Here is a 72,089-nt window from a genome sequence, read left to right on the forward strand (position 1 = left end):
CGTCTTCTTAAAAGAGATGTTATGTATTCAACCACCTTCACAAAAATTAAGTCGTGTAAGTAAGAAAATGGACGATTTGGCTTCGCAAAAGAAGATTCTGCAAAGAGAAATGTGCAAGAAAGATGACGATTTTACTCCGCGAAAGAAGATTCCGCGAAGAAAAATGTAACAGAAAAAGGACGACTTTACTTCGCGAAACCAGATTACGCGAAGTCTGCAAAGGTAAAAATCATGAACATTTCTCTTCGCAGACTTCTCGTAATCTGTTTTCACGAAGTAAAATTATCCGTTTCAGCCTCTTTTTCCTCGCAGACATTCGCAAAAATCATGTTGCGAAAGAATTTTCTGGAAAAAAACGAAGAGAAAACAGTAGATACTTACATTTTTTCTGCCTTTTACCATTAAAATCGTCAATAACCATATGATAAACATAGAAAAACAATCAAAATAACGTCGAATAACGATGGTTTCGATCCGCACAAGAAGAAAGAAACCAAGAGACGAGAAGAAACAGGAAGATGAAGAACCATGACTTAATTTTCTAGAAATACCAAGATTAGGAATCAAGAGAAAAAGAGAGGAAGAAGAGAAAGACATGGTGATGAAGAAATTAGTGCAGATTTCGCAATATAAAGGAAGAGAGGAAGATCAAAGGTCTCGGAATGGGAAGGGGAAGAGAAACCGTAAGGAAGAGGAAGGGGAAGAGGAAGATGAAAGGTTGGGGTATTTTTGGAAAGTCACACAAAAATAGTCTAGATATATAGTACGTTGGGTAAATGAGCTAAATATATAAATGAGTCTCTCATTTGATCCAATTTTGTAATTTTTCCATATTATTTGAATTGGTGTTCAGATAATATCTGTATTTTCAAGTTGTAACCGCTTCCATCTTTGTATCTATTTATTACGTTAATGATAATGAGAATATCATTGAGACTCAAACACTTTTAAACATTTCATCATAATTTTACCAAACACTGATAATTAATGAGCTAATAACAAACAACTAACAGCAACAACAAACAATTAACAATTAACTACAACAACCAACAACTAGCACCAAAAACAATAGTTATTAATTAACCGATAAGCCAACCAGGCACTAAGTTAGGATAGACTAACTAAACGATATCATGTTGAGGGGCATGTAATGTGTTTATAATAATATAGGAAGTTCGAATCTTGTTTGCAAGTAATAATTGTAAATGTTATTACATTTAGTAATAAATATGACATTTAAAAACATGACAGGATATAGCAATAATTTTAAATATTCGTGTAATTTCGTATCATTTTCGGTGAGCATGTCAACCATAACCCAACCAAAAAATTAACATGTCACTCTAAAAATAACATTTACTTATGTAGCTAAACTCAAATACTAAAATTTAATGTCGATTTCGTATCATGTAATTGCATCGTCTGTACTCTTATATAATTAAGAACTTGATATTTATAGAAATATAGGTTATTAATACTTATATGTTCTACACAATGCAACCGAAGGGCATTTCATGCAAGGTGTGTCGACTCTAGTGCAACCAATCCACAATTCAATCAATCGAATCTAACAAATTAAGTCCGATGCAACCTTTTGAAAGATGTTAACGAGCCTTCACATAATGTCTCGCACCATGGTCAAAATTAAAATAATACTTAGAGATGCAAGGACTCAAATCTAACACAAAAATTAGGGATATCAATTGGAAAATCTTAAAAACATAGAAACAACAAGGTTATATTACAACATTATGTCAGGATTATTAGGAGGACAGAATACTTTTTTCATGGAAACTGCTACATAGTGAAAAAATCCTATTTCTTTCTCCAAACAATCAGTAACCGTTAAAGAGAATCTATAAAATAAATTATCGATAATGACATCTCCAAAATGAGCTGTAAGGATAGGTTCTATTGCAGCTCTCATATAATTGGAAACATATTTGGCTCTTTCCTGTAAATCAAATGTCAATTCAATGTTACCATCATCAATGTTTGCATCCCAGCTGAGTTTGAATTCTTCTATTCTTTCAATGTTAAGTGAGCCTTCCTTTTCAATCAGATTCCTCACTTGTTCTTTAGAAGGAGCATTAAATGAAATATTGAAGTTATCCAATGTTGATTCTTTGATCATTCCCTGTTCATATTTATCAGCAAATCTTATACTAACATGAAATAAAATCGTTAAATATCAAGAATTTAATTTCAATGGCTTGAAGATCATTATTACCTCATTGACCATATCCTTGAGAGAATTGCCAATTAAGTGCAAAATTTCGCCACCATATTTGCAGTAAGGTATTTGATCACTTCTAGCTATGGAAGTGATCACCATATTACCACCAGGAACCATCTCCTCGGAGCGTGAACTCAAAAATTTGGTAAAATCATTCTCGAATTGATTCTGATATGCTTTCTATACACTTTCTGGGCTTGATTTGTCTATGCAAATGTTACCTTTGTTTAGTGAAATTCCAGATTCATTTACAAGCCCTTCAGGAACCTGCGTCATATATATACACCAAAATATGTAAAGAAAACATTATATTAATTTGGTATAATGGGATAATTTCTCAATTTTGGATCAACGTTGAGATATTTTTTGGTGAAAAAAGTTATTTTATATTTGAACGGACTTTTCCCTTGCTGATCATTTCTCCAAAAAATCATATATATTTAATTTTGTATTAGAACCTGAGATAACCAATGGAGGCTGGAAGAAGAGTGAACAAAGTGCAGAGAATTTGATGGAAACAGCCTTCCATAGAAACTTCCAGGCGTTGCAGCTATCAAGCAATGTTCAAACTTCTTTCCTTTCTCTTTCTCTAATTTCTGATGAAAATTGGGTACTAATGATCTGAAAATGGTGTTAAAATCATTCTCTGGAAGATCATTTAGGAAATACTGCAGATTTGGTGGTTTCTTGTTCAATTTAGTACAAGTAGAATCAATTGTTTCAATGATTTCCCAAAGTGGTAGGAGTGCGGTCGGTCCTGAAGAACACCCAAAATCTGCCATTGTTAGACATTCAGGGAAGCTGTTTTGACATATTTCTTCAATGCTTTCTTGGAGTATAGGTTTGGCTGTTAAAATCACTTTCTTCTGTATTAGATTAAGAAAATGGATTAAGTTTATTAATGGATCAAGCAAACTAATTTCCAATACTTCTGTAGTTTCTAATTTGATATATGTTTGGTAGGATGAAATTACCTGATACAAAGAGTTACTGTAGTAGCTATTTTCTCCTTCTCCCCAATTCATGTGATGAACTTGCACTGGAACTTGCATCTTTCTTTACTGTTGTAAGTTGCACTGGAACTTATTCAGGAATCTCTGGTATTATGTTTCCTTCTTTATATACTAAGTAAGCATACAAGTCAAGAATAAAAATATAATTATTATGGCAAAACTAAATTTCTACAAGTCACGTCAGTTGAAGTGTTTATGTTTAAATAAAGTTTAGGTAAGGGTAGGTCTACCCACTCCCAAGGTCAGAGCAAACCACAGACCTCGATGAAGGTTTACAGTGGAATTTACAGATCACCTACCAATGAAACTTAATAGGTTGGCATGAAAGCAATGGTGAAGATAAACGGTCTTATGAATAATTGGGTTGGTTAGCATAAAAGAAAAAGTAATGAATGGAGTATAATAGATTAATACGAAGTGGTTTTTATATGATCCACATTTGTGGTAGAGGATGGTTTGTAGAAGATGATGAGATAATTAATGTCTATTAATTTATTTATTAGTTGTTAATTGTTTTTAATATTTGGCTTAATTTTATTTGCTATGGCAAATAGTATAATTTCTCCTAGAAATATGGCTATTTTTACTCAACTTGAGTGAATGACACTGTCTAGTAATGTGGCCTTTGCCTTTACAATTGTGACAACTCAAAGTGGAGCATACATAGATGAGCTCGACCAATCGAAATAAAAACTAGCAAGTCTAAGGCCTTGGCCTCCGTGTTTGCTGATTCAAGAATTTAGCACGTGGTAATATCTAGATTGCACGAAAGAAATCAATTGCAATATAAAATTAATGATTGAAAGAGCAACAAATGATTTCAATATTGAGGAATACTAGAGGAATGAAAAGATATCATCAAAATGATTGTTTATTCTTCCATGGTTGCACAAAGCTGTTATTATAGGTTATAAAGTCCAAAAGCAAAACAGGAAAGGAAATAACAACCTTTACAACCTCGTGTCTCAATAATTGAGGACTTTAATTGAATTAAATATATTTTATTGATATATATTTAAAACTTTTCACACACTAAATACCCGTTCAAATTTGTTCCTCACCAACAAATAGTTTTTTATAGAAAGATGGGGACACAAACACTACACTCTCTCCTCTTTCACGGGAACACAAGCACACACATTTATTGAGTTTTTGTTTTTCTTCTCTTACTTACATACATCACACCCATGACCCATATTTATACTATCAATATATTAATAATAACCACACACACTATGTTGGTTAACATATCTTAATTTCAACCACACAATTATAAAAATCTAAGATTTTTTTTACTTGATTTATTTGTCAAAGGATCTAGAAAAGTCTCTATTAGTCGGTGATGAATTTTTTACTTTATTTTATTTATTATTATTATTTTAATACTCCCCTCAGCACCGACTAGTACCTCGTACTTGCTTGTCATCCCAAGTTGCTTTCTGAAGTCTTCAAACTTTGTACCGCTAAGTCCTTTCGTAAAGATGTCAGCAACTTGATCATCGGTCTTCACATACTTCATCTTAATATCCCCACGTAAGACCTTCTCTCTTACGAAGTGATAATGTACCTCAACATGTTTGGTTCTGGCATGGAACATTGGATTTTCAGTCAAGTGGATAGCTGACTGATTATCACAATATAACTGTATCGAGTAATCGACTGGCTGATGAAGATCTTTCATAAGCTGTATTAGCCAGGTACATTCTTGAGCTGCTGTTGCTGCTGCTCTGTACTCTGCTTCGGTACTTGATAATGAAACTGTAGGTTGTCTCTTGCTGCACCAAGATATAGGTCCTGATCCGAGACTAAACACATAACCTGTAGTTGAACGTCTTGTGTCATGATCTCCAGCATAATCAGCATCACAATATCCGCGTACCTCATTCTTTCCTCCGTTTTTGTATAAGATACCATAATCCATGGTACCTCGGACATATCGTAGAATTCTTCGAATAGATTCTAAATGAGGCTTCTTCGGATTCTGCGTGAATCGACTTACCATACTTACTGCATATGATATGTCTGGCCTCGTCAGAGTGAGATAGATCAGGCTTCCAACTAGTTGTCTGTACATGGTAGCATCCTCCAAGTCCTTTCCTTCAGCGGAACATAACTTCACGTGTACTTCTACTAGAGTTGTAATAGGCTTGCATTCGAGCATCCCAAACTTCTCCAAAAGATCTTTAGCATACTTATGTTGACACAAGAAAAGTCCTTCCTTCGTGCGTTCAACTTCAAGACTGAGAAAATGATTTAACTCTCCCAAGGATTTCATTTGGAAACGTACCGATAAGTTGGCTCTAACTTGATTTATCTCAGCAGCAGCATCACCTGTGATGATAAGATGATCTACATAAACTAATACTATAGCCAACTTCTCACCTTGGACCTTCATGAACAAACTGGAATCAGCTGGTGTCATCATTAGCCACTTTGAATCAGGAACTCTGCTATTTTCCCATACCATGCTCTTGGTGCTTGCTTCAATCCATACAGTTCCTTCTTCAGCTTGCATACATAGTTTGGTTGAGCCTTGCTCTCGAACCCCTGAGGTTGATCCATGTAAATTTCTCGATCCAATTCTCCATGTAAGAAAGCATTCTTCACATCCATCTGCCAAAGCTTCCAATCTTTACTAGCTGCAAGTGCTAGTAGAACTCGTACTACCACTGAACTTTATACTTTTTAATACTGGTGACCCTTATGACCGTTGACCAGTATTTTTTTTACCGTTGACCTCTGTTTTCATCTGTTTTCTCTCTCCTTACCTCCTTTTAAATCCTAAAATACCCATTTTATCATTTTCCTCCATCTCCATTTTACCTTTGTCTCTCTAAAACCAGTCTTTCTCTTCCTCCGACTCTTTTTTTCTCTATTTAAAACCTAAAATACCCATTGAGAATTAAAACAGCACTCTCTGGTTTCCACTCAGATTCTCTCGTTCTTTCTCTCCTTCTTTGTCATCATTATTCTCTGGTTCTTGCTTTTCTCAGTGTTCATTTACTGGCCTTACAAGACGCTCTCTCTTCCACCGTAATGGGAGGCTGTTCCCTGTTGCTTCCGCCGCTTCCTCATCTTCCACCGATTATGTTTATTTTGAAAATCGGTTACATAATGAATGTATGAGTGCTATTTTACCAATTTCACTTGAAGTAAAGAACATGTTTTTTTTATTAAATTTTTTGGATTCACTATGATTCCAGCGTATATACATTTAAGAAGAAAGAAATGTAAATGGGTAGTGATTTGATTCTTTGGCGATAGATGTTGCTGGTATGCCAAATGAGATTGCTGTGAAGTTTGGGTTTGAGAAGATATCAGAGGAGTTCATCGAGGAAGACAATGGGTATTTTGGATTTTATACAGAGAAAGTGTTGAAATAATAAACTTATAATTAATAGTCTTTAATTTGGTTCAGTGTATTGTCCAATAGTCATTTCTATATCTGTATCTGTATTTATAGAGAGTTAATGTTGTTTACTAAGAGTGATACAGATCGGGTAACGGGCGATAGTTTTCAATCGTAAACTACCAAAGATATTCTCAAGCTAAACTTGAAGGAGCCGTGAAACCCCAGATTTTTAAGCTAAACTTGAAGGAATTAGAAATCCCCATAGTTAAGAGGGATGAACCCTAAAAATACTCTCAAAGAGAAGATATAATTTGATTGATAAAAAGTTGCATATCCTTACAAAGATGGGGTTTAAATACTCCCCTAAAGAAAAATAAAGACATAATTACCCCTACTAGGGTTACAACTAAAGAAAGAAAATAAAGGGTAAAATAGGTAAGTGTATATTCTTCCTTGTGAAGGAAAGAAAACTTAAATAGGCAGAATGTATATCCTTCCTTGTTTAAGGAAGGAAAGCTTGCAACTATCCTTCCTTAAACAAGGAAGGAAAGTTCACTCCTTGTAAAGGAAGTAATCTCTAGGACCCGCCTCAGTTATTCATCCGGTATACTCCATTAGGTGCACATGTTGTTCGTATTGCCCACATCTGAATATGATCTGCCAGGATTCAATGTAGAGTGAGATCCGCCAATCTGGGTCGAAGTAGATACAATAGGTAGATCCGTCGAAGTAGATATACATCGACAGAAATACAATGAATAGATATGCCAAGGTAGATCCACTCAGGTAGATACTGGAAGTAGATACGTCGATGAGTAGATACGCCAATGTAGATATGTCGAAGTAGGTCCGCTCAACTAGATACCTGAAGGAGATACATCAACGTAGACACATCGAAGTAGATCCGCCCAAGTAGATACCTGAAGGAGATACATCAACGTAGACACATCGAGGTAGATCCGTCTAAGTAGATACCTGAAGGAGATACATCAACGTAGGCACATCGAAGTAGATCCACCCAAGTAGATACCTGAAGGAGATTCATCAACGTAGACACTTCGAAGTAGATCCGTCCAAGTAGATACCAGAAGGAGATACATCAACGTAGATACTTCGAAGTAGATCAGCCCAGGTAGATGCTTAAAGGAGATACGTCGAAGTAGATATGTTGAGTAGATCCATCGAAGAGATCCGTCGAGTTGATCCGTCGAAGAGATCCATCGAAGAGATCCTTCAAAGGAGATCCGCCGACGAGATCCATTAAAGGAGATCCGTCAAAGGAGATCCATCGGAGAGATCCATCAAAGGAGATCCGTCGAAGAGATCCGTCGAAGAGATCCATCGAAGAGATCCTTCAAAGGAGATCCGCCGAAGAGATCCATCGAAGAGATCCGTCGAAGGAGATTCGTCGAAGAGATCCGTGGATGAGATCCGTCGAGGGAGATCCGTCAAAGGAGATTCATCGAAGAGTTCCATCAAAGGGATCCGTCGAAGGAGATCCATCAGAGAGATCCGTCAACATAGATCCATCGGAGAGATCCATCGAAGAGATCCTTCAAAGGAGATCCGCCGAAGAGATCCATCAAAGGAGATCCGTTAAAGGAGATCCGTCTAAGAGATCCGCCCAGGTAGATACACTTAAAAGAAAAAGATATATTAGAACTTTAAGTGTGTCTTCCTCTTCTTCTGAATCACTTTCCCCACATACCTGACGAAATTCGTTACCTTGCTACTTCCCTAACCTGGACTTGGAATTTGTTGAAAAGATGTCAGCATCAAAGAGTCATATTTGTAATCTATAAATACATATCAATACAAATAGTAATGTAAGAGAATTTCTTCCAGCAATTATACTCTTCCTCTGTTACATTTGAAAGTTTATTTATTTGATCCAACAGAAAGGAAGAGTTATACAGAGAGAGAATGGTTTTAGAGAGAACGGTAAAATAGACATGGAGGAAAAGGATAAAATGAGTATTTTAGGATTTAGAAGGAGGTAAGGAGAGAGAATAGGTGAAAAAAGAGAATAGGTGAAAAGAGATCAACAGTAAAAAAATGTTGGTCAACGGTCACAGTTGCTACCGGTATTAAAAAGTGTAAAGTTAAGTGGCAATACTATGAAGAATTGAAGTTCATTGACCATAATATAAAAATTGGTATAGTTGAGGGTGTAATTTACCCTATAAATAAGTTGTCCAATGATATGTAGTTAAACAATTTGAATTTTTATTTTAAATTACAAACACTAAATCAACGAACAATTATAACAAAAATTAAATATAAATATGGGATAATGGCTAAATTTCACCCTAACATTTTAAGGGAGGTGCAAATTTTTAATGTACGAAATTGTATAAATTTAATCCTAATGTTTTCAAGTAGGATCAATTTTAGCTTGGTGTTACTAAAAATTTGAAAAAACTTATTTGACTATTATTTAACTGTCAAATCAAACATTCCGAGCAAATTCGTCAATGAAGTAGTTGTGTATATCGTTTTAGTTATTTACAGTTATATTAATAAAAGAGTAGATATTTTAAACAGTTTGGTAAAAACATTTGTGATAAACTTATATGTAACAGACTCAGTTATTAGCATTTTAACATACTTTTATAAATGTTTTAATACCACATTAAATGTCTTAGACATAATTAATGTTTGGAATGTTCGAGATACTAATTTCATAATAATTTTTTTTTTGAATGGAAGCTGGGACGCGATCAAGAGCAAGAGCAAGACATCCCAGCTAAGCTGGCACCCCTTACCCTTGTTCCGACCAACCCTCTTTATTATCAAAAATGAAGAATCTATACCGAGAAAGAATTAAAAAGAATGTAAATTCGCTACATTACAAAGATCATCAAAAATAAATCCTTGACAGAAAGCAGGGGCAGTTGGCCACCATCTAAGATCAGCAGCAGCACCACCAAATCGGGCTAAGGCGTCGGCTGCCTGGTTGCCCTCCCTATAGATATGCATGATTATGACGTGCATTTGTGAGCAGAGCCGCAAACAGTTCAGCCAAGCTTTGCGGACTGTCATGGCACCGCGGTCAAACATTGACATAACATATAGACAACCATAGATGAGTCTGATTCAACCCATAAGTTATGCCATCCTTTCTCCTATGCCATTTCAATAGCAAAAATTATGGCCTGAAATTCAGCAATATGCGCATAGTTGGTGCCAATTGGGAAAGCGAAGCAACCTCGAGCGAAGCCTCTGTAATTGCGGAAAACACCTCCGCAACCAGGCGAACCAGCAGTTGCACCATCCGTGTTGACTTTGATCCAACCAGCCAGGGGCCTTAGCTAGCGAACCAGAATGACATCGCCAGGTGCCGGAGGAGGTTTGTCTCGAGCAATCTATCTGCAAAGCGAAACTCGAGTACCCGTAGGAGCAATTTCACGAGTAAATGTCCAAAATTTGGATAGAATGTTTTGGATTGAAATGAGATCTTCATCAAATATTGCACCGTTTCTGGTCTGCCAAATAAGCCATGGGATGGTAATGATCGCAGCCTTCCATAACTTAGACGAATGTTGCGGGAGGCGACAATGTTGCAAACTGGAGAAAAAAGCTTCGAACAACGCAATTGGATTAATCATTGATCCGAAGCGGATCCCGATTTCCTCCCATAATTTAGCTTCCACTACACAAAAATGAAAAGATGATCAATAGATTTAGCATTACACTTACAGAGCACACATCGAGAGGCTAATGAGATTCCTTTAACTTGGAGGATGTCATGAGTTGCAATTCTAATGTTAAGAATCTTCCAACATGTAATGGTATGGCTGGGAGGAATGACATTGCTCCAGATAAACTTTCCCCAGGCCACAACCGTTGTATTACGCGTTGGGGATTCATAGAATAACTTAACAGTTAGCTGCCCCTTATCAGGTGGTGTCCATACACAGATGTCAGTGTTATCCAGTCCTCGCTTCAACTGCAGAATGTTGGCCTGAACCTCAGCAGGCAAGAGATTAAAATTATACCATGAGTCTCCTGTCAAAAAATTCTCCACATAGTAATAAAGCCTGGTCTTCTGGTGGGGTGATAAACCAATTTTATCTACCACGGTAGGAGAGATCCAGGAATCAGTCCAAAAATTGAGATTCGAAGTTCGCCCAATCCCCCATGTGCATTGTTGCCTGATCCTGGAATATGTCGATTTGCACGAAACCCAAATAGAAGAGTTCACAATGTGCAATCTGGGCAGGCCCCAGGCAGCCATAAACCGATGTCGTAATAGGTTGAGGACGAAAGAATTTCCTTGCAGTAATTCTCAACACAATTTTCCTAGTAGGGAGATATTGAAAGATTTGTAATTTTTCAAACCAAGTCCTCCACTTTCGATGTTCCTGCAACAGACTGACCAGCCCACAGTTACCAATTTCCGACTCTCTCTATTACCCGTCTAGAGAAAATTCATGATTGCTTTATTTAGCTTGTTTAGAAGATCTACATGCCATTTGTAGATCAGAAAAGAGTGAATTAAAGCCCCTAGTTAAGGATGACTTGATTAGCGTTAGTGTTAAGCCCAAAATATACCTAAAATATCATCAATAATTACATCAATATTGCTACGAATTTATGATATTTATAACCATTTAGAAAGCTTTTACTCTCGAATATGTTTCTTTCATGCAAGGTACATAAATATTTGGTAAAATCCAAATAGGAGTAAAAAGAGCTCAAAAATAGAAGAAAAGCCCTACAAAAGGAGTCGAAGACGACGAAAATTAATAACGTCAAGTCGAGGACACGAACGAGAGCGAAGAAGTGAAAAAGGCTGCGTGCCGCGACCGCGGCCCCCACTATTCACGGTCGCAACACGCGTCCTTCAGCCTCTCCTTCCCTTCGTCTGAAGTACAATTGATGCTCCCCCATTCTCGGTAGAGAATTTAATATTCTCGGTACGAGCAGGAGATTTTAGAGGCCTAGTTACACACTTTCATTTTCGACGAAACGCGATCGTTCGGGTGGATAAAGACGTCCTTTCGCAGCGGACACGATCCTTCACAACGGACACGACACTTCAATCAAGACTCTTCAACATCTATAAATAAAGAGTTGATGGAGAGTTGAAATATAGTGTGTTATACGTGTAGAAGAAAGAGATTAGTGTAGAATTTATGCAGAAATTCCGAATCAAGTGATTCAGAAGTTAGATTTCGATTCTGTTCAAAAGCAATATGATGTACACACATTGTTTACAAAATAATAACAAATTCAGTAGCGTTTAGACATTGTTCCAGTTTAGTTTACATTTTGGTAGTGGACCGACCCAGTCTCTATTACGAAGATTCAACGAGAAGATTGAGTAGAGGATTCGCCCCTGAGCCTGACAAACTCTAACGAAACCCAAGGAAAGGATTGACAACCCGTTCACTTGTACGCCGTCGAAGAATTCAATGCTCCATGTTCTCTGTAAACTTGTATCAATTTATATTTCATCTAATAAAGTCTGTTCTATTCAATAGATTTTTATGCAGCACTTATGGTAACCAATCCACTAAAGTGACTGCTGGTGTTTTCATTAAAACGTAGTTTAATTCAAAATCTTTACAAAGAAACTTTGTTGAACACTTAGGCAAATTATTGTCTCGGTAGAGTTTTAATTTGGTTAAGGGCAATTATCCCGGATAAGGGTTTTGTCGCGTTCAAAGCCTATTAATTAGAGGTTCCGTAATTTATTTCATCTTTATAATTCGTACAAAGTTTAAAGTTGTTTTCTTTGCTTAATGCAAACAAAGAGTAAATTATACCAATAGTACCTGGACTATACCTCAGCTCACACTTTGGTACCTAGATTACATTTCGTCCCAAAAATATATCTGAAGTAACGATGACCGGACAATTTAATACGCTTAGCCAGTCACTAACCAGTCAACTCGAATTTTGACCAATTTTAATTAAAATTTTAACTTTTTTTTAATTTTTTTTTATCTATCTCTTCCATTCTCTCTCTTGGTTCTTATTTCCATTAAAGAATATGAGCAATAATTCTTCTTTTCCTTTGTTTCTCTCTCCCCCTTTCCTTTCTCTCTCTAAAAATGGATGTCAATTAGTTTCTTCCATGGTTAAATTTTCCATCCTCCATTCTTAAAGAATTGAAATGCAAACTCTGTGAATACTCATTTTCTCTCATAAACCCTTTCAACGGACTAGCCCATTTTCTATCTTGATTTTGTGAATGAAATTTTGGTTTGCGAATCAAATTTTGGGTTGGGAATGAAATTTTCCAGAACACACATCTCTACATTATACACCATTCTCTCTTGCTTTTTACATTCTATCTTCTATCCTCTTAACCAAAAAAAAAACAAAACCCAACAACCAGTATTTCCCTTTCCATTTCCTCATCATCTGTTAATTCAGCCTCAGGGTCAGGGTATGTGAAATTTCTCTGCAAAATTGGACGTTTCTTGTTTCCAATTTTCAATTTTTAACATATAGCTAAATTATTGTACAAGGGGATTGCTTTGCTTTTTGGCTATGGAGGCCATCAAGAAGCAATCTACTAGGCTTAGAGAGCAAGACGCGGAGAAAGAGGTAGAGAGTAGAGAGGTTACGTGAGGATAAAACGGCAACCGTCGAATGACAGGTGAAAGGGGATGGAGCAAACTTGCTGGAGCATCGCCAATGAAGTGCCAATCATCTTCTTCTCACTCTATTAGAGAGAGAAACAAAAAGAGATGCCATTATCGAAGAGAGAGAGAGATAGGAAGAGAGATATAAAAAGATAGAGAAACAGAAAGAGAAGCCATTATCGAAGAGAGCGAAACAGAAATAGAGAGATAGGAAGAGAGAGAGTCAAATGGGTCTCATTTTTAAATGTTACATTGGTCAAACCTGTGTTGACTGGTCATTTCCGGTCGCAATTATTTAAATGTCCGGTCAATCATATTTCAGGTATATTTTTGGGACGAAATGTAATCTAGGTACCAAAGTGTGAGTTGAGTTATAATTCAGGTACCATTGCTGTAATTTACTCTGCAAACAAATATACTTGTTTACTTTTCTAAAGTACTAAAACGTTCCTGTTTTTCAAATTCATTCTTAAATCAGATATTTTCTAACATCTTCATACTCTAATCTAATTCTTATTCTAGCAATTTCAAAACCTAAACCGATTAAACGATTTTTCCATATTATAAACCTAAAAGTAAATTTAACCGATTCAGAATAAGTTTTGTTAAAAAACGTTCCCTGTGGGATCGATATCTTTTATTACTACAAGCGTATACCGTGCACTTGCGGAAATCGCTCAACAAGTTTTTGGCGCCGTTGCCGGGGAATGCCAAAAAAATTTGACAAAATTTTAAATTTTTCGTGTTTTATTACGAATCTAGGTTTATTCATACTTATTCAAACTTTTACATTTTATTTATTTTTAATTATTAACATATTTATTTTTCAAATTCTGTTTTGTAGGTAGTTTCGGTTCGTGCGAAATTTCAAGTTCATGCGCAGTTCTCGAAGTTCGGGCACGTCACCAGATCCTATTGACCCAGAAATTGAAAGAACCCTTAAAAAGAATAAGAAAGAAAAGAAAAAGAAAAACAAAACCCCAATAAAAACTAAAATTACCGAGCCAGAAGTTATGGCCACACTTATGGATTACGCTAGGCCAGGAGTGGCCGGTGTAACAAACAGTATAGTTAGACCCCAAATTAATGCAAACCAATTTGAAATTAAGCCTGCGTTGCTTAATATATTGCAAAATAATGTAACGTTTTACGGGTTACCTAACGAAAATCCTAATACCCATTTGACAAATTTCTTAGAAATTTGTGACACTTTTAAAATTACTGATGTAACTGCAGAAGCAATCAAACTTCGCCTTTTTCCTTTTACTTTGAAGGATCGAGCCAAAGAATGGTTAACTTCTATGCCAGCCGCATCAATTGAGACTTGGGAGCAATTAGCCCAAGCATTTTTATCAAAAAAATTTCCTTTAGCAAAAACCGCAAGAGTCATTAAAGAGTTAACATCTTTTTCTCAAAATAATAGTGAAACTCTTTATGAGACTTGGGAACGTTTTAAAGAACTTCAACGTTTATGCCCACACCACCAATTGCCCGCTGAACTTTTAATGCAAACATTTTATAATGGACTAAATCCTACAACTAGAGGTTCATTGGACGCTATTTCTGGAGGGTTATTCATGAAGAAAACATCTGCCCAAGCAAGAGAACTTTTGGAGGAAATGGCAATCAACAGCTGTATGTGGCCCGCAGAACGTGGACACGTACCATCAGCAAAACCATCATCCTCAACTACTTCATCAGTTAAAGGTATAGTGAATCTTGATCCAGTAGCGATGTTGCAAGCCCAAATTTCTGCCTTATCGCACAAAATTGATAGGTTTATGGCACCGTGTGATTCTAATGGTAAGCCAATCCAAACAGATGTGGATTACGAAGGTATGAGTGAAATTGAACAGGTAAATTTTGTCCAAGGGCAAAACCAAAATAATAACCCTTATTCCAATACATATAATCCTGGATGGAGAAATCATCCTAACTTTAACTGGAGGGATAATAATAATGCTAATGCTAATCAAAATCGTACTACCAATTATCAAAATCAATCCAGAGACACGATTAGCACTTTATCTTTTAAAATCGACAAATTCATTGATGCTATGAGCGGAAAAATAAGTAATCACGACGATGGTTTTAAACGGATCGAGAATAAATTCGACCAGCTTATTAAAAACCAATCATCTAGCATCCATAATTTGGAGATTCAAATTGGACAACTCGCTAAATCAATTCCATCCCACAAAGAGGGAAGTCTTCCAAGCCATACGGAAGAAAATCCGAAAGAGCATGTTAAGGCTATCACTCTTCGTTTAGGGAAAAACTACTTAGGCCCGAAAATGCCCGGAAATTCGACTTTACCTGGAACTGATTTATCGAAACCCAAAGAGGATACATTAAAACAAAAAGATGCACCAATTGACTCTAGTACAAAAACTTTTGTACCCAAACCACCTATTCCACACAAAGTCCGCAACAAGGACTATGATAAACAACTTTTAACATTTTTAGACAAACTTAAAAATTTGCATATTAATTTGACGTTTATGGATGCAATTACGCAAATTTCCAATTATGGTAAATTCCTCAAAGATTTAATTTCAAAGAAAATCAGTTGGGAAGGAATTTCATCCATTTCGCTAACTGAAGATTGCAGTTCGATTGTGTCAAGCAATTTGCCCACAAAACTCAAAGATCCCGGATGTTTTACCATTCCATGTAAATTGGGCGATATAGAATTCCCAAGTTGTCTTTGTGATTTAGGAGCAAGCATTAACTTGATGCCATTATCTATTTTTAATAAGTTAGGCTTAGAAGAAGACATCAAACGTACCAATATGGTTTTACAATTAGCGGATCAAACCACTAAAAGACCATACGGTATAATTGAGGATGTTTTAGTTAAAGTTGACAAATTTATTTTTCCTACCGATTTCGTTATTTTAGATTTTGCTTATGATGTAAATTGTCCGCTAATCTTTGGTAGACCGTTCATGAACACGGGACGTGCTCTAGTTGATGTGTCGGAAGGGAAAGTAGTTTTACGAATAGGAGATGATAAGATTGAGTTTGATATGAACCAAGCGATGAAATATCCTATGGAAGATTTCGCTTGTATGAAACTTGATTTAATTGAAGAATGTGTAAATGACATTGTTCAAAAAGAAGAAATAATAGAACCTATAATGAGTGAGGAACTAGAAGATAAGGACCCAGAACCTTTGATTCGAGAAGATGGACCAGTTCCGCCTTCAATTGTAGTTCCACCTAAATTAGAACTTAAAGAATTACCAAGTCATTTGAGGTACGCTTTCTTAGGCGAAGGCGATTCTCTACCTATTATTATCTCTAACAAATTAACACAAGTCCAAGAAGAGAAATTGAAAGAAGTTGTTAGAAATAGGATATGAAGTATGGGTTGGCAAATTTCAGACTTAAAAGGTATTAATCCAAGTATTGTAATGCATAGAATTCATTTAGAAGAAGATAAGCCACCTAAAGCGGATAGGCAAAGACGCCTAAATCCGAACATGAAAGTAGTAAAAAATGAAATTACTAAACTTCTGGACAATGGAATCATCTACCCTATCTCGGATAGTGAATGGGTTAGTCCAATCCATTGTGTACCTAAAAAGGGAGGCATAACAGTTGTAAGGAATGAAGAAGGTGAATTAATACCTACGCGAACCACCACTGGTTGGAGGATTTGTATATAGATTATAGAAATTTAAATAAAGCAACTAGGAAAGATCATTTTCCTCTTCCTTTCATTGATCAAATGATCGAAAGGATAGCTGGTCATGCTTTCTACTGTTTTCTTGATGGTTATTCCAGATTCTTTCAAATATACATTTACCCGGATGACCAAGATAAAACAACCTTCACATGTCCTTACGGAACATTTGCATATAGAAGAATGTCCTTTGGTCTATGTAACGCACCTGCAACATTTCAACGTTGTATGACTGCAATTTTTAATGATTTCATTGAAGATATCATGGAAGTTTTTATGGACGATTTTTCAGTTTATGGAGATTCTTTTGATTCGTGCCTAGAAAATTTAGATAAAGTTTTGTCTAGGTGTGAAGAAACAAATTTGGTATTAAACTGGAAAAAATGTCATTTCATGGTTGACGAAGGAATTGTTTTAGGTCACAAAATATCTGAAAAAGGATTAGAAGTAGATAGAGCAAAAACCTCAGTAATAGAGAAATTACCCCCTCCAACTACTGTTAAGGGAGTAAGATCATTCTTAGGACATGCTGGTTTTTACAGAAGATTTATTAAAAAAATTTCTGTAATTTCCAAACCACTTACTAATTTACTCATGAAAGATTCAACCTTTGATTTTAATGAAGAATGCGTTAAAGCGTTCGAAACATTGAAAACAGCTTTAGTCAGTGCACCTGTTATTGCTAAACCCGATTGGGATCTACCATTTGAAATTATGTGTGATGCAAGTGATTTAGCTGTCAGATGTGTTTTAGGTCAAAGGAAAGATAAGAAACTTCATGTCATTTATTATGCAAGTCACACACTGTCTGGTGCACAATTAAACTACACCACAACTGAGAAAGAAATGTTAGCCGTAGTTTTTGCATGTGACAAGTTTAGGTCATATTTATTAGGTTCAAAAGTTATTATTTATACTGATCATGCAGCATTAAGATATTTATTTGCTAAGAAGGATGCAAAACCACGTCTAATTAGATGGGTTTTATTATTGCAAGAATTTGATATAGAAATAAAAGACAAAAAGGGAGTTGAAAACCTTGTCGCCGATCATCTATCGAGACTTGAAGATGAAAACGGTCCTATAGGTGAAACTACCGGTATACGAGATGATTTCCCTGATGAACACCTCTATCAAATAAAAAGTGTCATGTCACCCATGGTATGCAGATATTGCTAATTATCTTGCAGCCAATATTGTTCAGGAAGGATTAGATTTCCAACAAAAGAAGAAATTTTTCTTCGATATTAAACAATATTTTTGGGAAGATCCCTTTTTGTTCAAGACTTGTGGTGACGGGATAATTAGGAGATGCGTTGGTGAAAATGAATACGAATCCATATTGTCGGAATGCCATTCCAGTTCTTATGGAGGACATAATGGAGTTAACAAGACAGCTGCTAGAATATTTGAAAGCGGTTTCTTTTGGCCTACGATGTTTTAGGACGTCCGTTCATTTATTACTCGTTGTGATAAGTGCCAAAGAACAGGAAATCTAGGAAGGAAAGATGAGATGCCCCTCACAACCATATTAGAAGTTGAAGTCTTCGATATGTGGGGAATAGATTTCATGGGACCTTTTCCCCCTTCCAATGGTAAAACTTACATATTAGTTGCCGTCGATTATGTTTCGAAGTGGGTTGAAGCAATTGCAACCCCGATGAACGATTCTAAAGTTGTCGTTAATTTTCTTGACGATATATTCTGTAGATTTGGTTGTCCAAAAGTTATCGTTAGTGATGGCGGTACTCATTTTATAAACAAGAGTTTTGAAACGCTTATGAAAAAATATGGAGTACGCCACCGCGTATCAACGCCGTACCATCCTCAGTCAAATGGTCAGGCGGAGATATCAAATAGAGAACTCAAATGGATTCTCGAAAAAATAGTTTCATCTTCTAGAAAAGATTGGTCTTCTAAACTCAATAATGCGCTATGGGCATACCGTACTGCATTTAAAACACCAATAGGAATGACTCCATACCGCTTAGTGTATGGGAAGGCATGTCATTTGCCAGTCGAATTAGAACACAAAGCCTATTGAGCTATTAGAGAACTAAACTTTGATTTACGACAAGCAGGTAAGAAACGTTTGCTCAATTTGAATGAGTTAGATGAGTTACGTCATCTATCTTACGAAAATGCAAAGATTTATAAAGAAAAAGTGAAAAAATGGCACGATGCCAAAATTAAAGTTAAACACTTTAATGTTGGGGATAAAGTGCTGTTATTTAATTCACGACTTCGTTTATTTCCAGGAAAACTTAAATCCAGATGGATAGGACCATATTTAGTCGTCAAAACATTCGATTATGGTTCTTTAGAACTGGAAGGTCCTACCGGAGTTCGATTCAAAGTTAATGGTAATCGATGTAAAATCTATTACGAAAATATTTCCCAACTAGGAATTGAGTTCGTAACAAGATTGTCTGACGTATAAATTACTCAGTTTTTCTTACACAGTTTATTTTGTTTTATTTTTTTTATATTTTTTTTGTTCATTTATTTTATTTTATTTTGTTATATTTTATTTTATTTTATTTTTTCCAAAATGCCATTTTTATGATTAGATGACTTTATATTATGATTTAAATGAATAAAATATTTCTATTTCATGATTTTAGATTTAATTTTTAGGAAATTACGATGAATTTGATGTTTCAGGCAATTCTCTGCCGCGAATTTAGAATTCCCTGCCGAGAATCCTCTTTTTTTAGAACAGTCCAAATAGGTTAGGATTTCTCTGTTCATACCGAGAATTTTAAATTCTCTACCGTGAATCGGGAGGTAGCTTAGACGCCTGATTTCCGCAAGGAAATCAGCGTGTCGCGACCACGGCTTTGCCATTCGCGGTCGCGACACGCGTGTTTCCTGCACTATCAGGTCTGCAACACTCTAACCCTTTCGACGAACCTCTTAGCAAACGAAACATTAAGTTTCTTCATTTCCGAAAGGTGCAATTTATACCTTTTCATAATAAAACAATACCTCTTTTCATTTAAACTCTTATAAATTAATCCTAGAGGATTCAAGTTTTGTTACAATTCTTTTTCATCTTTGTCAGAACTCTGATTTTCTTCGCAAACACCGTTCTTTACTAAAGTAACACAAACTTTGCACCATACCTACCAAGAACAAACCATCTAGGCACAATACTGCCTCAATCAACAAACGCCCAGACTTATCCAAGCGATATGGGGCGCCTTTTCCTATCTTCAGTCACGATGAAGGTAGGCGTTATTGGAATCACCGTTACAAATTCTTCACCGGAATGTTGTATATGGATGAATTTCTTAATAGCCAATTAGGCATTTCTGATGACATGAGCCGCTATATGGAGCGCCTAGGGTGGAAAAAATTCGCCCAAATGCGATTTCCAATAATAGGTGACTGGATACTCGAATTCTTCTGTACCGTGCGTTTTACTAATAAACGACGAATACATCTCAGTTTTCATCGAGAAGGCGAAATCTTCACTTTCGGCTATCCTGAGTTGCATGCTTGGTTTGGTTTTCCCCCGAGGGATACAATCAAACGTCATCCTGGACGAGACATGACATCCTCGGACATTTGGAGAATGCTCACTGGATTCTGGCGATTCAATTCAAAACTCGCCTATAATCACTCTTTTCGCTCCAACTCCATGCTGTATTTACACAAATTTCTGTGTCACAGTTTATTCGGGCGCACATTCAGTAGTGTGGTCCGTGACACAGATTTGTATATTCTTGGAGATATATTCCAGGGAAATGTAGTGGATTCTTCTAAAATTCTGATGGAAGGTCTTGTCTCCGCTTCTCGATCCAAAGATAAGAAGATTGGGTTCGGCAATATAATCTGTGGAATAATTCTCGGTTCAAAGGGTACTATTGATATCCCCTGGAGTGATGATGAATTCTTCCCGACAATTGACTATGAATTTCTCGAGCACGAAGGACTTGTGAAACGTGTCTTTCGAGCAGGGCCTCAATTTTTGTCTGCACCGGAACGTGAAACTTTCGTGCAGTTTCAAATTGATCGTATTAAGGCTAGAAATATCCCGTTAGATAGGGATGAATATGTAGAATAGTTTATGTTTTTCATTTTATTTTTTGTATATATTTTGTTTTGTATTAATTATTAGTTTGTTTTCATTACATGTACATATGTTAAAATAATAAAGATCTTATTTCATTCAATTCTTAATTTTTATCCATCTGATCCATTATCTATACTTAGCATATTTCATATGAGTAATTTCTAATTATTCTTACTCAAATTAAGATAAAAAGGATTCACTTGAACTAATATGGTTTTCTATTTTTCCACACGTATATCTACATTTTATTTATAACTCAATTTTTTTTTCAATGCATTAGGTTTTCATTTAATCAATCCAATTCATGTATTAAATAAGTTTTACCATACACTTATTATGCATTTAATATGGTTCTCTTAACTTATGTGCATAAATGAACATTTAAGTTTCATTAATTCTTCATAATCAATTTATTATACTTTAATTCAATTTATTAAGTTTCAACCTTTGGTTTTCCTTGGAATTAATGACATTTATTTAAGTTTTAAGTGCAGGAACACTAAATATTAAGTTCAGGAACCGTTTCCTCAACAAAATTGCACAAACCATGTCCAAAGGCACCAAAATAGGCCATTTTTACCAATTCTCTACCGAGAATTTATTAATTCTCGGTATGAGCAGCAACTTTGGCAGAATTTCAGGGCGAAAATTGCCTGAACATCGCGTGCCGCGGCCGCGGCTTTGCCATTCGCGGTCGCGACACGCGTATAAATTGCCCTTTTCAATCCGATTTTGCCACCAAATTTTGCCTATTCCTATTCCTATTCTACCTATTTCACCTACCTATACAACCCTATATAAACCTACCTCTTACACAAACCTCACATCACCTCTATTTTTACCCAATCCCTTACTCTAAACTCTTCCCCAAAAATCTACTTTTACTCTTCCCAATTTATTCACTCCAATTTCTATCCTCTTTTCTCTTTCCATCACTTCCAATTCAAAACCCCAACCTCATCTTCAAGCTTTACTTTTTCTCTCAAATTCTTCTTCTTCTTCTTCTTCTTCTTCTTCTCACACCCTAAAAACACAATACACCATCACCATGGTTAGAACTAAGCGTGTTGGTAACAAGCCCGCTGTTACGGAAGCTAATCGCCTTCGGGTTCAATGCGGAGCTTATTTTGACATCTATTCGGAGGAAGAAGCCGCTCGTTTCAAACATTTTTCTCAAGCCGACCGCCAATTTGTGGATATGCACTTCTTAGACTTCCATTCGGTAAGAGCATTAAATTTCTCTACTCGAATTGATGCCTTTATTGAAGCTTTGGGTTGGCAAGAATTCGTTAATATGCGTTTTCCGCGTATTAATGAATATGTAGTGGAATTTTTGGTCACTTTGACCATGAACAATAAGAAAACTTCAATTTCTTTTAGGAATAATGGTATGCCTTACACCATTGACTATGAAGCAATGGGCAATATGTTTGGTTTCCCTACTTCTGATTTTTATGATAAGCCTAAGGATTTTGATAATGATGCGGTTTGGCAAACTCTTTCGGACCAAGACTATTTTAATTCGAAAAACACTTCAAGCAAGTTGATTAAGGACAATTGTGTGTTCTTCTTTCATAAGTATTTGAGTTTCTCCTTGTTTGGTCGTGTTGAGAGTTCTAAGGTTCAGGTTCGGGATTTGTATGTTTTGGATAGTTTGCTTAAAGGCTTGCAGATTGATAGCATTGGTATTTTATTTGATAATTTGTTTCGTGCTTCGAGGGCTACTACCATTCAAATCCCTCTTTGTAATTTTATCACCGCTATTGTGTTGGGAGCACGGGGTGAGTTGGCCGATTATGACATGTCCACCTACCGTGGGTATGTTCCGCTTTTGGACATCTCGGCTCTTGAGCGAGCTCATTTATTGCTTCCACAAGGACCTCCCGTCTTTATTTCATATGCTACCCGAATTTCCCATCTTCGTGGCACTATGGGTGGTGGCGCTTCAAGTTCTCAATTTGTAGGTACCGAAGGCGGCGGAGAGGCGGCAGGCGAGGAGGATGAACCACCGGCTCAAGCACAACCCCAAGCACCTCAAGTGGCGGATGATCGGGTAGATTTGCGGAGGATTTTGAACCAAATCAATTCCAACAATCGTCAAATGAATTTAAGAATTGATGATTTGGTTGAAAACAATATGGTGATGAATGACAACCTCAACCTTTTGAGGCGTGAACATCGATCGACTCGGCATCGGATGCTTTCCTTTTTCCGACGCCGTAATGTGGAGACGTCACCTACACCTCCCGATTCCCCACCTCAAGCTTAGGTTGTTTTCTTTAATTTTATTATCTTGTTATAATTTGGTACAATTTTCATTTTCATATGTTTGGTACAATTTTCAATTTTTAATTTTATGTTGACTGTTTCATTTGCACCATTCCTATCTTTATTTCGTATGCTTAAATTTTTGTGCTTTTATTCTTGATATCTCGCTTTTGCACCTATGAGGACATGGTCCAATTTAAGTGTGGGAGGCGATGTACATCATTTTCATTTTTCTATCACAAATAACAAATGCAACGAATCATTTATAACAAATGCAACGTATTTTGCAACATAAACTTGTTTAAAACGCTATTTTTATTAACTTCACATTTTCATATATTTTTAAAAATTAATCATAAGTTAATATGATTATTTTTAGGTTATCATTATCGTTAGAAATTATATTTCTATACGGGTAATATTTTTCAAAATTTTTCACGAATCTCCGATACGATTTTAAGTAAAAATTGTCTCGAGTGAATGTATTTTAAATAAAAAATTCTTTATTCAATCTCTATTTTTATATCATGAAATCATGATACAATAAATCTTATTTTAATTTTCAATTAGGTTTATAGGCATTAAATTGAACTAACAATTTTAGCTCGGTTTGATTTCGTCTTACATTAACACCAATTGAAGTTTTTAAGGAAACTTTAGCCATAATACATGTTGAATTTTAAGTCAATATAGGATGAATGTGCTATTTTTCTTTTTCCCAAGTTACAATTTTATAATTCATATTAATCAATCAATTAGTTGAATTCTTAACTTTTGGCCACGATTGAGACCAACCTTATCACAATCGAGGTATGAAAGGGAAGGAAATTAAGTACCGTTTACTTTTGGCCACGGTTGCGATCACCCTTATCACAATCGAGGTATGGAAGGAACGTTAAAAGCAAAAACAAATTATAAGCGTGTATAAGTTTAAAGTAACGATTGCGTCCACCCATGGCATGGTCGGTACCTCTTAAGCAAACACAAAGCAATAAAATACGTATAAAGTTACGATCAAGACCACCCTTATCTCGGGCGTAACTAAGCAATAACTAACCCAAGTACTTATTTAAAATAATATATCCCATATATTAGTTTAGGTTTGGGAAAGGAAATTTTGTGCTTTGAAATGCCTTGAGACGAAAGACTCAATAACATGCGTGCTTACATTGTCCCGAATGCTTCAATTCCAAATTGGAAATACAAGACGAGTGATATATCGTATATTGTACTAAGTTAGTTTGATATTTTGCGTATAAATTTGCCATGCGAAGTTAGTCTTTTCGGCTTAACTAATTTAAAGGTAATACATAGATATATGTTTTATTTTCATAAAGAGATTAGTTAGAGAATAAATTCAGTGAAATTTTGCTCGGGACTAGCAAAAGATTAAGTGTGGAGATTTGTTAAGCCCAAAATATACCTAAAATATCATCAATAATTACATCAATATTGCTACGAATTTATGATATTTATAACCATTTAGAAAGCTTTTACTCGCGAATATGTTTCTTTCATGCAAGGTACATAAATATTTGGTAAAATCCAAATAGGAGTAAAAAGAGCTCAAAAATAGAAGAAAAGCCCTACAAAAGGAGTCGAAGACGACGAAAATTAATAACGCCAAGTCGAGGACACGAACGAGAGTGAAGAAGTGAAAAATGCTCCGTGCCGCGACCGCGGCCCCCACTATTCACGGTCGCGACACGCGTCCCTCAGCCTCTCCTTCCCTTCGTCTGAAGTACAATTGATGCTCCCCCATTCTCGGTAGAGAATTTAATATTCTCGGTACGAGTAGGAGATTTTAGAGGCCTAGTTACACACTTTCGTTTTCGACGAAACGCGATCGTTCGGGTGGATAAAGACGTCCTTTCGCAGCGGACACGATCCTTCACAACGGACACGACACTTCAATCAATACTCTTCAACATCTATAAATAAAGAGTTGATGGAGAGTTGAAATATAGTGTGTTATACGTGTAGAAGAAAGAGATTAGTGTAGAATTTATGCAGAAATTCCGAATCAAGTGATTCAGAAGTTAGATTTCGATTCTGTTAAAAAGCAATATGATGTACACACATTGTTTACAAAATAATAACAAATTCAGTAGCGTTTAGACATTGTTCCAGTTTAGTTTACATTTTGGTAGTGGACCGACCTAGTCTCTATTACGAAGATTCAACGAGAAGATTGAGTAGAGGATTCGCCCCTGAGCCTGACAAACTCTAATGAAACCCAAGGAAAGGATTGACAACCCGTTCACTTGCACGCCGTCGAAGAATTCAATGCTCCATGTTCTCTGTAAACTTGTATCAATTTATATTTCATCTAATAAAGTCCGTTCTATTCGATAGATTTTTATGCAGCACTTATGGTAACCAATCCACTAAAGTGACTGCTGGTGTTTTCATTAAAACGTAGTTTAATTCAAAATCTTTACAAGGAAACTTTGTTGAACACTTAGGCAAATTATTATCTCGGTAGAGTTTTAATTTGGTTAAGGGCAATTATCCCGGATAAGGGTTTTGTCGCGTTCAAAGCCTATTAATTAGAGGTTCCGTCATTTATTTCATCTTTATAATTCGTACAAAGTTTAAAGTTGTTTTCTTTGCTTAATGCAAACAAATATACTTGTTTACTTTTCTAAAGTACTAAAACGTTCCTGTTTTTCAAATTCATTCTTAAATCAGATATTTTCTAACATCTTCATACTCTAATCTAATTCTTATTCTAGCAATTTCAAAACCTAAACCGATTAAACGATTTTTCCATATTATAAACCTAAAAGTAAATTTAACCGATTCAGAATAAGTTTTGTTAAAAAATGTTCCCTGTGGGATCGATATCTTTTATTACTACAAGCGTATACCGTGCACTTGCGGAAATCGCTCAACAGTTAGTCTCCTGGCTAAGGATAAGGACTGCCCTTTCGAATTAATCTATCTGCCAAAGGTTGTAAAAAACGGCTACAGGCGGCTCCCTGAAATAGCGGAACCCTGAGGTACATGAATGGTAATAATGCTTGCTGAATACCAACCATTGTAGCGAGCTACGTGTACCTGCGATTCAAGACAGAATTCCCAAAATAAATTGAAGATTTCTCCCAACTAACCATTTGGCCTGATATCTGGCCGTAGAAAAGGAAGAGATCTCGAATAGCCCACATATTGCTCTAAGAAGCCTTACCGAAGAGAAACATGTCATAAACATATAATAAATGGGAGGGAAAGTTGATAGGACCCGTGTATGTCATGGGCTTGAATTTACCATCATGTTCCAATTTTGCAAGCCTTATGCTGAAAAATCCTCAACGATTCCAAAAAGAATCGGGGAAAGTGAGTCTCCCTGCCGGACACCTCGAGAGCAACCAAAAAAGCCTTTAGGAGAGCCGTCGATCATAATTGAGATCCTGAAAGAGGCCATGATGGTTAGAATCCAATCTTTAAACTGAAGGGAGAAGCCGAAAGCTTCCATAACCGATAGAAGGAAATTCCAATCTAGTGTGTCAAAGGCTTTCTAGATATCAATTTTAAGAGCCACATTACCCCCATAGCAGCGCTTAGCAAGAAGATTCACACCCTCAGAGGCAGCTGCAATGCATTGGTGAATGTTTATTCCTTTAATATAGCCAAATTGATTTGGTGAGACGATTTGCGCACCTACAGTCGCTAGGCGATCCACCAAAATCTTAGAAATAATCTTGTAGGAGAAATTACTCATTACAATTGGCATGAGCTGAGTAATTTTATTTGCATCTTCTACCTTTGGGAGTAGTACTATAAGACTATAATTCAAACCAGGGAGATTGAAGAAGCTACCAACCATTTAACAGACATTCTGGCCAACTATATCTCGGTACTGCTGATAAAAGCAACCTCCAAAACCATCAGGCCCTAGAGTGCTATCCTTGTTTAGATTGAAAACAACATTCTTAATCTCCTCAATCCCAAGCTTAGCCAGAAGCATGTCACTATCCAAATCAGACACAAGTGTCGGTATAACAGAGTTAATTGAATTTGTATCAATTCGAGAAGCAAAACCAGAGAACAGTGAAGTGTAAAAGCTTACTGTATGCTGTGAGATTTGCGAGGCGCCTGTTGTGAGAGCCCCATCTATCACAAGAGATGAGAGACTAGAATGGGACATTTGGATTTTAGCTGCTCTATGGAAAAAATTTGAGTTTCTGTCCCCAGCCAAGAGCCATTTATGTCGGCTTTTGTCTCGTAAGAGTAACTATTGTCTATATAGCTGCAGATCCAGTTCTTTCTGCAATTCTAATTCTTTTAACTGTTTGTCGGTGGATTTTCCAGCAATCGAAATTTCTAACTGAATCTCCTCTATGTGCGACTTGGCTACCAGGATGTTGTTTTCCACTCTACCGAAGAGGAGCTTATTCCAGTTTCGTAGAACGGGTCGTAGAGTTCGTAGTTTGTGAATGAGGAGTTGTTCCAGTGGTAGAGATAAATTAGAGTCTCTCCAATGGTTGGCCACAACCTCACACATGGAGGGGTGGGTAATCCACATCGAAAGGAACCTAAACCGAGAGAACCGCGAGGCTCTAGAAGCACATCGAAGGACAATAGGACAATGGTCAGACTTGTGCTTGGGAAGGGTGAGGTAGGAAACCCAATCCCATGAATGCAAAAAGGCTTCCGTTACCAGAGTTCTATCCAGTTTGCATTCAACGTGTGGGGTTCCATGTCTACCATTGGACCAAGTGAATTGGTATCCCATGGATTCCACTTCAATCAGGCTACATGAATCAATAAAACCTCAAAATTCATTGCAGCTTTTAGTAGCCGGGATGTTCCCAGCTTTTTCACGAGCTCCTGTAACAGCATTAAGATCGCCCATAACTAGCCATTTTGCATCTGGCCCCAAATTCTATGCCAAGAGGTCAATCCAAAGGTCTCGTCTCCTTGCTGTTGTAGTATTTCCATAAACAAATGAAATGAAACCAAAGTCTGTAATACTAGTCGTAATATGTTGATTGTGACAGACCAAAATCGAGAGGTGAGTAGCAATGCTGTTGTGGCAAAATACCCAAATATAGTTATTATCATTACTAGCAGTAAATTGGAGTGCAATAGATAACCATAAGGAACTAGGGATGTGGTCAATAGCAACCATTGGCTCTGCAATGCATAGAATGTCTGGAAGATTGATAGAACAGAGAAGCTTGAGCGCCCTCTGCATTTGGGGGTCGTTAGTGCCCCTGCAGTTCCAAAATAAAAGGATCATAAGTAACGCTTCGGAGGCCTGCCTCTTAGAGCGTGTTGCCGTCACCTGTACTTCGTGTGTTTTCTTTTTCTTTTGAACTGTAGTCCATTCTACTTCAGAGTCTAAGGTCAAACACATCGGGTCAGAGGTTGGTTCAGTGGTTTAAAAAGTAGTTTGCGGTGGTCGTAGTGCAGACTCAGGAATGGTCCATCCCTCCTTCATAGGTATTAAAGAAACCAGCCATTCAATAACTTCTGGAATACTTTTACTCATATCCTCAGATTCTGCTTGAGACCTTTCGTCATCTTCATAATCACCCCAATGCATCTCATTACGGTTAGCTGAGCTATGAAGAACCATTTGTACTGAAGAATTAACTATGGGCTATGGATGCGAAGAACTGGCTGTGTCTGTAGCCAAATTGTGCTTGTTTAGTGGTTGTTATGTAGCTGAACGAGACCGTTGAGGCTGTTTACCCTCTTGGTGTGGCATTCTAGAAGTTCTTGATATCTCGGTTGCTTGCGGCACTAGAATGCAGAGTGGCCGATTACGGAATAAGAGGAGCACATCAAAGGTAGATGCTCGTATTCTAATGATACATATGAAGGAAAATAGGCAAACGTTTGGCAGCGGAAATATAAAAATTTAAACCTATTTCCTTTAAACGAAGATCTGTTAATCGTTATTTCATATAAAGAGGGATAGAAGGAAATACATTTTGACGAACTATCTACCGTTGCTAGCGATGTGCCCTCAACTCTTAATCCGAGTTCACGAGCACAAAACAAAAACACAAATCAAACGATATTAGAACTCAACCGAATAATAGCAATCAAGATAGATTGCCTCCAATTAATCAACACAAGATCAAAGAATAAAAGAAAGAGATGAAAATGAATTGATTCTGAAGCAAGCAGTGAGACACGAGCCACAACAGTTGGGGTCGAAATCTGCACTCTCCGGGATAGATGGCATGGGCCGAAATTCTCAGTATAAGGGGGTATATATATCCTCTTATATCTAAACCCTAGTTAGATAGAATTAGGTTACTGAATAAGAGTTGTATTCAGAATAATACTCGTATTATTATTATCTATAATTATATCTAAATATAAAGATAATAATAACTTATTAATAGGATAATAATTAAGAGCAATTTAATCTCAATAAACCTCCTAACTTATTTATCCTATAATTAATTTAATTCATAATCATAATCTAATTATAATTGTCCGAAATTAAATTAATTCCTCATGTGTCCCTACACATGAAAATCGCCCCCCTCTATAATTGGGCCTTAGTGGACTCAGTTGGGCTTCCGTCAATTAATTAACATCTGTTTCTCTTTTGGGTTCCAAGTCTTATGTGTGACCCATTAGGTTCTTATTGCTTCTAGCCATATACAACCATTAAATTAATTTCTCAAAATTACATTCAATCTTTGTATAATGGAATGAGTACGCGAACTGTGATTGACAGATCCGAAACATTCCCCCAGAGCTATAAGAAGACAAGTTGATTCCGTCGTTGACCTTTCCGTATTAGTTACAGTATAATTCGATCCTTTGTCAACTACATCCTTGAACAGAATCTTATGACTATGGATTATATCAAGTCACATATAGTGAGACGTTCGTTTTACTTGTACAGGCCGAGTTAACTCCAATTAGATAGGTTAAGTGAAATCTCCATTTGAAGTCTTAAGCTATCACCTTGCAAGGATTTAGAGTCAAAGTCTTCCACAAGCGATCCTTGGACGTATCTCCTATTTATCAGGAGTGACAAATGCTCAATCCAATGTTAACTATCCTGCAATTACTTCCTGTGATACCCAGTGTCTGCCGTACACACCCTAGAGTCATCCATGTTATGGATCGTGTTACAACAGGATCAAAGCATCACATTCCATAATCCAGAATCACTAATTAACATTCATTTGAGTCTTAGGATTACTTATACCTATTAATACCAATGAGATGAACATGTGACAAGGATAAATCTACCCATCCTGTTATCTCAAGTCGGGCCCCCAATCCTAATGAACCCTTTCATTGGATCCATGTAACTGTCCAGATATCTACATATCTGAAGCTTGTGAGATCAGCTCTCTGTCTCGACAGAAAACATTGTTACATGCAAGTCTCAACAGTGTTATGTCAATCCCTATTCAAAACATATCACTTGACTTGGGGTGGTTTTAAGTTTATTAGTTTATTATAATGTTTTGTCTCACTTAATGCTTGTATGAACACTTTATAATCACTTTAAATAAACTTAGAGATTTCCTTTTATTTAGACTTATTTAGTTCTTTAAAAGTGGCTGCCTTTATACAGTTATGAAACCATATCTTATTAAAACAAATGACATAAAGAACAATTCAATTACAGTAGGTTTATATCCTGGAACAATTTTCTATAGGACACTAAACCCCAACACCTAATGCATCAGAGTGTTCGTGTATACCCTTAACTTGGTTTGAAGTTCATTTGATAGATCCACATCTACTAGGACTCGAGCATAGTGTCCAAACTCACCATTCACAGTATTCTGATCAAATTTAATCGGGATACCAATCACCCGTGCAATGCTTGCCAAAATTCCAGTATCCCAGAATTCCCAAGGTAGGTTGTATAGACTCACCCAAATTTGACCAATAGTAGATTTATGAGAATCCGGATTGAAACTAGGCGACCATGGAGTGAACCTCATAATGCTAGGTTTGAGATGAATAACACCCAAACTCCAAATAGCCTGTAAGGCCACTCTTGAGGGCATTATAATATGGAAAAGCCTTTACCCAAAGAGATTAATTTCCAATCAATAGACAGATTCCATATAGAGGGCGAGCCTTGGCGCAACGGTAAAACGTTGTTGTCGTGTGACCAGAGGTCACGGGTTCGAGTCTTAGGAGCGGCCTCTTGCCAATTAAATTGGCAAGGGAAGGCTTGCCCCCAATACACCCTTGCGGTGGGACCCCTCCCCGGACCCTCGCTCAGCGGGGACGCGTAATGCGACCGGGCCGCCCTTTTTTTTTTTAGACAGATTCCATATCTGTTGCAATTTGAGCTTGAGCTCGGAGTGCTTCTAAGGGCGATCGCCCTTTGCTAGATTGAGACGCCCAATGACCGAATGTTTGCACGAAGCAACTCTCTCCTTATAACTAGATTGTTGTATGTGGATTGATTTGAAGCCTCCTTCCTCAGAGATTCTGGGCAAGAAAAACAAGTAATAATGAGAATAAAATAATGATACAAAGAAAATTCTCATTGATAGATAAGTACAGTGAAAGGAAATAATATCATTAATTATTAATGACCAAATATTTTATTTTTTAGATTTTATTTTAAAAATATTCTCATTACATGAGTAAAAACTTAATTAGAATATAAAATAGTCTGATTAAAAGTATATTAATAGTTTACCATGAGAATTTTGTTAATCAATAATACATATAATTAGAAGAAAAAGAATTGAAGCGGGAAGATTTTTCATTCTCCCCGCTTTTTCATTTTGCTCTTTCTAAGCGCCCGCCTATTTGCTAACACCGATATCCTTGTCCTCTTTCACTGTCAATCTGTGTCCTCACTTAGCCATCTCTCTTTTTCTCTCGATCTTACCAGCCCCTCACCCCTCTCTCTCCAGTTCCAGCATTTTGAATTGCTCAAAGTCATATCAGACAGACGGATTGTATTTTGGAAGGTAACTGCTGCGTTCGGACCTCTCACAACCATCAAACGGCAGATTTGGCTTCATTAGGTGGGTTAACTTCTTGATTTTTAATGGGTTTTCTTTGGGTTTGCTTTAATTTTGAATAAATCTAGTGATTTTTCCTGCTAACTTATGATTTAGGGTTTAAAGTGGGAAAGGGGAAAGAAGATGCCTTCTAATTCTGTTTTTTTAGATCTAATTGACTCTTGGTTATTGTTAGGATTTTGTTTACAACATGTTTGGAGCTTTCTAGTTTCAATTATTTCAATGGATTTTGATTTAAAATGTTTGGTCTAGACTCTTTCTACTTCCTCTCATCTCATGTGTATATAAAAAAAAAAAAAGGGCGGCCCGGTCGCATTACGCGTCCCCGCTGAGCGAGGGTCCGGGGAGGGGTCCCACCACAAGGGTGTATTGGGGGCAAGCCTTCCCTTGCCAATTAAATTGGCAAGAGGCCGCTCCTAAGACTCGAACCCGTGACCTCAGGTCACACGGCAACAACGTTTTACCGTTGCGCCAAGGCTCGCCCTCTATCTCATGTGTATATATGCTCTTAAATTCTTTGGGTTTCAATGTTGAGCTTCCATAGTTTGCTTAAGAAAACCTAATTTGACTTTACAATTGGATTTGGCGTCTCTACTCTCACCTGAACTTAAGTTTGAATATGCAGCTGCTGATATTGAAGTCTTCTACTTAAGAAAACCTAATTATTGTATTACCATTTGCACCAAGTTGGATGCATATGAAAAATGTTAAAACATGAATAATAACATGTCTTCTTCCGTCTTTCAGGCAACACTCTTTCCTTGCTGAAACAGAGGAGTTAAGATTGGCACTGGGTGAAAGGTAGATTTGCTTTCATTTGAGATGTATTCTCAACAAATAGGTCTATGTAAGTTATAGAAAAGTACATTGAGATATCATATAAAATTGCAGGTGAGCACAAGTGGATGGTGAGAAGGGGAATGTAAGGGAAAAGCATGGTGGTTCCCTTCTACATACGTGGAGAAGCGGCAAAGGATTTCGACAGTTATTGCTTATATCTCATCATGATATGTCTTTGCCATGCTAAGTACTTTGCTGTTGGAGAAGCGGCAGAGGATTTCGACATTGCGATAGTTATTGCCTATATCTCATTATGTTTTATATCAGAAATAAGCAATAACTGTCGGAATAAGTACGATGGTATAATTTCCTCACAGTGAGTCCTGATTAACAATGTGAATAATAACGAGACTTCTTTTTTTCAAGATGCTAGAGAAGCACACTCAAGATTCACCCATCTCGTACTTTCAAGTACCAATCTTGGTAAGTTCATCATCTCCTCGTATTCTTTTACTATATGGTTGCTCACTCAATTATGCAATTTCTGATTGGCACTTGAACTAAAGCTGTATAGGACAATAAAGCACCTGCTTTTGTTTTATGCATCTCCTCTGTGTGTTTATGCTTAGTGCTACCTCTTTTGAATGGAATAGAGAAAATGAATCCACATATTAGTGGCCTTGATGATGACATGAAATGCATGTTTATCTTAATTTGCTGGAGATTTGTAAGAATATTATGTTTAATTATACTAAATTGAGATCTTGGGAGCTTTTTACTGTTATGCTCAGTTTGTTTTCTACTCCCTCCATTCCATTATATAAGTCATTCTAGCAAATTAGTTTTTTTCCTAAATATAAGTCATTCTAGGATTCCAATGCTTATTGTCCAATAGTGACATGAGAGAGAATTATTTTTTGTATTGGTACATGTATTTTTTAATATTCCAATGCTTATTGCCCAATAGTGACATGAGAGAGAATTGTTTTTAGTTAACCAATATATTTCTTAATTTGTGTGAAATACCCTAGAATGAGAGATTCTGGGCAAAGATGATTCAGAAACAGAGGTGGGGGAGATGTTGGTCCGGAGAGCAGACGCAAAGGACTTGTCTTTCTTGTCGCAACTCCGAATCTCAGGCGGGGTTGCTGAGTCCCGATTGAAAGCATCGCGACAGAACAGATGGGAAATTGCAGAGTTTGCTAAATTTGAGCGAGTCGATTGGGGGTTAGTGGAATTCGGTTGAGGCGATTGGGAGAATTTCTCAAAGGAAGATCGATTGAAAAGGTGTGCAATGGCAAACGGAACATCAGCAGGGTTAGCCATGGGGTGAACGATGGGGAGAGGTGGAGGCGGCAGTGGGCCGCGCTAGGTCATGGCTCGCCTGAAAAAACAAACCTTTTCAAACCAACCATTGAAGAATCAATTTAATAATAATTAAACCAATCTTTTCTTATTTTTTATAACATAACAAATTGATTTTATTTGGAAACGTTTGAGTTAAATTTTTACTATGTTAAATGCATTTTCTAAATTTGGTGTTTATCACTATAAATATTTATCCTTATCATAAATAAACTTGATAGGTAGAAAGGCTCTTACAGGCAAAATGATAAAAAATATAGTTGTACTAATTTTACCTCCATCCACGAAAAATCAGAAACTTTTATTATTTGGAAAACATTACAAAAAGATTTATGACACTCATGAATCCAAGAAATTTTTAATACCCAAATAGTTTACCAAAAGTCCCTGTATTGTTCTCTTTTATTCCCAATAAATTTTTATGTCTCAATCACTTTTTATTTGAGATTATTTTATTCAGCATCTCTTTTCTCAGCCTCTCTGTATGTGTATACATGGTCATATTTAATCATTATTGGAGACATGTGAATTCGGTGCTACAGTAAAAACAACGATCTTCGACATATCTTGTCCTTATTATTCACTATTATTGTTGAGTTCATACTTCACAATTTCTGAGAGGTGCCGCTTTGACATTTAAAAAAAAAATAAGTTGTCCTTGTGACTTTTATTTTCATTTCTTTATTATTTGTATCTCTATTAGTTAATCTTTTAACAAAAATCTTAATCCTAACTTTAGTGCAAAAGTATCATTGAAGATATGATTATAACGGGGTGTTTGTTAGAAGGGATATAGGAGGTGGGATAGGGATAAAAAATACGAGATAAGTTATCCCGTGTTTGTTTGGGAGATAGAAGAGTGAGACGGGTGAGGGATAAGCTTCTTATCCCTCAAATCCTATATCCAGGAGGAGGGTGGTATAAGGAGGTGTGATAAGCTCCTGCAATTTTAATAAGATGGAAAAGTCAATCTTATCCCTTAAATTAATGTTATGTAGTTTAAATAAAGTTAAAATAGTAAAATGTATTATTTTATCCCGTCTCTATGCCACGTACCAAACATTGAATAATAATTCTCGACTATCATATTTTTATCCTTATCCCAACCATTTATCCTTATCTATATCCCAACATTTATCCTTATCTCTATCCCAATAGAATACCAAACGCCCCGTAAGTATTTCTAATTTTGTTTCACATACAATTTATATATAATTTAGGGTGAAAACTCTTAAGTTGGTGATATCTATGAGTGTCAATCTAGGTTTAGAATCAACCATTTTAACCTTATCAAGAATATTGGTGACATACTTGGGCTGACACAGATGAATACCTTCCTTTGCATAACGAATCTCAATGTCTAGAAAATATTCCGCCTTGCCAAAATTAGTAATTGGGAATTATCATTCAATTGAGGCAATAATGCTGACAATATATGCAGGAACATTCCTCGTGATGATTATATCATCCACATACCAAAGGTTAGGTCTTCTTAGTTCCTGTTCGACGTATGAATAAAGAATTATCAAAATGCGACATTCGAAAACCAAGAGAGAGTAAGGAAGTCTAAAGATGGGTGAACCACTCATGTGGCGCCTGCTTTAACCCATATAAACTCTTTTAGAGTAGACGTACATGATATGGTTTGTCTTGATCGTTAAACCTCTTATGAAATCAAAAGTTAGATTTATAATTTATTTTTATAATTTAATAATTAAATTTCAACTATTAGTTTAATAATGAATGATTGAGAGACCAATTTCAACCGATCGTTATTACAAAGAATTACATAATATGAATAAATAAATAAATTAGCATAACAATTGATTTTTGGCAGAATTTTTTTTTCTGTACGTGTGCGGGGTTTTATTGCTCCTAATTATCTTGTTATATTTCAGTTGTTTCATCTAATAAAAAAACATGTGTAAGGGCTTGTATACAGGGGCGGAGCCAGCCCAGGGCTCGGGGGGCTCCAGCCCCCCGGCCATCGGCTCCACCCTTGAGTGGTATGGTTTCGTGAGTTGAAAGCCCCCCTAATTTTAATTCATATTAATGTATTTGTAGTGTTATTATAATATAGGCCTAATACACAAATAACCCCCTAAACTTGTTCAAATGTTGCAACTGCCCACTCCAACTTTCAATTGTAACAACTTACTCCTCAAACTTGTCCAATTGTAACAACTTACCCCTTAAACTTGTCCAATTGTAAAACACAACCCCAAATTGCTGACATGGACTGCAATTGAAGAAACACGTGAAATACAAAATCTGCAACGCTCGTGGAGTATGATAATTAGATCTTTGGCGTGATACGAATCCGGAAAAACTTTTTTACGGTTGCTTCAAATACGGGGTAAAAAAATTCCCAATTTGGGATTGTGTTTTACAATTGGACAAGTTTAAGGGGTAAGTTGTTACATTTGAAAGTTTAGGGGGGCAGTTGCAACATTTGGACAAGTTCAGGGGTTATTTGTGTATTAGGCCTATAATATATTAAGGTAGTTGAGTTGGTTAAGACATAATTTTTAATACAATAGATCAAAGGTTCAAACCCTATATAGCTCTTTTCTTCAAACCTTATTAGTCTTAATTATTTTGAAGTTCTCTTTATGTTCTTTAACCCTTTTGAATTTTTTTTTTTCTAAATCAATTTTTTACTTTTAAAACTAAAAAAAACTTAATTTTGAATTAAAATTTACTTTATAAACATGATAAGAAATTCATCCAAAACTGCAAAATTTTAAGAGATTGAGGCCAAAAAAATTTTGCATCTTAATTATTTTGATATTCTCTTTATCTTCTTAACACTTTTGAATTTTTTTTCCTAAATCAATTTTTTACTTTTAAAACACAAAAAAACTTAATTTTTGAATTAAAATTTACTTTATAAACATCATAAGAAATTCATCCAAAGCGATAAAATTTTAAGAGATTGAAGTCAAAAAAAAATTGTCCAGCCCTAACGGGCTGGATTTCGAAAAAATCCAACAACACTGCTTGCAAGCTAAATTAGCCCCCCAAATGTAAAATCCTAGTTCTGCCACTGCTTGTATATGTCTAGTGATGAAAGGTCAAGGAAGTTAATGACTTGATGTTAGGAGAGCCGTCAACCAAAGTCCTGACACACGGCGACTGTAATTATAACAGTCATATTTTCTAAAGTGGCGAAATTCCTTCACACACGAAAAGCTTAATGTTTTGTACACATGTATTATAATTTCACTTAATAAATAAAAGGGTTAATTATAAAAAAGTACCATGTGATTTGACCGATTTGCGATGTGTTACCTGTGGTATTTTTTTTTTTTGCAAACACAACCCTGTGGTTGTAAAATTTTACATGTTTTTTTACTTTGCCAAATTTGGCCGATAACGACCTCAAAATGAAAATTTTCCAGAATTAAACTTGTTTGGTATCATATTTACTATGGAACCATATTCTTAATTTTTCAAAATCATCATTTTTGAAGTTTTCTCCCTCTAAACATTATCTTTCTTTCTCATAAAAAAAACCTAAATGACCTCAAATCTAAAAAGTTGAAGAATTAAAGTTGTTTAAAATATCATTTAACTTTTGAGAAGTCGTTATCGATTAAATTCTGACAAAGTGAACTCAAATGCAAAATTTTACAAACCACTGGATTGCATTTGCAAAAAAAAAAAAAACCACAAATACCACATCGCAAATCGATCAAATCAGAGAATACTTTTTTTATAATTAACTCTAAATAAAATAATTTACCTTTTATAATATATATGGTTCCATATGAAAAATAGTAAAATATATATGAACTTCAATATAATGCTTCTAATAATTTTGTGGAAGACATCTTTATGAAAATGGGGACTACCTCCACCAAACCTAACAGAAAGGGTATGGGATTTTTTTGGTCCTCATTCTTGCGTTGTGCGGTCCTTATAGGGAATATCAATGTTTCATTAAATTTAGTTATATATATATGTTCATACATCACGAAACCTACATCAATTGATTTAATTTTTTTATTTAAAGAACAGAAAAATATCAAGGACTTTACCGTGTGTTTTTTTAAAATACAATGATTAAACAGTGTGTTTTAACAAAATATAAGGACTAATAAATTAATTACCCTATATATATTCATACATCAATTAATTTAATTTTTTTTTTTGAAAGAACAGAAGAAGTTCCGGTTCAACTTACAACGGTCCAGAAATTAAGTTCCAGTACAAATTCATCACATGAATGGTGGAGAAGGAGAAAACAGCTACTACAAGAATTCTTTGTGTCAGGTAATTTGATCCATCAATTTACTTATTTAAACACTTTGATCCATTAATAAACTTAATTAATCTGATGCAGAAGAAATTTATTTTACTAGCCAAGCCGATACTGGAAGAAAGCATTGAACAATTATGTCAAAAAAGCTCATCAATGGCAGATTTTGGGTGTTCTTGGGGACCTAACACACTCCTACCTCTTTGGGAAATCATTGAAACAATGGATTCCACTTTTATTAAATTGAATAAGAAACTACCAAATCTGCTCTATTTCCTAAATGATCTTTCAGGAAGTGATTTTAACACCATTTTCAGATCATTATTACCCAATTTCCACCAGAAATTAGAGAAAGAGAAAGGAAAGAAGTTTGAACATTGTTTGATAGGTGCAATGCCTGGAAGTTTCTACGGAAGGCTGTTTCCGTCAAATTCTCTGCACTTTGTTCACTCTTCTTGCTGCCTCCATTGGAGTTCTCAGGTTTTAACTCTTTATTTAATGATTGGACAGTTTTATATATAGAGGCTAAATTTATATTTGAACAGGTTCCAGAAGGGCTCGTAAGTGATTCCGGAACTCCATTGCAGAAAGGGGGTATTTTTTTTGTAAATGAATCCAGTCCAGCAAGTGTTCAGAAAGTATATCTGGATCAATTTGAGAAGGATTTTATGAAATTCTTGAAATCACGGTCGGTGGAAATGGTGTCCGGTGGTCATATGGTGATATCTTTTCTAGCTAAAAGTGATAAAAATCCGATACAGTTAGTTCAAGATTCTCTTAAACAGATGGTTTACGAGGTAATTAATGGTTCAGCCACTTCTTGTGTTAATTACATTTTTTATGGAATTACATTATATGTGAATAATTTGTGGTGACAGGGTATGATCCAAGAATCAAAACTGGACAATTTTATGGTTCCATTATATACTCCTTGTGAAGAAGAAGTGCTAAATATGATTGAAATGGAAAATTCATTTAAGATTAAAAGAATAGAAGAGTTCGAAATAAGTTGGGATGCAAATATCGAAGATGGTAACAATGAATTATTGTTTGATATATTAGAGAGAGGGAAATATGTAGCCAGTTATTTGAGAGCTATTACGGAACCATGCTAGCAAATTATTTTGGAGATGCCATTATTGATCTTTTATTTCATAGATTCTCCTCCAAAGCTATTGATTGTTTGGAGAAGGGAGTAGGATTGACCAAGTATGGGGTGGTTTCCATGATAAAAAAAGAATCAATACCATCTTAAGATAGATTCTTTATTTTGTGGAATTCTCATCCATTGTATTTTTATCTTAATTTTCATTGTGTTTATTTTGGAAATTTTATTGTATTATTTATCGCATTAATGAGTTTTTCTAAATACCTCAAAGAGTATAGGGTGCTTGACGGTAATTCCCTAAGGTTTAAAGCTAGACATTAGGGGTAGAAGGTAAAAAATCGATTTAAATTTTAGTCCACCCTTCTATTTTTAAAATAAAATAAAATGTTGTGTTTGATATTTGGGTAAATTACACCCATGGCCACCGAATTTTACCTCTTTTAAAATTATGGTCGCTGAATTTCAATTTTTAACGTCATGACCATTGAACTTTACACTTTTTAACATTGATTGCCACTATGACCGTTGACCAGCATTTGTGACCTTTGAATCTCATTTTTTACCGGTTCTCTCTCTCCTTTCCCCCCTTTTAAAACCTAAAATACTCATTTTACCCTTCTCTTATACTTCTCTTCCACTACATCTCTCTAACTCTCCTTTCTCTCTCTAACACTGTTAAAGTTGTTGGGAATAACGAGAAAATTATTCCGTGAAATTAAGCACACTGATAATTTAACGTGGTTTACTCTTACGAGCTACCTCCACGACCAATTTCGAGAGTAAATTCTTCCACTATAAAATAGTAGGAGTATAAAGAGGTTGTTCTCTATAAATTTTTTAGAGTTAAAATGCGATAAAAACAAAATAGTAGCACTCATGTATTTCCCGAAAATACCCCAAAATAATTATCTTATTTTATTTCTCTCCGAAATAATTAGACTACCCTCTCCAAAGTCTCACTCCCTTTTGCTCCCACTCACTGACTAATATAATCTAGTAAAATGCCAAGGGTCACCAACCAACAACAACATTCAATGTTGTTGTTGTTGAATTATGGGAGTGGCACCCAATTCGGTGCCATCCCAATTAATGACTTATATATATATTTTTAAATAAATATTTATAAATTATAAAAAAGGTCTCTCATTAATTGGGACTTTCACAACAATTCTTTCCTTCTGATTACATGAGGGCTTTTGTTGCCCATGCAACTATTCGATAGTATTCAAACTTTTCTCTTGGTAAGGCCTTCGTTAACATGTCTCATCTATTTTTATGAGTGTGGATCTTCTTAAGTTGTAATAGCTTCATCTCTAACACATCCCTGATCCAATGATATCTCACATCAAAATGAAATCGTGTAATCTCTTCTTCTAGAGTTTGTATTGACGTGGTTGTGTTAAATAGTTTATGATAGATAACTAGTTACAACTAATTGTAATTGGAAATATAAATGAATTTAACTAAGTCTAGATAAGACAATTAATACAATATTTACTGAATATAGGATCTAGTTGATTCGGTTATCACTCCTCCTCAAACTAATGGTGTTTGAACCGTTATTAGTTTGTTTCGAAGTTGAAGGAATCGAGCCGCGGAAAGTGCTTTTGTGAGTAAGTCTGCAGTTTGGTCCAAAGTTGGAATATAACAAACACGTAATTCCTTTTTGGTGATTTTATCATGAACAAAGTGAAAACCGAGTTCCAAATGCTTGGAGCGGTCATGATAAATGGGGTTGTTTGTCTCAATTTTTTGGTACATAGTTGTAACAACATATTGCAATTTGAATTACAAAACATATTTGACTGTGATTTACTTTTTTTTCAAAGCAAGCACTGAGGTTTTCAACTTTATCAAAATAAGGATTTTTTCGATTGATACTATTAAAATCACCATTAACGACTTCAAAAATGACATATTTTAAGAACTACTAATATTCTAAACAACTTTAATTCTTCAACTTTTTTATTTTAAGATTATTTAGATTATGTTTGGTAAAGAGAGAGAAAGTTAATGTTTAGAGAGATAGTAAAACCACATGGGTTTATTTGAAATTTACCCCTAAAACAATACTTGGAGAATGCGGTCGGCACTTGGAAACAACAGATCACCTATTGGTTAACTGTCCGTTTGTTGCCTCACTTTGGCACGCGGTTTCAAGCTTGTTTGGTAGACGTATCCCTCAAACTGGCTCGATAAAGGATCTAATAGATTACGCCCTGTCCGTACAGTTCAGCCCGCAAATTGCTGCGCTATGGCTCAGTGCAATAATTCATGTTGTTTGGCTTACTTGGAGGGTCCGGAATGCTTTCATCTTTGAAGACCAGCAACCAAATGTCCAGTCAACATTGCGAAGGCTGTGGCATTGTATCTGGGACTCAGACAGATTGAATAAGGGAACTGTTTGGAATTCAGGAGTGGAACGAAACCTCCTAAAAAATCTGCTTCTCAAACCGAGGCTTCAGTGCGCTCCTCGCATCATCCCGGTCATTTGGCAACGCCCTCCGCGCGGCTGGTTGAAAATCAACACGGACGCTTCTGTTATGCTGGGGACAGCGGGTTGTGGTGGCGTCTGTAGGGACCATGGAGGCCAATTCAAGGGAGCTTTTGCGATGCCGGATTCCTCCCCGCATGCGCACATAGCGGAGCTTCGGGCTGTCATCGTAGCGATTAACTGGGCTTTCGAAAAGGGCTGGATGACCATATGGCTAGAAACTGATTCCACTTATACGGTTACTGTGGTTCGCTCTCGCACTGACAGGGTGTCGTGGGTTCTGCTGTTAGATTGGAAGGCTTGCCTGGTCCGCTTACAGAACATGCAGGTGGTTATCTCCCATGTCTACCGCGAAGGGAACAAAGTTGCAGATGCACTAGCTGCGCTGGGGCGCCAAAGCACGAGTAGCCAATGGTGGGACGTGGCTCCGGACTTCTGTAAACCTTTATTGTTTGAAAACTTATGTGACCGCGCTGTTTATCGGTTCACCTAATTTTGGTTTCTGGTTTGTTTGTTATCTTTTCTCTTCTTTTTAATAATTTTGGGTCTCGGGCTGCGGTTTTCAGGGGGTGCCAGCCTGGCTGGGATGTCCTGTTCCGTTTCGCCTGCCTCCTCATTTTTAATGAAAAAATACTTGGAGAATGCAAGGACTCAAATCTAACACAAAAATTAAGGATATCAATTGGAAAATCTTAAAAACATAGAAACAACAACGTCATATTACAACGTTATCTCAGGTTTATTAGGATGACAGAATACTTTTTTCATGGAAACTACTACATAGTGAAAAAATCCTATTTCTTTCTCCAAACAATCAGTGACCTTTAAAGAGAATCTATAAAATAAATTATCGATAATGACATCTCCAAAATGAGCTGTAAGGATAGGTTCTATTGCAGCTCTCATATAATTGGAAACATATTTGGCTCTTTCCTGTAAATCAAATGTCAATTCAATGTTACCATCATCAATGTTTGCATCCCAGCTGAGTTTGAATTCTTCTATTCTTTCAATGTTAAGTGAGCCTTCCTTTTCAATCAGATTCCTCACTTGTTCTTTAGAAGGAGCATTAAATGAAATATTGAAGTTATCCAATGTTGATTCTTTGATCATTCCCTGGTTCATATTTATCAGCAAATCTTATACTAACATGAAATAAAATCGTTAAATATCAAGAATTTAATTTCAATGGCTTGAAGATCATTATTACCTCATTGACCATATCCTTGAGAGAATTGCCAATTAAGTGCAAAATTTCGCCACCATATTTGCAGTAAGGTATTTGATCACTTCTAGCTATGGAAGTGATCACCATATTACCACCAGTAACCATCTCCTCGGACCGTGAACATAAAAATTTGGTAAAATCATTGTCGAATTGATTCTGATATGCTTTCTGTACACTTTCTGGGCTTGATTTGTCTATGCAAATGTTACCTTTGTTTAGTGAAATTCCAGATTCAGTTACAAGCCCGTCTGGAACCTGCGTCATATATATACACCAAAATATGTAAAGAATTCAATTTTGTATAATGGGATAATTTCTCAATTTTGGATCAACGTTGAGACATTTTGTGCTGAAAAAAGTTATTTTATATTTGAACGGACTTTTCCCTTGCTGATCATTTCTCCAAAAAATCATATATATTTAATTTTGTATTAGAACCTGAGATAACCAATGGAGGCTGGAAGAAGAGTGAACAAAGTGCAGAGAATTTGATGGAAACAGCCTTCCATAGAAACTTCCAGGCGTTGCACCTATGAAGCAATGTTCAAACTTCTTTCCTTTCTCTTTCTTTAATTTCTGATAAAAGTTGGGTAGTAATGATCTGAAAATGGTGTTAAAATCATTCCCTTGAAGATCATTTAGGAAATACTGCAGATTTGGTGGTTTCTTGTTCAATTTAGTGCAAGTTGAATCAATTGTTTCAACGATTTCCCAAAGTGGTAGGAGTGCGGTCCGTCCTGAAGAACACCCAAAATCTGCCATTGTTAGACATTCAGGGAAGCTTTTTTGACATAATTCTTCAATGCTTTCTTGGAGTATGGGCTTGGCTGTTAAAATCACTTTCTTCTGCATTAGATTAAGAAAATAGATTAAGTTTATTAATGGATCAAGAAAATTAATTTCCAATACATATGTAGTAGCTAATTTGATATATGTTTGGTAGGATGAAATTACCTGATACAAAGAGTTACTGTAGTAGCTATTTTCTCCTTCTCCCCAATTCATGTGATGAACTTGCACTGGAACTTGCATCTTTCTGTACTGTTGTAAGTTGCACTGGAACTTATTCAGGAATCTCTGGTGTTATGTTTCCTTCTTTATATACTAACTAAGCATACAAGTCAAGAATAAAAATATAATTATTATGGCAAAACTAAATTTCTACAAGTCACGTCTGTTGAAGTGTTAAATTATTAAACTCAATTCTATTTAAAAAAAAAAAACATAACAGGTTGACATGCAACCAATGGTGAAGATAAATGTGTCTTATGAATAATTGAGTTGGTTAGCATAAAAAAAAAAGTAATGAATGGAGTAGAATAGATTAATAGGAAGTGGTTTTATATGATCCACATTAAATTTGTGGCACAGGATGGTTTATGTTTTGTGGAGTGGAAGATGATGAGATAATAAATTTCTATTAATTAATTTATTAGTTGTTAATTGTTACTAATATTTATTCTGTTGGCTATGGCATATAGTATAATTTCTCCTAGAATAACCTCTATTGTTTTTACTGAACTTTAGTGAAAGACACTGTTTGGCAATATGGCCTTTGCCTTTACAATTGTGACAAGTCAAAGAACAACATCAAATGGAGCATATATAGATTAGTTCGACCAGTCGACATAAAAACTAGCACGTCCACGGCCTCAGCATCTGTGGTTGCTGCATGGTAATATCTAGATTACACACAAAAAATCAATTACAATATAAAATGGAAATAAAAGTTTCGATCCATAGGATGGACCAGACTTACTAGTGTATAATTGTTCAGATCTAAATGAGTAAGGTAACCAAAATGAGGTTTGTAAAGATTTATGAGTAAAAAACAATACTATAAAAGCAAAGGCCAATCATTAACAAGATTTTCTTCTCGCATCTCTATAACTAAAGAAATAAAATCAAATAATTGAAAACGTCTCTCTATTCAATCAATAATTTTCAGAATTAGCATAGTGAATAATAGATCTATAATCTCTTATCAAATTTATTTTCTATCTAGTATATTAAGTTAATATCTTTATTTAACCTAACACTAAACATCTCATGTCCCACTCTAAATTAATTACCCTTCTCAAAGAAATAATCGAATAACAAATAGTGTTATGGCCATTAACACAGATTATAAGTACAGACCTAAAAACACTTAATAAGTTAATACCCAAACAGATAGCTTTGCCTTTTCTTACACTTATTCCAAGTTGGAAAATCTACTCACTCTTATAATGGAAAGCTTGAGAAGGAGAAATAGAATACACAGACCCATGGTAACCAATAAAAATAGAAATGAACTAAAGCTCTAGTATTAAACAATGGTGATAAAAGTACTGATACAAGTGATGCCCTATAAACTAATACTTGGAGAACAATATGATTACAGTATTATTTCAGGATTCTTTTTTCATTGAAACTACAACGTAGTTAAAAAATCCTATTCCCTTCTCCAAACTATCAGTCACCTTCAAAGAGAATCTATAAAATAGATTATCAATAATGACATCTTCAAAATGAGTTGCAAGCATAGGTTCTATTGCAGCTCTCATATAATTCGAAACATATTTGGCTCTTTCTCCTAGATCAAATGTCAATTCAATGTTACCATCATCATCAACGTTTGCATCCCAGCTGAGTTTGAATTCTTCTATTCGTTTAATGCTAAATGAACCTTCCTTTTCAATCAGATTCCTCACTTGTTCTTTAGAAGGAGCATTGAATGGAATATTGTAGTTATCCAATGTTGATTCTTTTATCATTCCCTGCTTCATATTTATCAACAAATCTTATATTATCATGAAATGTAATTGTTAAATATCAATAATTTCCATGGCTTCAAGATCATTATTACCTCATTCACCATATCCTTTAGAGAATTGCCAATTAAGTGCAAAATGTCGCCACCATATTTGCAGTAAGGTATTTGTTCATTTCTAGCCATGATAGTGATCACCATATTACCACCAGTAACCATCTCCTCGGAGCGTAAACTCAAAAAGTTGGTAAAGTCATTGTCGAATTGATTCTGATATGCTTTCTGTACACTTGCTGGGCTTGATTCGTCTATGCAAATGTTACCTTTGTTTAGTGAAATTCCACATTCACTTACAAGCCCTTCGGGAACCTGTTTCATATATATACACCAAAATATGTAAAGAAAACATTATATATATATTTGAACTGAGTTTTCTCTTGCTCATCATTTCCCCAAAAATATCCGATGTATTTTTTTTAACAAAAATTGATATATTTAATTTTGTATTTGAACCTGAGATAACCAATGGAGGCTGGAAGAAGAGTGAACAAAGTGCAGAGAATTTGATGGAAACAGCCTTCCATAGAAACTTCCAGGCATTGCACCTATCAAGCAATGTCCAAACTTGCTGTCTTTCTCTTTCTCTAATTTCTGATGAAAATCGGGTAGTAATGATCTGAAAATGGTGTTAAAATCATTCCCTGGAAGATCATTTAGGAAATACTGCAGATTTGGTGGTTTCTTGTTCAATTTAGTACAAGTAGAATCAATTGTTTCAATGATTTCCCAAAGTGGTAGGAGTGCTGTTGGTCCTGAAGAACACCCAAAATCTGCCATTGTTAGACATTCAGGGAAGCTTTTTTGACATATTTCTTCAATGCTTTCTTGGAGTATGGGCTTGGCTGTTAAAATCACTTTCTTCTGCATTAGATTAAGAAAATGGATTAAGCTTATTAATGGATCAAGCAAACTAATTTCATATATGTTTTTTTTTTTTAAATAAAGGCTAGGTGATACCCAATATTATTAAAATAATTTCATATATGTTTAGTAGAGTGAAACCTCATATAAAGAGTTCCTGTAGAAGCTATTTTCTCCCTGCCCCCAATTCATGTGATGAACTTGTACTGGAACTTGCATCTTTCTCCACTGGAACTTATTCAGGAATCTCTGATGTTATGTTTCCTTCTTTAAGTAAGCATACAATTTTTCCTATTATGGTAAACTGATAAAAGAATAAAACTATAAAATTGACTTTAATCCATCTTATTATGGCAAAACAGAATTTCTACAAGTCACGTGTGCTGAAGTGTTACATTATTATTAAACTTAATTTTATTAAAAAAAACAAAAAAAAACATAACATGTGCAGGTTGAGATGAAGCCAAAGGTGAAGACAAATGTGTGTCATGAATAATTGGGTTGGTTAACATTTAAAAAATAAAAGAAAGTAATGAAATGGAGTAGAATAGTACAGATTAATAAGATGTCGGTTTGAGTGTCAATAAAAAATATTATAAGTGTGGTAGACAGTTCATCATCCCATAAAAGATTATATTTCTTAAATTTATACTAGAGGAAAAATGGCCTTTGGTGACACCTATTTGGCAACGGTCTGTAAACAAAACTGATGCTAAAAGTTTTTTGGGTCGGTTTTTTAAACCGACCTAAAAAAATGCATTATTGGAACAGTTTTTAAAATAAATCGATGCCACTAATTTTGGGGTCAGTTTTAATAATAACTGTTGCCAATAGTAATATCATTAGGGTCAATTGTTCAAAGAACCGACCTCAATACTTTATCATTGGCAATGGTGATTTAAGAACCGACTTTATAGATCTTTTAATTTTTTTGGGAAGTGGTAATTAGGATCGGGTTATTTTATAACCGTTGCTAATATATTGTTATTGGGGACGGTTTTGTCAAGATACCGGCCCTAATAAAATTGTTCGCATCATTTTTAAATGAAAGCCACCCTAATTACTTTCCCTCTGGCATCAGTTGTATTTTTTTTAATTAAATATTGGCGTGAGGGGAAGCGACTCTGACGGACATCCCAACGAGGTTGGTACCCCCACCCTAGCCCCAAAAACCCAAAGCCGAATTTATTAAGAAGAATAAAAAAATAAAGAGCGTTACAAGTAGTAGTACCTATGAAAAACGAAAGACAGTTCTCCCTGTCAAATTACATAAATACTCCGCCGAGCAGAAAGGCGGAATGCTTTCCCACCACGAGGCTTGCTGCGATTGACGCCCGAAGTTTGCAAGAAGATCCGCCACACGGTTTCCCTCTCTATATATGTGTGAGACTTTCACTGTCATAGAAGTCATCTGATTCAAGCAAGTTAACCAAGACTGTCTGAGGGACCAAGGCACATCCTAGAGCGCTTCTGAAGCAGATGCATGACGTATGTTGTCACGTCCGCGTCTAAAATTTCTAGAATTTATACCTTGATAGTAATATATATTATAATTATTAGGCGTGTGATTTTTATTTGGTGTTATAGGAAAAATTTGGAGTTAATTTGAGGGTTTTATATGTAAATTAAAAGTCAGGATAATTTTTAAAAGATTATAGAAAGATGAAGGACCAAATATGATATTTACCATATTTGGATATATATTGCAAAAGATTACGGATGATGATCAGCATCTTTGTTTATTTTTTTCTTTTTCTTTTCTTTCTCTGCCTCTTCGTTCTTTTCATCGTTCCTGAACCGTTTCTTCACCGTTTCTTTGATTTACGGAGATTCGACCGTCCGAATCACTCGAAATTGGAACCATAACATCCTTATACATAGAACTAAGTCCTAGCCGAAGAGTTTTTGAGTTTCGGCAGTGTTTGGAGGGAAATGTCTTTGACAGAGTTTAGAGGCGAATTGAACGGGTTTGTGGTCTTTAATTAGTAGCCAAGGTAAGTAACTATCAACTATATTTTGAGTTTTATGTATATGGATATATATATAATCAAAGAATTTTCAGAAAGTGATATTTTAAGGTTATGCAGGAATTTTGTAAATTGGGATTTTTCACGATTTTGCTTTTTATTGTGAAATTATGGTTCAAATGAAGCTATTGATTATGCTTCTATGTGAATTTCAGATTTTACTTGATTATGTTGATTTAAGACTTAATTTGGTTGATTTACATATATACATATATGTTTTTGGTTTCAATATATATCTATATTGAACAAAATGAATTTGATGATTTATTACGAATTGTTTTTGGATTGAGAAATCGCTTGCGGTTATTATTGTTATTATTTTGGATTGAAGTTCAAATATGATTTTTATGATACAAAGGGCTAATTGTAGCCAGATGATTTATGGTTATGAAATAGTTTGGAATTTGATTGTGAAAGGAAATTTAAGCACGTTATGATTTTATTATTTTATATCCATCGAGAGTTATCCGGATCGGTGGTTTTATATTTGAAGACCATGTTCAGTGAGGGACATGGCCTGTGTACACAGTGTGAACACCTATTGGGTATGGCAGCGAAGTGTTGGGTAAGACCATATGGGATAGGCAATGTTAAGAGACGTCTCGACTATATATGTGGTTATGGATTGATACTTAAGGGGAGAAACTCGAGGATGGATACAATATTTTAAGTTCATTTGGATTATGTTTTCGGTTATGATTGATTTTGATATAAGGTTTTACGTTTGATTAAATACGAGTTGGTTTGATAAAACCCTTATTTGATTACAATATTTTATAAGGTTTTGAACTCAAGAATGGATACAAGATTATATATTTTTATGGTTTTGGTTTACTACTTTGAGTATATTTTATAAGGTTTTGATTAAATCCCTTTATAAATGTATATATGTAGCTATGTTAAGTAAAGTTGGTTTTTATCGCTGATAGTTTCTTACCGAGATTTTTGTCTCACGTTTTTAAATGTTTTTAGGTGAGAAAGTACAAGATATAGAGAAGGTTACGACCGATTAGGCGAGATTTTGGAAGTTGGCTGCTTATTGTTAGAATTATGGTTAGAACTTTGGTATTTCAATTGTATTATAATGGATGTGGATAAATTGGAGACTCCTAAGTATTGATTATGATCTTTCTATTTCACGCATGATGCCGATTGAGGTCGTTTAGGGTCGGGTGTGACAGTTTGGTATTAGAGCTCTAGGTTAAATTCTTCGGACCTAAGGTTGATAGTAATTGAGGAATATGAATTGGTGATAGCTAAGAAATAATCGATAGTAATTGAGGAATATGGATATTGGTGAAAGCTAAGCAATAATTTGGAATTTTTCGAGGATTGAGTAACTAGCTAATGAGGGGTAGAAATGAGATTTGATGGTTAGTAAAATATTGGGTGTATGGAAATTAGTACATTATTTGATATTTGGCGACATGAGTTACATACATGATATTAAGTATGACTTGGAGTTGATATTATCACTTTGAGCTAGAGATAATAGAGAATTATCTATATAGGTGCTGCGGGAGAATCGAATTCGTATCTAAAGCTTATCATGCATTTTTCGATCAGATAGAGGCCGAATCTGTCATGGAGTCCTAAATGAAAGTTCTTTATTATTATCTTACGTTTCTAAGGGTTTTTGAATCGCCTTAATCGGACTCCGTATGAAAAAGTTATGCTGAAAACGGCATATGTTGGTCATTTTAGCGTTAAACCAGAATTTGGTTTTTGCTTTGATTTTTCTCCTTATTTGAGAGACATTGCTACTGGTTTACATGATAAGTTGGTCTTCTTAGGACTATAGGAGATTGAGGAAATGATAAAGTGATAAATTGAAGATAATAGATATGAGATTGAGGAAGATAAAATATGGAGGTTTTATTTAATGGGTTTGAAAGTTAATTAATGATTGGGAGATTATAATATGAATTTAGTGTATTATAGAATCTTAAGTTGAATAAATGAGATCTGAAATTGAAATTACTGTTTTATTGTTGAACTTCATTGAGTTGAGGTTTAGAATTATTGAAAGTTATATAAATGATGTTTAGAGAGATACCGATATTAGTGATCAATGAGAAGTAAAGTGGGAGTATATATTAGAGTTCATGATTTGATGATTACATATGAAAATTTGGTAAGCTTAAATAGTGTTTGAGGAAATAATTAAGATATGAATTTTGAGGATAAAATTCTTTGATCTTAAGCACAGTTGAGGATACATATATTGACATTTTAACTTATATAGTACTTTTAAGTTGGAGGATTATAGTGTAAGTTTATATAATGAGGATCAAATTAAGAGTTTATAGGTCAAATAAGACAATGAGATAGCAATATAAATTTTACTGACTCTATATGGGTAAAGATAGGTACTCTATCTTCCTTGGTTTTATGGTTTGGAGAAAAGATTGAAGTTTCGAGGATTATAGTCTAAATTTACATAAAGATCAAATTGAGTAGTTGTTGAGCGATTTCCGCAAGTGCACGGTATACGCTTGTAGTAATAAAAGATATCGATCCCACATGGAACGTTTTTCAACAAAAACTTATTCTGAATCGGTTAAATTTACTTTTGGGTTTATAATATGGAAAAATCGTTTAATCGGTTTTGGTTTTGAAATTGCTAGAATAAGAATTAGTTTAGAGTATGAAGATGTTAGAAAATATCTGATTTAAGAATGAATTTGCAAAACAGGAACGTTTTAGTACTTTAGAAAAGTAAACAAGTATATTTGTTTGCATTAAGCAAAGAAAACAACTTTAAACTTTGTACGAATTATAAAGATGAAATAAATGACGGAACCTCTAATTAATAGGCTTTGAACGCGACAAAACCCTTATCCGGGATAATTGCCCTTAACCAAATTAAAACTCTACCGAGATAATAATTTGCCAAAGTGTTCAACAAAGTTTCCTTGTAAAGATTTTGAATTAAACTACGTTTTAATGAAAACACCAGCAGTCACTTTAGTGGATTGGTTACCATAAGTGCTGCATAAAAATCTATCGAATAGAATGGACTTTATTAGATGAAATATAAATTGATACAAGTTTACAGAGAACATGGAGCATGGAAACATTCGACGGCGTGCAAGTGAACGGGTTGTCAATCCTTTCCTTGGGTTTCGTTAGAGTTTGTCAGGCTCAGGGGCGGATCCTCTACTCAATCTTCTCGTTGAATCTTCGTAATAGAGATTGGGTCGGTCTACTACCAAAATGAAAACTAAATTAGAACAATGTCTAAACGCTACTGAATTTGTTATTATTTAATAAACAATGTGTGTACAGCATATTGTTTTGAACAGAAATGAAGTCTAATCTCTGACTCATTTCTGAGTCAGAGTTTCTACATAAACTCTGCACTAATCTAACTCTCTCAATATTCATCTAACTCTCAATCAACTCTTTATTTATAGATGTTGAAGAGTCGTGATTGAAGTGTCGTGTCCGTTGTGAAGGATCGTGTCCGTTGTGAAGAGTCGTATCCGTTGTGAAAGGACGTCTTTATCCACCCGAACGAACGCGTTTCTTGGATTTTAACATGTGTTCATTGTACTTGGCAGAATTTCTGCTCTTACCGAGAATGGAAATTCTCTGCCGAGAATGAGGAACTGATTTTTCAGCCTTCGGACGAAAGGGCGTGTCGCGACCGAGAATTTGAAATTCCATGTCGCGGCCCCAAATTCTCTACCGAGAATTATGGATTCTCTGCTGAGAATTTGCATTTTTCTCTATTTCTGACTTCGTCTTTGTCCTCGTTTTGGTGTAATTGATCTTTGTTGTTTTTGATTCCTTTTGTAAGGTTTTTCTTCTGTTTTTAAGCTCTTTTCGTTCCTATTTGGATTTTACCAAATATTTATGTACCTTACAAGAAAGAAACATATTCGAGAGTAAAAGCTTTCTAAACAGTTATAAATAGCATAAATTCGTAGTAATATTGATGTAATTATTGATGATATTTTAGGTATATTTTGGGCTTAACAAATCTCCACACTTAATCTTTTGCTAGTCCCGAGCAAAATTTCATTGAATTTATTCTTTAACTAATCTCTTTATGAAAATAAAACATATATCTTGGCATTACCTTTTGAATTAGTTAAGCCGAAAAGACTAGCTTCGCATGGCAAATTTATACGCAAAACATCAAACTAACTTAGTATAAATACGATATATCATTCGTCTTGTATTTTCAATTTTGAATTGAAGCATTCAGGACGATATAAGCACGCATGTTATTGAGTTTTTCATTTCAAAGCATTTCAAAGCACTAAAATTTCCTTTCCCAAACCTAAACTAATATATAAGATATATTAAATGAATAAGTTCTTAATTTTAATTTTTTGCTTGGTTACGGCCGAAATAAGGGTGGTTTCAACCGTAACCTTATACGTATATATTTTTTCGCTTATTGTTTGCTTAAGAGGTACCGACCATGCCATGGGTGGACGCAATCGTTACTTTAAACTTAAACACGCTTATTATTATTATTTTTTTAACGTTCCTTCCATACCTCGATTGTGATAAGGGTGGTCGCAACCGTGGCCAAAAGTAAACGGTACTTAATTTTCTTCCCTTTCATACCTCGATTGTGATAAGGGTGGTCTCAATCGTGGCCAAAAGTTAAGAATTCAACTAATTGATTAATTAATATGAAATTTAAATTTTAAATTTGGGAAAAAGAAAGATAGCACATTCATCCTATATTGACTTAAAATTCAACATGTATTATGGCTAAAGTTTCCTTAAAAACTTCAATTGGTGTTAATGTAAGACGAAATCAAACCGAGCTAAAAAAATTGTTAGTTCAATTTAATGCCTATAAACCTAATTGAAAATTTAAAATAAGATTTATTGTATCATGAATTGCATTATATAAAATAGAGATTGAAAATAAAGAATTTATTTAATTAAAATACATTCACTCGAGACAATTTTTATACTTAAAACTGTATCGGAGATTTGTGAAAAATTTGTGAAATATTACCCGTATAGAAATATTATTTCTATAGATAATGATAACCTAAAAAATAATTATTTAAACATATAAAAATGTAACGTTATGAAAAATAATGTTAAATAAATTGTGTTGCAATATATGTTGCATTTATTCGTAATAAAAATAAAATGATATATGCAATATCTCTGAACCCTAAACCCTCCCACACTTAAATTGGACCATGTCCTCATTGGTGGAAAAATTGATAAAATACGAAAAATTGTACGAAATATAGAAATATGAAATGGATTTTATCCAACAGAAATAGAAATTGAAATTGTAATAAAAAACATAACATAAGAGATAAATGAGTGGAGAAAAGATAAGATAAAACCTATTCTTGTGAAGGGGTACCCGGTGGAGACGGTGTGGTCATAACGTCGTGAGGATGGAAAAATGATAATAACTGGCGTCATGTTGACGTGTGATCTCTCCTCAAAGTATGGATATTTGGCATCCACCGCGTTTAATCATGAACTCTTCTCTTGATTATTCTCCATAATAGCATTTAACCGCAAATTCATTTGGTTCAAACTTTGTTGAAAATTAACTTGATCATTAACATTGTGCTCATCATTAACAACCCCTTGTGCTTGTGTATAGGCATCAACATGCTCATCTTTCTTACCTTCTTCTTCATCATCATAATGCATATCGTCATCCGCACCAAAATTTGTCTGCGCATTACCATCCTTCTGAATATCATTACCATGTGAACTTGGAATTCCAACATCGGAAAATAAGTAGGAGTAACTGATGGAAAACCAGGCCAAAATACTCGTAGCATCCAAAACAAGACCCGTAATCAAAGTACACATAGTAACGTGCTTATTGGTTGAAACGGAAACATGGACTCAATTGTAGAAAAGGTATCCAATTTAATCTACCACGAAAACCAACGATCTTTAATGAGTGTGCTAGTAGCATTCTTGGGATTAAATCCATCCAAACTAGGCAAAGTATGTCCAAAAATTGATGGCTTAACAATAAACTATTATGTATGATATCCAAACACCAAATACTCATTTCATTATCCCCAACTTCATAAAATTAACCGAAATCCCTAAATATAATCCTCTCATTCCGTTGGAGCATAGGAAAGAGTAACCAATACAAGAATATCTGTTTCACTAGGCACTATGTCCATAATAGTGTTTGGACCATGTGCCCAACCCCATCTGAAATAATGTTGAATGGAGGTAGAGGAAACCTGATGAGTAACCTTCTTATGTTTAGGCATGGTGTGGAAAAAGGGTTAGGTTATGGATGTGGTGTTTGGGAAAGATGTATTTTGGAGAAGGAAAAATTCGTAAAAAGTAAAGGTGATATGGTGTGGAATTGAGTTGTGAAAAAGAAAATGTGTTTGAAATAGAGTTTATGGAATGTGTGTATAAGGGATAGGCTAATAGAGGTATGAATTTAGGGGTTAAGAATAGAAAAAGGTAAAAATTTGTTCAAATTCGAGCCAAACCCCGCCTACAGGTCGCGTGTCGCGACCGAGAATTGCCTAACCGCGGTCGCGGCACGCGAAATTCAGAGAATTTTTCACTCTGATTTCGGCCTGTTTTCGCTGGACTTACTGAGAATATATAATTCTCGGCCGCGGATAGGTCCAAAGTGGCTGTTTATGTCCATGTTGACTTGGTTTGTGTAATTTAATTGGTTAAATGTGTCTTGAATTTAATGCAAACTGTACCTGCACTTAAGAACACAAATTTAAAACATTAAATACAAGGAAAACCAAAAGTTTATCCTTATTAAATTTGAAGTAATGAAACAATAAATGTCTTAAACAAAGTTAATGTAGAATCAATCTTCATTAATTCACATAAGGTAAATTAATCTTCTAAACGATAATGAATGTAAATTTATGTAGGTATTTATTCATGCTTAAAACTTAAACTTGAACCGTTTTCAAATTAAAATCAGCATTCAAATAAAGAAACATTTAACTGTATTCTATCTGATACAGGTTCATATGAAAAATTTGTAGGGTTTATTTTAATAAGTTCATACTGATATATGAAACAATTAACATGATAAAAGTTCAGAATTTCATAATTAAAATTAAACTCAATGATTGTATGAAAATGAAAATTGATTATCATGTTTAATATTTAATAATGATTATAACTTATTAGCATTAAAGTGATTCATAGAGATTTAGGTGCTAACAGTGTATAAATCTGAACAGACATAAATCCGAATGAAAAAGCAGGAAAATGAAATGAAGTGTTATTGCATAACACATGTGTACATAAATGAACAAGAACATATGTACTAGAAAAAAAAAACGATCCTATATACAAAAACAAGCAAATGAACAATTAAACAAATCAAATTTATTAATCACTTATGCATATTAATTCTGAAGCATTGAAACTGATACAGAGTAAAATTAATGGCAGATTCATGTTATTATTATAGACAAAATCATGGTGAAGGTTATATTGTTCCATATCAACATATATATAGATTTTAGTCAAATAATTTGAATAGTTAACATATACTAATAAAAATAACCAAAGAATCAAAAGTGGATATGTTTATCAAAATTGAAAAACATATGTGCAGAACAAGACTCAGATTTATCATATAAAATGAATGTTCATGAACTTGTTCAATAGTTATGAATGATTATACCGTATTAGTATGTAAAATATATGAAAAGTCAGATGTTCAGAAACATTTCAGAAATGAATACAGATTTATGAAAAATAATTACAGATTCTTGGACAAGGCTCAACTGTTTTAAGCAAAAAGAATTAAAGAATCAAACTTGACAGTTTTATTAAAATTAGAAGAACACATATACATAAGAACACAAAGAACATACATATATAAAAATGAAAACAAACCCATATACAAACTATACACAACAAACAGTTTTATTATATCTTCGTTCTTTATTATGTGTGTAAATGGGAAATGGTGCACTGTAGCATTCTGATATATCAGGACGCTTGCTGCGTGCAGCAGTAATCTTCATGGAAGATTTATGCTTGGAAATCATGCTTTTGAGAGGAAGAAAAAGTTTCTGTAATTTTTTGAAAGGTTGAATAATTGGAGAAGAATATCAGATTTTGTCTGAAAGAGATGAAAAAGTATGGAAATCTGATCTTCTCTAATTATTTAATGATGTTAGGATGACTTAAAATGTTTGTTGGTGGTTTCGAAAGTAAGAAAAAATTTCTGTAACTTTGTGTTTGTTTTTTTTAAATGTGTGATAACTGAGAAGAAATCAGATTTTGTCTGATAGAGATAAATAGAAAGTGTAAGTAACAAAAATCTGATCTTTTCCAATTATTTATAATCAATCCAGGACAAATCAAGGTGTCTGTTGGGATTAAAAAGGTGTAAATTCACACCATTTGAACATGAACAAACTTAATTTTTCGAAATGTATAGCAAAGGTTCATGAATTTAAAGAAGAAAGAAGGATACAGGTCAAAAAAATGACCCGTGTCGCGACCGTGAATGGCGATCCGCGGTCGCGACAATTTTTTTTTTTTCGCTTCGCTGAAGTTACTGAGAATTTTAAATTCTCGGCAGAGAATTTCGATTCTCGGTAAGTTCAGAAATTTTTTTTTCTCTTCCTTTCCTTTGAAATTTTGAAAATCCTGAATTCTCTACTGAGAATTCACATTCTCAGTAAGTTCAAAAATTTTCAAAACATCAAACAAAAGTCACAGTAGAGATTTTAATTATGAAACTTAAATTTTGTATAACTTTTAATTCAATATCGTTCAATGATCACGAAATTTTTATTTCTAATCTCACCATTATTACTAAACTAAAAACTAATGTATAAACTGAACTAAAATGACATGTAAGAATTTAAAATATGAAAAACTAAAAACTAAAAAAAAGTGATAACCCTTAAGAATTCTCAAGGAGAATCAAAATCATGGACAAAATCAATTACTTAGACCGGTTTTAAATAATGGTCCTGTCCATTTAACTTACCTGGAACAAGATGTTTTTTTTTTCTTTTGGCATTTTTTTTAAGCGCTTTCTTTTTAGCGTTTTCTCAATTTAAGGATCTAATGATTTCGGTTGAATGCCCGAACTTCTAGTTTTGTGCATGAACTGGAACTACGCACATGAACTGAAACTTTCAAAACTATATTAAAAGCATACAATTCCTTCCTGGCAGATAAGGTAATTTCATCCTACTTCTGATATATCTTTCTTTCATTAGCTATTTCTTAGAGAGATAAATGTAGGTGTTTGTAAGGAAATGATAAAAAGGGAAATTATTTGGGTTTAGTGTAGGAATTTAATAAATTTCTTAACAAAGAGATATGATGTTTTGGTGAAGGACTAAGTGTATAGAAAAGAGGTAAAGGTTTCTGGGAAGATTTTTTTTCCTGGGAAAAATTATCTGTCTTGTTCCTGATACTGCAGTTGCCCGATATGCAATTTGAAAAATTTCCATTCCATTCTGATGTATTTGCTAGCCGAATTTCTTTTCTGTAGACTCCTTCTGTGAATTTCATTGATAATCAAATCTCCAGTCTATCTTTGAAAAAACTTGAATTTTTTTTTCTGCAAACATCTAATTGCAAACGTTAAATAACAACGAGGATTTAGTCCTAGTGACCATCCTCAAAATAAAAAAAAAACTATAAAAATAAATAAATACATATATTATAAACCAAGGTTCGAAATAAAACACGAAAAACATAAATTTTTGTTAAAAATTTGGCGTTCCCCGGCAATGGCGCCAAAAACTTGTTGAGCGATTTCCGCAAGTGCACGGTATACGCTTGTAGTAATAAAAGATATCGATCCCACAGGGAACGTTTTTCAACAAAAACTTATTCTGAATCGGTTAAATTTACTTTTGGGTTTATAATATGGAAAAATCATTTAATCGGTTTTGGTTTTGAAATTGCTAGAATTAGATTAGAGTATGAAGATGTTAGAAAATATCTGATTTAAGAATGAATTTGCAAAACATGAACGTTTTAGTACTTTAGAAAAGTAAACAAGTATATTTGTTTGCATTAAGCAAAGAAAACAACTTTAAACTTTGTACGAATTATAAAGATGAAATAAATGACGGAACCTCTAATTAATAGGCTTTGAACGCGACAAAACCCTTATCCGGGATAATTGCCCTTAACCAAATTAAAACTCTACCGAGATAATAATTTGCCAAAGTGTTCAACAAAGTTTCCTTGTAAAGATTTTGAATTAAACTACGTTTTAATGAAAACACCAGCAGTCACTTTAGTGGATTGGTTACCATAAGTGCTGCATAAAAATCTATCGAATAGAATGGACTTTATTAGATGAAATATAAATTGATACAAGTTTACAGAGAACATGGAGCATGGAAACATTCGACGGCGTGCAAGTGAACGGGTTGTCAATCCTTTCCTTGGGTTTCGTTAGAGTTTGTCAGGCTCAGGGGCGGATCCTCTACTCAATCTTCTCGTTGAATCTTCGTAATAGAGATTGGGTCGGTCTACTACCAAAATGAAAACTAAATTGGAACAATGTCTAAACGCTACTGAATTTGTTATTATTTAATAAACAATGTGTGTACAGCATATTATTTTGAACAGAAATGAAGTCTAATCTCTGACTCATTTCTGAGTCAGAGTTTCTGCATAAACTCTGCACTAATCTAACTCTCTCAATATTCATCCAACTCTCAATCAACTCTTTATTTATAGATGTTGAAGAGTCGTGATTGAAGTGTCGCATCCGTTGTGAAGGATCGTGTCCGTTGTGAAGAGTCGTATCCGTTGTGAAAGGACGTCTTTATCCACCCGAACGAACGCGTTTCTTGGATTTTAACATGTGTTCATTGTACTTGGCAGAATTTCTGCTCTTACCGAGAATGGAAATTCTCTGCCGAGAATGAGGAACTGATTTTTCAGCCTTCGGACGAAAGGGCGTGTCGCGACCGAGAATTTGAAATTCCCTGTCGCGACCCCAAATTCTCTACCGAGAATTTTGGATTCTCTACTGAGAATTTGCATTTTTCTCTATTTCTGACTTCGTCTTTGTCCTCGTTTTGGTGTAATTGATCTTTGTTGTTTTTGACTCCTTTTGTAAGGTTTTTCTTCTGTTTTTAAGCTCTTTTCGTTCTTATTTGGATTTTACCAAATATTTATGTACCTTACAAGAAAGAAACATATTTGAGAGTAAAAGCTTTCTAAACAGTTATAAATAGCATAAATTCGTAGTAATATTGATGTAATTATTGATGATATTTTAGGTATATTTTGGGCTTAACAGTAGTTATAGATCAAATAAAGAAATTGAATGACATTATACAAAAAAATAGGCTTTTATTGTGTTTGAGGATATTGTTTGGAGATTTCAAAAACTTTTACATTGCGATTTAAGTAAATCGTATTTGTTATCCATATAGTTTGATGAGAAACTTAAATTTATTTGGAGTTATTAATGGGATGTAGGATGACGGGTATAAGAATGATCTATATTGATTTTTCTTATTGTAAGGATTTGATTATAGAGGTTTTACGAAAATAAATAAGTCAAGGTGATATTCATAGAGGAAATATGTTATCGATATAAGGTTTATATTTGATTGATGATGATGATTTGGAGTTCATATTCAATATGATTGGAGTAAAAAATTATAGATATAAGTATTATTATTATGATGAAGTAAGATTATATGCTGATCCAAATCATTGATTCAGATTATTTAAAGGTTAAGGAAAATATAATATCGTACATATTAGCGGTTCAAAAGTGATATTTTTGAAGTCTGTAGAGCTTGGAGATAGGTGAAATATATTTGTTATATATGCAATTGATGGGATCAATTGTGATGTAAATTGATTAAAGTGAGATTTGGTGTATGTTAGGAAGATATGAATGATAGTTGAAGGTTTATTTTGGATTATGACGATGAAATTGACTAGGTTGAAGTTTAGAGTTACTAAGAGTTATATTTAAATGATTGGTACAAAGATGTCGATATTGATAAATCATGGAGTTAATGGAAGGAAATATTAGAATTTGTAGTTTTATGATGATTATGAGGAATCTTGAAGTTCGTAATCTTGAAAATGGTTTCGGAAGGAAATTAAGATAAATTGAAAATATGAATTTCGAGGACGAAATTTTTTAAGGTGGGGAGAATTGTCACGTCCGTGTCTAAATTTCTAGAATTTATACCTTGATAGTAATATATATTATAATTATTAGGCGTGTGATTTTTATTTGGTGTTATAGGAAAAATTTGGAGTTAATTTGAGGGTTTTATATGTAAATTAAAAGTCAGGATAATTTTTAAAAGATTATAGAAAGATGAAGGACTAAATATGATATTTACCATATTTGGATATATATTGCAAAAGATTACGGATGATGATCAGCATCTTTGTTTATTTTTTCTTTTTCTTTTCTTTCTCTGCCTCTTCGTTCTTTTCATCGTTCCTGAACCGTTTCTTCACCGTTTCTTTGATTTACGGAGATTCGACCGTCCGAATCACTCGAAATTGGAGCCATAACATCCTTATACATAGAACTAAGTCCTAGCTGAAGAGTTTTTGAGTTTCAGCAGTGTTTGGAGGGAAATGTCTTAGACAGAGTTTAGAGGCGAATTGAACGGGTTTGTGGTCTTTAATTAGTAGCCAAGGTAAGTAACTATCAACTATATTTTGAGTTTTATGTATATGGATATATATATATATATAATCAAAGAATTTTCAGAAAGTGATATTTTAAGGTTATGCAGGAATTTTGTAAATTGGGGTTTTTCACGATTTTGCTTTTTATTGTGAAATTATGGTTCGAATGAAGCTATTGATTATGCTTCTATGTGAATTTCAGATTTTACTTGATTATGTTGATTTAAGACTTAATTTGGTTGATTTACATATATACATATATGTTTTTGGTTTCAATATATATCTATATTGAACAAAATGAATTTAATGATTTATTACGAATTGTTTTTGGATTGAGAAATCGGTTGCGGTTATTATTGTTATTATTTTGGATTGAAGTCCAAATATGATTTTTATGATACAAAGGACTAATTGTAGCCAGATGATTTATTGTTATGAAATAGTTTGGAATTTGATTGTGAAAGAAAATTTAAGCACGTTATGATTTTATTATTTTATATCCATCGAGAGTTATCCGGATCGGTGGTCTTATATTTGAAGATCATATTCAGTGAGGGACATGGCATGTGTACACAGTGTGAAGACCTATTGGGTATGGCAGTGAAGTGTTGGCTAAGACCATATGGGATAGGCAATGTTAAGAGACGTCTTGTCACACCCGACACTAAACGACATCGGGTATGAACGGAAAACAATGTAACGAACTTCTATAAGGCAAACCTATTTCCTAATAAATAAAATACTCTCTATTGAAATCAACTTTCATAAAATGATAATAATAAAATTAGACACGGACGTGACATGTCTCGACTATATATGTGGTTATGGATTGATACTTAAGGGGAAAAACTCGAGGATGGATACAATATTTTAAGTTCATTTGGATTATGTTTTCGGTTATGATTGATTTTGATATAAGGTTTTACGTTTGATTAAATACGAGTTGGTTTGATAAAACCCTTATTTGATTACAATATTTTATAAGGTTTTGAACTCAAGAATGAATACAAGATTATATATTTTTATGGTTTTGGTTTACTACTTTGAGTATATTTTATAAGGTTTTGATTAAATCCCTTTATAAATATATATATATGTAGCTATGTTAAGTAAAGTTGGTTTTTATCGCTGATAGTTTCTTACCGAGATTTTTGTCTCACGTTTTTAAATGTTTTAATGTTTTTAGGTGAGAAAGTACAAGATATAGAGAAGGTTACGACCGATTAGGCGAGATTTTGGAAGTTGGCTGCTTATTGTTAGAATTATGGTTAGAACTTTGGTATTTCAGTTGTATTATAATGGATGTGGATAAATTGGAGACTCCTAAGTATTGATTATGATCTTTCTATTTCACGCCTGATGTCGATTGAGATCGTTTAGGGTCGGGTGTGACATATGTTGAGTCGCTTTGCACCCATATTCTGTGCCAACCTCTTACATACGCCGTATCAATTGCGGCAATTGCAGCCGAGAGTTCCGCACAGTAGGCGAAGGTGATCTCCAGTGGATAAGCGAAGGCCCCTCTGAAGTTACCGTTGTGGATCCTGAAGATTCCGCCACATCCAGCCGCACCTGGGCTTCCGACTCAAATTCTTTAATAACCTAATAACTAAATTCACCAAGAAATATCTTCCTAATTAGAACGAGTTCATGCAGTCATCTAAGGCCCTGTTCTTTTTGACTTAAATTCACCATAAGTAAGTTCAGTTCAGTTCAGTAATTATCATTATTTATTATAATTATAATTATTTATATATAATTTATTATTATTATTATTATTATTTATATATAATTTATAATTAATATTATTTATATATAATTCATCATTATTTATTATAATTATAACTATTTATATATAATTTGTTATTATTTATTATAATTTATAATTTAGTATTATTTATATTCATTATTATTTGTTATAATTATAATTATTTATATATAATTTATAATTTAGTATTATTTATATATAATTTATCATTATTTATTATAATTATAATTATTTATATATAAATTATTATTTACTTATTATAATTTATATATAATTTATAATTTAGTATTATTTATATATAATTCATTATTATTTATTATAATTATAATTATTTATATATAATATATTATTCTTTATTATAATTTATATATAATTTATAATTTAGTATTATTTATATATAATTCATCATTATTTATTATAATTATAATTATTTATATATAATTTATTATAATATATATAATTTATAATTTCGTATTATTTATATATAAATTCATCATTATTTATTATAATTATAATTAGTTAAATATAATTTACAATTTATTATATATATAATACATAATTTCTATTATATTTATATATATAATACATCATTTATCATTATTTATATATATATATATATATATATATATATATATATATATAATTTATCATTATTTATTGTAATTATAATTGTTTATGTATAAAATATATCATTATATATATAATTTATTATAATTATAATTATTTTATGCAATTCAATTAAGTTAAGTTAAGCTCAGTTCAGCTCAGTAGCATTCAGTTCAGTTCAGTTAATTTAATGTAATTTCAGTCAAAAAGAACAGGACCTAAGAACAACTTCCATGAGAAATTTCTAATCTTTCACAATGTCACGTCCGTGTCTAAAATTTCTAATTTTTATTTAGATATTGTTAATTAATTATAAAATTGAAGTATATTATTGAGTTCAATTTAATGTTTTTTTTAGGTGTAAATTAAAAGTTTTGGGTAAAGTTTTATAAAAAAATATAAATTAAAAGGATTAAAATTAATATTTTTTAATTAGGAACCACAATCACGAAATTGAAATTAGAAATTTATATTTGAAAATTTCATTTTTGTTATGAAAATTAATATAATAATTATTATTATTACATAATGGTTATTAAGTAAAAATAATAATAATAATAAAATATATATATATATATATATATATATATATATATATATATTAATGTGTCCTACATTTGGAATGTGAAAGGATATACATAACATATAATATGATACAAGTGTTAATTTATTTATACAAGTGTCAATTTATTTATAACATGTGTCAAACTAATCTAGTTAGATGAACTTAGGTGTAAACATATGGTTTATTTCAACTAAAAATAAATGTGATTGTAAGACATGTGTCTTTGTCTAATCTTTAAAGAATATGTTATATATATATATATATATATATATATATATATATATATAACTTCATATGAAGCAAAAGGGTCTTATTTTGTTTTAAGAAGGAATTGATGATAAAATATATAAAAAGAGTTTTTTTTGGAGAAAACGTTTTTATTTGGGTATGATTTTAAAATAAAAATATTTGAATGTTACATATGATGAAATTATGATGAAATGGTTTCTTGTTCAAAACAAAAAGATAGTCATTTATCAAATGAATTTCAAATATACTAAATTGAGTTTTCATCTTAATTTTATAATTTTAAAGAACAACGAAGATTTTGTATTAGAAAATGAGTTTTGCGGCACAGATTAGAGGTGAACGTTTGGTGCATTGGTCAGTCGTTCTTAAATAGTCTACCAGAGGTAATATTTAATATTATTTTCTTTTTAATAAGGTTATAATTAGACAGTTATATATTAAAATAGATGGTTCTTCTTACTTTTCGGTAAGAAAAGAATTGGTGCCGGTTAATTATTAAATTGTCAGTCTAAATTTTTATATATTGAAAATAATAATAAAATAAAAAAAAATTGTACGGATAGACTCCTAGTAATGTCACGAGTCTAACTGAACCTTCGGTCAGAATTAACAATACCAGTCTAGTGTTATAGTTACAATTACGGTCACAAACATAAATAAGTCTCATAAAATGTTGGTTTAAAATTTAATTAAGTTACGTTAATTTATCGAATTATAAATTAGAAGGACTAATATCGAAATTTACCAATTAGAGTCGGTATAAAGTTGAATATAAAATTAGTACGAGAATTTGAATGTAAAATTAGTTCAAATATACTTATGATATAATATAACAAGTCTAACGCTATATTCGGTCTAAAATAAATATTTCGGTGATATATAAAAATGAGTTTCAGTCTTAAATTATTTAAATGGCTTTGAATACGTTTTATTTAATTGTTTAAAATATTCCGATATTTTTACATTTTGATTATTTGAAGAATAATTATTTATTATCGTAGTATTTTCGGAATTTGATTGAAAGAAATGAATTTGACAATCCTATTCGAATTGTTTTTGGATTGAGAAACCTATTGCGGTTGTTATTATTATTATTTATGTGATTTGGATTGAAGTTCAAATGTGATTTTATGTTGCGATATTTTAGATAAAAATGGTTTTGTCCATCTAGGATTGCCCGGGGTAGGAGTTGTAAGACCATACCTAAGGGCGGTATGGCCAGAGTGCACGGCTGGTTGTCCTAACGTTAGGCAAGGCGAGATATGAATGAGATATCTCGATTATTGATATGATTGATGTTATGATAAGCTACACGGGTGGAATTCGAGGATGGACACACACGCAAATTTTGTACTACGTTTTGATAATGTTTGATGATTTAAATTATAATGTTTTACGATTTATTATGAGTCGTTTTGTTAAAAGCGGTTTATTCGATTTGATTCGTTTTGAGCAAACGTTGTTCGATTTTGATTCGTTTTAATAAAACGTAGTTCGATTTGATTCGTTTTGATAAAGTGATTTATATATATTAAATTATATAATAATAAAGTGAAATATACAATTAAGTTATTAGCGAATCAATCAACGTGTCAATAATATAAAAATGAGTTTATAAGTTAAGAGAACTATCTAATTAAGAGAACTACCTAAAATAGGTAGAACTACGTGGCTTTGATTCCCGATTTAAAAGATTAAAAGATGTTCGGGATACGTAGGAAGCTCGATAGAATTATCGAGTCCAAGCCAAATAATAAATAAAATCTTAGGTAGTCCGAATAAATTTTTATATATTAGAATATAGGTTCGAATTTCAGGCTGTTCGAAGTTCGTTATCCTATATTCTATTCATACCCGATGCCGTTTAAGGTCGGGTGTGACACACATTTTTAGGAAACTCTTCCTTTGAGGGGTTAATCAATTGGTTCCACAAATCCTAGTCATCAGAATTATGGAAATATTTTTCGTACACGGATGAGAAACTCAGCAGTTTCAGCGGTCATCTTCCCGAATTCAGCAGTCAGGCGGTTTTTGGCCAGCTGAAAAATTGGAAGAAGATGCACCCACATCATGACGGCTCCTCTTACTGCGACTTCCCGAATGCGAAAGTTGTTTTCTTAGCAGGTCCACTACCACCTCCTGATCTTCATTGATTTTTCCCAGATCACCAGAAATGTTATGTGTGTTGAGGTCACGAAGAGCACGTTGCATATTTGGCAACCCAACTTGCATATGTTTCAAGTAAAATTTATCGTGAATCAAATATTTCCTTCTTTATATAATAAGTAAGCATATAATTTTTCCTAACTCCCCAAAAAGTCAAATTTGTATTGATTTAATATTAACAGTTGCATACAAAAAAATTGATAAAAGAATGAAAATATGAAATTGAATTTAATGCATCTTATTATGGCAAAACTAAATTTCTACAAGGCACCTGTGTTAAAGATATAGTTGTGTTCTACTCTAACTATATCTCTTGTTGAAAATTCTTTTTTACTATTAGGAGGGATTCTAATTATGTATTGTTGATAATTCTAATTCTATTGTTGTTAGGCTTTCTATTTGGGGTTTTGTTTCAGTTTTCATTGGAAGTTTTTAATGATTCGCTACAAACCGTATGGCAGTTAATATTTAGTTAGGTTATAAAATAATAACTTTAGCTTATTGATAGTAGATTTTTGGGATAAGCTCTTTTCCGAGATTTTTTACTAACATATGTTTGTATTTATTATTTTTTGATTGAAGGTCGGTTAGTGAGAGGGTGCATAAAACAAACATCAAAGCTATACTGGCACCTATGAAAATCACAGCAAACCCGAACCAATATTATTAAAGAAGAAAAAAAGAGTTACAAAGAACCAAATACAAAAGTTCAAAACAAAACCATGTCAAGTGAAGTGATAAGAACTACGCCCCACAAGATCATGCAAAAAAGTCGTGCAATAAAAATCAGGAATTAAATCCCACCAATCCAAACTATCAACCATACGACGAAAAGAGGCAAGAGAATCAGAAACCGCATTTCCTTCACGATAAATGTGAGAAATGACAAATTAACATTTTTATTTCAACAAAATAAATTTCTTTTTTAACGTTATTCCTATTTCGATAAATAATTGCCGAAAAAATAAGATTTTACTTCGTTCAATAACTTATTAATTTTTATTTTATGTAGTGATTTAGGTTACTCTTATTAGTTTGTGTATTACATTTTTTATTTTTATAATTTTTTTAGAAGAAATATAATTGTTTATTCATATAGGAAAAAATAGTATATTCCACTGTAAACCTTCATCGAGGTCTATGGTTTGTCCTGACCTTGGGAGTGGGTAGACCTATCCTTACCTAAACTTTATATTGCCCAAAAAAAAAGATTACAATCCAGAAATATATTAGAGCAGTTTAAATCTACATCTTTAATAACATAAATCGTGAAAGGGCAATACCAGACAACCCTTGATACTGGCAAAACGAGAAACACACTTCACCGATAATCGATTTCGTAATTTTTTTTTCCAGGAATGCATTATGTCATTTTCCCTTTCACATGACACAAGATACATGACAGAGATTTATTTACGTATCGTCTGATTATTTTTCATGACAGTATATTAAAATTCTGTTATCGGAAAGCTTAATTGAAAACGCACTCGATTCACATGTGGCCTTCCGATGACACAATTCTGTCATCCTAAGAAAATGCTCGTTTTCGTTAAAATTTACTTGCTCATTAGATGACACATGTAATAAATGACTGTCATTGTATGCGGAAAACAAAAAAAAACGGCAAATGAAATTTCACTTACGCGGACAACTAAAACATATACCAAATTTAGGCGTTCAATCGTTGACTGAAATTTCTGAGCTCATATATAAACCCTTCTCTCTCATCCCAAACCCCATTTTAGGTTACGCCATCTTCATCCTTCTCATCCCTCTCTACCTGCATGGTTGCTTTCTACATGCAATCACTGGGAGTGAGATCGAAAACATGGTACTAGTAAGCCATATTTTCTTTGTTCTTGGATGTATTAGAGTTTCATTGTTCCTTAATCTATCTTTTCCTCATCTGATTTACTATTATGTATGTGGATTTCAGCAGCTGGAATAATGATCTATTAATTTTCAGATCTTTCATTGAAAGGGTTAGATCTCTCGCCTAGATACACTGATTTTATTGTATTCATTGTTAGATTCACTACTGAAAAGCTTCGATCTTTATCTTTTTTAACCTAGGGCAATATAGTGCGTGATGCTAAAAATGTTATGAACTCATCTAATTCCTTTTTATTTGAACATAATATTTGCAGGGATAGTAAGAATGCTTAAGTACATGGGAAGGCTGACTGAAGAGATTGTCAATCAGTTCATGCCTTTAGCATATAGGAAGATTTCTTTAACATATTAAGTATATATTATTTTTATATTGGTTTGAACTAATCGGTTGCACGTATGATGTTGTTGTGGGTGATGCTGAGATAGGTTTACTATATATCTTCCACTTGGCTTGTTATCTGATTGAAACCATTCAGAATGGTGATGGGTTTTCGATGCTATCAGCATAACTTATGAACTTCTGGTTACAACATCGCAAACTTCATCACTGTGCTCACTTTTCAACAAGTACAATCCAAGTGGCAAGTATATCATAAAGGGTTATGTATGTGCATTGCTATTAACTGATTGGTTGAATACCTTAACCATACACGAAGTGACTGGTATGAATGTGAGTTATATTGCTATGAAATGATTGGTATGAATTGATTGGTTGGATAGAACTGTTTAGGAAGCTAGAACTCATTGAGAATGTGTATGAATGTTCATTGGGCATGTAGCTTATTAGGTATAGTCTAAAGCTGTGAATGTTCATTGTGATTGGCCATACTCTTATACCTACGAGCTATACTGCTAGAACTGATTGAGTATGTGTATGTGTATGAAGCATGTTTATGTTTGATGTTCTGTTTAGGAAGCTAAAACTCATTGAGTACGTGTATGAATGTTCATTGGGCATGTAGCTGATTAGGCATAGTCTAAAGCTATGAATGTTCATTGTGATATGGGAAGATATCTTTCACTTATTGTATATTGTTATGTTGGTTTGAACTGATTGGTTCCATGTATGATGTTGTTGTGGGTGATGCCGAGATAGGTTTACGATATATCATCCACTTTGCTTGTTATTTGATTGAAACCATTCGGAATGGTGATAGGTTTTCGATGCTATCTGCATAAGTTATGAACTTGTGGTTACAGCATCACAAACTTCATCACTGTGCTCACTTTTCAACGAGTACAATCCAAGTGGCAAGTATATCATAAAGGGTTTATGTATGTGCATTGCTATTAACTGATTGGTTGAATACGTTATACCATGCATGAAGTGATTGGTATGAATGTGAGTTATATTGATATGAAATGATTGGTATGAACTGATTGGTTGGATAGAACTATTTAGGAAGCTAGAACTCATTGAGTATGTGTATGAATGTTTATTGGGCATGTAACTGACTATATGGGTATGGAGCATAATCTTGTTTATGATGTTCCTTTTCACTTGGCTTGATATCGTAAACAAAAGCATTAAGCATGGCGATAAGTTTATGATGCATTCAGCACAAAGAGAGTCCCTTGTGGTGACAGCATCATAGACTTCACAACCATGTTCATTGTTCAACGAGTACAATCCAAGTGGGAGCAACATTGTAAAAGGGTCATTGAGCATGTATGAAGCATGTAGTAAATGGTCAATTTAGGCTACCTGCATTTTCTGATATGGCTTGCAAACGATAAGATGTCTTTTGATATGACTTGAATATACATATACATATGAACTGAATAGGAAGCTCTACGTTATATTACAAAAGGGGGGATGAGTGTTGCCTTTCGATTATAATTGAAATTCCAAATCTCCTTTACTATGTGATTGTAAAGGAGATTTGGAATTTCAAAGAGAACCACATTTGGAGCTCATATTCACATTGCATGCTCCTCAATGCATTTCCAGGCGAGCCCCTCATAATCTGCCCTGTTGCTGAGGTATTGCTCAGCAACTTCTTATTGCCTAGGAAATGGTGCCTCATTGTGGGGCTGTAGTAGTAGATCATATATGTGCCACAACAGCTACAAAATGCATAGAATAATTAGATCACAAACATGATTAAGTGTTTATCAAATGAACTAGATAAATGGTGGTATATCTATACCATGGCAGTGGGATAGGGAGGGTGAGTAACGAGACGGAAAAGATAAATCATCCCCTCAAGAGCCACGTTAAGATGATAGATCTTATTCTAGAAGCGAAACTGAGAATAAGAGGATACATTGATTAGTGTATGTGTATACAATGTCATGTAGGTTCATATATCTTAATGAGATAAGTTAATATTACTGTTGGAGGTATGTTTGGGAACTCCAAAGGGTAGCTGATTTTGATTTCAAATACACCCCTTTCATATGAGGTGTATTGGGGGCCTTTTATTCTAACCGCCATTTTAGCATGCTACCATCCAGAGGACATGTTATCATCAAAGATAAGAAGAATCATTACAAGTAGAAAGAAAATCAGGAAGAGTTGAAGAAGGAAATATGGATTGACAATGTAATATCTTCGATGGCCAAAAGCTACCATGGGTTCTCCGGGTACAAACCCCATAGGTCAGAAATGACCTGTTCCTGAACACTTGCAAGGAGATCTGTTATACAATGTAAGTTTTCTGGGTTGAATGTATGTGGATTGACAATGTATAGAACTGCACGATTGAATAATGCCTATCATTTATACTGATGTGAGAGTGGCTAGGTGAAAGGTCGTGAAAGGGGAAGGGTCCTTAGTGCGTTTAGGGTTTTGTGTAATGATGTTAGTGTATTAATGACATGCTTTGGGTTTTGCAGATATCAAGACTTTGGGATTATAGGCCTAATAATGACTTCAAGATTTATGGAGATACATCAAGATCTCGATTTGTTTCAGAAATTGGATATGTATTGACAGTATTTTTTTAGTTTTAATTCAGAAATTTATGGGTACAAATGTAAACAGATTATGAGCATTTTTCTCCAATAAAATTAAAACCATTGATACAGAATTTCATGTTTATTTGAGTATGTTTAATTATTCAGGTAAAAACTAGAAATTCAT

At 34.0% G+C, this 72,089-nt stretch overlaps 2 protein-coding genes, 1 non-coding gene and 2 pseudogenes across 4 annotated transcripts; 1 reads left to right on the forward strand and 4 right to left on the reverse strand.

Annotated features, from left to right (window-relative positions):
• Window positions 1-1,741: 1,741 nt before the first annotated feature.
• Window positions 1,742-3,339, reverse strand: LOC136222766 (probable caffeine synthase MTL2; annotated as a pseudogene).
• Window positions 3,340-14,579: 11,240 nt separating this feature from the next.
• On the reverse strand, window positions 14,580-14,686 carry LOC136225094 (small nucleolar RNA R71). The gene has a single exon (XR_010686832.1). It is a non-coding gene; the product is annotated as a small nucleolar RNA R71 (small nucleolar RNA).
• Window positions 14,687-33,141: 18,455 nt separating this feature from the next.
• Window positions 33,142-39,983, forward strand: LOC136222767 (7-methylxanthosine synthase 1-like; annotated as a pseudogene).
• Window positions 39,984-42,865: 2,882 nt separating this feature from the next.
• On the reverse strand, window positions 42,866-44,627 carry LOC136224744 (probable caffeine synthase MTL2). Its single transcript, XM_066013159.1, has 4 exons — window positions 44,397-44,627; window positions 43,881-44,288; window positions 43,425-43,697; window positions 42,866-43,330 (listed from the first exon to the last, which is right to left on the reverse strand). Exons 1-4 carry the CDS (start codon window positions 44,472-44,474, stop codon window positions 42,935-42,937), a joined length of 1,155 nt encoding a protein of 384 aa, XP_065869231.1. The 5' UTR covers window positions 44,475-44,627; the 3' UTR covers window positions 42,866-42,934.
• Window positions 44,628-45,588: 961 nt separating this feature from the next.
• On the reverse strand, window positions 45,589-47,403 carry LOC136224745 (probable caffeine synthase MTL2). Of its 2 annotated transcripts, none has more exons than XM_066013162.1 (4): window positions 47,257-47,403; window positions 46,708-47,115; window positions 46,291-46,563; window positions 45,589-46,201 (listed from the first exon to the last, which is right to left on the reverse strand). In XM_066013162.1, the coding sequence occupies exons 1-4, from the start codon at window positions 47,332-47,334 to the stop codon at window positions 45,833-45,835; spliced, it is 1,128 nt and encodes a 375-aa protein (XP_065869234.1). In that variant the 5' UTR covers window positions 47,335-47,403; the 3' UTR covers window positions 45,589-45,832. The 2 variants fall into 2 exon arrangements, with proteins under 2 accessions (XP_065869234.1, XP_065869233.1); XM_066013161.1 differs by having other exon boundaries at window positions 45,589-46,204.
• Between the last annotated feature and the right edge of the window lie 24,686 nt (window positions 47,404-72,089).

The sequence above is a fragment of the Euphorbia lathyris genome, chromosome 3 (genome assembly GCF_963576675.1).
Source record: "Euphorbia lathyris chromosome 3, ddEupLath1.1, whole genome shotgun sequence".
Lineage (NCBI taxonomy): Eukaryota > Viridiplantae > Streptophyta > Magnoliopsida > Malpighiales > Euphorbiaceae > Euphorbia > Euphorbia lathyris.

Coding starts and splice junctions, on each gene's coding strand:
- LOC136224744 (XM_066013159.1), bottom strand. CDS start 44,474: ATGCAAGTTCCAGTGCAAGTTCATCACATGAATTGGGGAGAAGGAGAA. Junction 44,289..44,396: donor ACAGTAACTCTTTGTATCAG/GTAATTTCATCC, acceptor AATCTAATGCAG/AAGAAAGTGATTTTAACAGC. Junction 43,698..43,880: donor GCCTCCATTGGTTATCTCAG/GTTCTAATACAA, acceptor TATATGACGCAG/GTTCCAGACGGGCTTGTAAC.
- LOC136224745 (XM_066013161.1), bottom strand. CDS start 47,334: ATGCAAGTTCCAGTACAAGTTCATCACATGAATTGGGGGCAGGGAGAA. Junction 46,564..46,707: donor GCCTCCATTGGTTATCTCAG/GTTCAAATACAA, acceptor TATATGAAACAG/GTTCCCGAAGGGCTTGTAAG. Junction 46,205..46,290: donor TAAAGGATATGGTGAATGAG/GTAATAATGATC, acceptor ATAAATATGAAG/CAGGGAATGATAAAAGAATC.